The 72,089-nt window shown below is 37.5% G+C and overlaps 4 protein-coding genes across 12 annotated transcripts; 2 read left to right on the top strand and 2 right to left on the bottom strand.

The window, feature by feature from the left end:
- Window positions 1–6,395: 6,395 nt before the first annotated feature.
- Window positions 6,396–13,896, bottom strand: LOC104239601 (uncharacterized). Its single transcript, XM_009794281.2, has 3 exons — window positions 13,586–13,896; window positions 6,751–6,829; window positions 6,396–6,597 (listed from the first exon to the last, which is right to left on the bottom strand). Exons 1-3 carry the CDS (start codon window positions 13,879–13,881, stop codon window positions 6,529–6,531), a joined length of 444 nt encoding a protein of 147 aa, XP_009792583.2. The 5' UTR covers window positions 13,882–13,896; the 3' UTR covers window positions 6,396–6,528.
- Window positions 13,897–32,698: 18,802 nt separating this feature from the next.
- On the top strand, window positions 32,699–35,001 carry LOC104239594 (transcription initiation factor TFIID subunit 8). Its single transcript, XM_009794271.2, has one exon. The coding sequence runs from the start codon at window positions 33,309–33,311 to the stop codon at window positions 34,431–34,433; it is 1,125 nt and encodes a 374-aa protein (XP_009792573.1). The 5' UTR covers window positions 32,699–33,308; the 3' UTR covers window positions 34,434–35,001.
- Window positions 35,002–36,757: 1,756 nt separating this feature from the next.
- Window positions 36,758–41,752, bottom strand: LOC104239589 (membrane magnesium transporter). Its single transcript, XM_009794263.2, has 4 exons — window positions 41,614–41,752; window positions 41,478–41,530; window positions 41,272–41,372; window positions 36,758–37,166 (listed from the first exon to the last, which is right to left on the bottom strand). Exons 1-4 carry the CDS (start codon window positions 41,684–41,686, stop codon window positions 37,076–37,078), a joined length of 318 nt encoding a protein of 105 aa, XP_009792565.1. The 5' UTR covers window positions 41,687–41,752; the 3' UTR covers window positions 36,758–37,075.
- Window positions 41,753–41,809: 57 nt separating this feature from the next.
- On the top strand, window positions 41,810–54,918 carry LOC104239560 (uncharacterized). 9 transcript variants are annotated; one of them, XM_070150531.1, is made up of 16 exons: window positions 41,810–41,863; window positions 44,765–44,968; window positions 45,064–45,116; window positions 46,387–46,654; window positions 46,815–47,158; window positions 47,274–47,559; window positions 48,152–48,219; window positions 48,976–49,224; window positions 49,823–49,898; window positions 51,970–52,046; window positions 52,122–52,171; window positions 52,418–52,502; window positions 52,631–52,729; window positions 53,358–53,687; window positions 54,381–54,508; window positions 54,638–54,918. In XM_070150531.1, the coding sequence occupies exons 2-14, from the start codon at window positions 44,803–44,805 to the stop codon at window positions 53,589–53,591; spliced, it is 2,055 nt and encodes a 684-aa protein (XP_070006632.1). In that variant the 5' UTR covers window positions 41,810–41,863; window positions 44,765–44,802; the 3' UTR covers window positions 53,592–53,687; window positions 54,381–54,508; window positions 54,638–54,918. The 9 variants fall into 9 exon arrangements, with proteins under 9 accessions (XP_070006632.1, XP_009792530.1, XP_009792539.1 ...); XM_009794228.2 differs by lacking the exon at window positions 41,810–41,863 and adding an exon at window positions 43,003–43,107 and having other exon boundaries at window positions 54,390–54,508; XM_009794237.2 differs by lacking the exon at window positions 41,810–41,863 and adding an exon at window positions 43,003–43,107 and having other exon boundaries at window positions 54,659–54,918.
- The last annotated feature ends 17,171 nt before the right edge of the window (window positions 54,919–72,089 follow it).

Genomic DNA, 72,089 nt, shown 5'->3' with positions numbered 1-72,089 from the left:
TAATTGAGTTTGTTGAGTTATATTAGGAGTCTATTATGTTAATTGATTCACTTTCCGTTTAAAAACAGTGTAATCTCATGTTTCACGCCGTGAATACAGTCGAATACAATAATTTGTCCAGCTGTAATCCCATGTTTCACGCCATGAATACAGTCGAATACACTCGAATACAACAACTGATTAGCTGGACTTCCCTGATTCACGCCTATTTGAATACAGTAGCTTAAATACTTCTAATACATCTTATAACAACAGAAAACGTATTTACAATCCGTAATATGCAAATGGTATCTATAGATAGCTAATTACCACTAAAAGATAGTGCTTTATAAAAAATTCTCTTTTTTTATTTGTACTAAATATGAGTCGGGCCGGATAAATTATCTGTTTTTACATTAATTATCCATTTTTTGGCTCATCTATATCCGACCCAACCCACTTGTATGCCACCCCTAGTTTTAGGTATGAAAAATTATTACTCTATATGTTTAAAGAGTTTAAGTTCTATGCGAGTGTAAAAAATAATTAGGTTACGTACTTAGTAATTACAAGTAACTCTCTTAATACATATTAATTTTGTTGTCCTAGTTTATGTAACTCTTTTTTCATTTTAGTCAGTCTAAAAAAGAATGACATATTTTTATATTTAGTAACGAACTTTAAAATGCTCATTTTACTCTTAATGAGATGATCTATAGTCGCACTAATATTTATAGTTTATTTTAGACCTCAGGTTTCAAAATTAAAGTCTTTCTTTATTTCTTAAAATCTGCATCCAATCAAAACACATCGCATAAATTGGAATAGAGGGAGTAATTAACAATCGAATAAAAGTAATAACTATCCTATTATCACGAGTTAAAATTATTTAATTGTGTAAAAATCTTTATATCTTAAATCCCCCTTTAAAGGCCCCGAAAAAGGGATGTAAATTTTTATTATTAGTATAAGGTTTTAATCACATAGTTTTGATTTTGGAGTTATCTTTTGCAGCTGACGAAAAGTTTACGTATATTTATTTTTTTTACTAAATTGATAGAAAATGTACATTTTTATTTACGCAGTACTTAATTATATCATGTGTATTTTATGTTTGTTTTTTTGCTATACAAAGGCAGGAAAATCACCATTAAATTATCTAAGCACTTGGATAAACATGCTTTGTGTTTTCTTCAAATGATATTTTATAAGTTAATTGTAACCTGTTGTATTCTCTAACTAGTAAATTTACCGCGCTTTGCGCGATCATAAAAAATATTTATCAACTTTACGTAATAATTTAAAATATATAAAAATAATAACAATTAGGATCTTGTAATATTCTCAATATTAAAAAATAGCGGAAACATCAATATAATGCGAGATAACTGGGATATAATTAGAAAAAATTTAATATGACAAATATCTCAAACTTTTATTTCACCACAAACATCTCAGATTCACATAACGTAGATAGAGCTTTCAATTAGTAGTTAGTTACATTTTTGTAATTTTTAATTTTTCTTATTAGTATGAACCTTTATTATTGACACGAAATTCAAAATAATATGCTAGAGGGAGAATTTATCAGATACATATACTGTCATCTTAACTAAAACTCACAATTAGCCTCTCCTCAAAGAGGTAACATCTGTAATGAAGTTCAAGTATCAATCTTTCTCACTGCAAATGCTTAGCTTACGTTGCATGCTTACTCTTACGGATCATATTGGCTAGGTTGTTTATATCGAAGAATCTAGTGTGTATCTTAATCTTAATCGGTGAATTTTTTTAACATTTATATGAACGAAAAATCAAATTAAAGTCAAAAATATTAAAGGAATAACATAATTAGTGAATATAATCCCAAACAGATAAGTAAAGACAATACCCCAACCAAGTCCGAAAAACTGAAACATACCTTATTATAAAAAGAACTTTCACGTACAAATATGTTGTTCATCTCCGATTGCATCAGACCTCCTGTTTGTATAATATGTATATCCAAGGCCTCAATAGATTTGTAACCCTTTTTTCAATTATAAAATGTGAATGTTTAGCATTCAACTTTTTTTCACTATAAAAGGGTAGTATAGTAACGGCAATTCTTGAAACTGATACCGTGCATTAAATGGTTGTATTTTAATAGCCATTTGTCATAACTGTAGGTAAATATAATTAAATTATGGTGTAAATGCATGAATATGCTGATTTTTCAGCCAGAAAAAATGAGTTAAGATGGCAAAAATTTGAGAAAAAAGATAAATACCCTTCCTAGCATATGAGAGGTGCCAAGTCAACATTTTTTATCCCACTTTTATATAGATATATAGATTTGTCGTGTCGCTAGTCCTTATTCTGCTGAATAAGGTACCATTACAGATGTCCTTTTTTCTTAAATACTCATAGATACCTCAATCATACTATTTATACCACGTTTTCATTAGAAAACAAAAATGCAAACATACTAAAGGAGAATTTTAATAAAACTAGTCTTAGTGTACGCGCGATGCGTGTGATCCTATCTTAATGAGTATAAATTTATTTAAAAAATAGTTTTGAGTTTATAAAATAAAAGTGTAATTTCCTAAAGATGATCATGAATATTGGTTGTGTATAACTAACTCAATAATTAAAAAATTATCTCAGAAGTCCTCAATCATCAATAATCAACTTAAGACTTGTTTCAAGTTTGTAATTTTGTAATTTCAATTTCACAGGCAAGAACCTTGGAAATGTAAATAATCTTGAAAGATACAACTTATAACATATAAGCAGATAACTACTAATCTAAGATCTTTAAATAACGGTAAATCAAAGTGCAATAATAAATAAAAAAAAAAAGACATTAGAAAAAGAAAGCTAGTAAGAAAATCTACAATTGAAAGCTAGCTGATAAACCCACTCATATTTAGCTAAATATATCATGAATTAATAATCAAGGAATCTCATAAATTATCTTGTTAATTTGTGCATTTAAAACTTTTAAAAGTTAAAAGTATAATATTGAATAAGATTATTGGTGCAGTAGTATTGTATATTTTTATAAAGAGAAACTATCTACGTTATCTCCAAGAAGACAAGAACCTATACCTCTTCTTTCTTAAATTTTTTTATTCCTCTTTTATCTATTTTTTAATTATTTATATATAATTTAAATGCAAGACCTATATGAAGTGATATTTTAATAATCTCTGAATATTGTAACTTTCTACATGGTTCAAATAAGAAAATAAATTAATAAGCAAAATTTTAATTAATTTTAAGCTCTTAAATATTCAAATAATAATTAAATAACTATTAAATCAAAAAAAATAAGTTGTAGAAAATTTTCAACAAACGTAACTCCATGAGCACGTTTCCCTATTTAATTGACATGTTATGGTGAAGGCTAAAAATTAGGACTTTCTTACTTAGTCCAATAAGGAAATATTTTAATGCCCAAAATTTTAGGTGATTTAAATGCCCTAAATATTAGAGAAAGTAACTTAAATTACAATTGTATTCAATGTGAAATTTATTTTTAGAGGGTAAAAAAGATGAACAACATCTCGCTAAGGGCCTTCGTGCTTTTAATATAGTATAGATATAGATATAGATAATGAAAAAGAGGGAAAATCAACTAAAAGTGAATATAGAAAAGATCGATCATATAAAGAGGGCAGCCTGATGCATAAGATATCACGCGTTCATGCAGGGTGCGAGGAAGGACGCGTCATCTAACCCTACTAACATTAGTGTTGCTTCCACAATCTGAATTTGTGGCCTATAAATCATACGGAGACTAAGCCTGTATTGTGGTCCGATTCGGGCCTAAATGGGCTAAACGGGCCGGTCCAAACGGGCCCGGACTCTGACGGGCCGGGCCCAAGCGGTCCCGGAATTAACGGTCCTGGAGGGTGGGACCGGCCCATTGTGGGCCTAAGCCCACATGGCCCCGGGCTAAGTGGGCCGGGTCCACGAGCCTAAGTGTTGCGAGCTATTTTTTTTTGAAATTTTTTTATCCAAGGCAATTTCTTGTAAATTATATTATATAATTGTGACTTAAATCTTCTAATTCAAATTTAAACACAAAAAAATTGTAAAGAAATATTCAAGGGAATGCCTTATAACTTTTATTATTACGACATTAACAAAAAATGGCAATATCTTTCTTAGTCTTCCTCCCCCCAATGGAATGAGCACAACAAGGTGCTAATACCACCATTAAAAGGAAAAAAAAATAATGAAGATATGCCAAAATACAAGTTACATATTAGTCTACGTATTATCTCTAGCAAATTTCATAAATCCTTCAAGGTTCGGAGAAATTTCCGTTGGTGGTGGCGGAAAAGAAGCTTGTTCATCACCGCTTCCGGGCGAAGCAGCATCCTCCGCAAGTTCCGCTAGTATTTCTTCATAAGCTTCGTCTATCTCCGGTTGTGATTCAACAAGTCCAAAATTTCTTCTTTCCAAACGGATCCAATCTCTGAAGAGTACTGATTTTTCCAAGATCTCCCTCATAGACGCTCTATGATCACCGATTTGAAGTCTCGCTTGACTGAAAGCGCTCTCCGATGCCACTGTTGAAGCTTGAATACTTAAATATCTTGAGTCATCGTTGAAAGAACCGAATAGTGTTTTTCTTTGTCCTTCCACCATTCCAAAACATCAAAGGAGTCGTCGGGATTCTCTAATTCAAGTCCTTGCGACAAATAAACTAGAAGCTCATTTAGTTGTGAACTATCAACAATATTATCACCTTGAGAATCCCTGAACTCCGTCCAAGAACTAAGTGCTTTTAGGCTCACAGTTCTTTTAGATGATTGCGAACTAGACGAAGTAGGAGTTGGAACATTTGGTCTAGCATAATCTAAGGCAAGTTGATAAGCATTATAAATTGTTTGAGCATTTATTTTAATTGAGGCTTTTGCATCTGCTAGTGTAGCAAATTCCTCATCTGAAAGTGATAAAGCCTTATAAATATTTGTATACCAAAAGTGAGGACCTCCTAACCAACTTCACAATTTTTCACAAATTGCAATAATAAAGTAAGCAATTATAGAAGAAAATTAGAGAGAGATTGATGATTTTGTAAGTAAAAATGAAAGAATGAGGAGGTATTTATAGTTGAGAATAGGGAAAAAGTGTAATTATAAAAAGTTTGGGGTTAAAACAAAGTTTGGGGGGCAAATGATTATTTTTTAAAAAGCCAAACGGCTAAATTGGCAGGCCAACGGCTAGTTTTTAAACTTCCAACCGTTGGCCAATTTTAAAAAAAAAAATAAAAAATAGTCGTTGGGCCCGTTGGGCCCGCCAGCTAGTCCCGGGCTAAATGGTCCGAGGCTCGCGGTCTCTACATGCAGGACCGGCCCACAGTGGCCTCCTAGGACCGCTTGGGACCGGACCATACGGGCCAGCCCGTTTAGCCCAAAGCCCATGTGGGCTCGCGGTTCCGGAATAGGCCCGGACCACAATACAGTTTTAACAGAGATAACTTTACCGTTGCTCCAAGGCTCCCTTCAAAAGGATCGATTGTATGTTGCAATAAATGAGTCAAAAGTAGGAGGCACTAGCAATGGACCCAATCCTAAGCATCTTAGAAATTTCATTTAACCTCCATTAATTGTCCTTCACCATCTGTTATATATAAATCAACTTCAGAAATTCTATAGGTATCCACATTGCCCCTAAAAAAAAAAAAAAAATCCAACTTGCGCCACTTCCATGTTTTTCAGAATTTCATCAACTTCAGGCTCAAGTGCATGTTTATCCATCTTCATTTCAAATAAAAACGAACATCTACGTCCAAGAATACAGGGAGGACTACACTCTGTAGGTGGGCATCACAGCTCGGCTCTATAGCCGAGCACCACCATTTATCATGTCATAATGAAATTTCAATTCATTTTTTAAGGTGATCCATTTATCACTCTATGACCACTTTACATGCTTGAAGCGATGTCCAATTTTTGGCAATTTTTCCGTAGTTTTTGATTTATCTAAGGTGAAGCACTAATCCTACTTTTGTACTCAACAATGTTATGTAATTCCTAGGGTCTGTTTGGATATTTTAGTACTCCATGTGTTAGCAAGTAACCGATTTTCCAGGTTACTAATCCCACCTTTTATGGATAATTACCTGTAATTATAGTATTAAATTTTTTTTACACGGGTCATATAAAAGATAAACTAATATTATGAAGCACAAGCAATGCAATCAGCTGCAACCCACCAGTACAATAGAGCAACTACTTCATTCTCCACTCACTTCTGTTTCTGCACATCGCATGTGGTGACTCTATAAGAAAATAATCTGAATTCTATGACATGGATCGTCCGACCTGCTTTTGTCATCTCAAGTTCAAATAGAAGACCAAGCACTTCCATTAACTACAGAAAACTAAGGGAAGCAGCCATGCAGCAACATGGCAATATCACCAAACGGTACGAGGTTTAGAAAAATGTTTGAATTCATAGTATCAACAGAAATTTCAAGCTACAATAGTTTTCCTGTCTAGAGATTTCGGAAAAAAAAAAAGCACCAGCATGCTGATACATTGGAGAAACCTATGGAAAGTAAACAGGCCAATTGAAGTAGTACGAGTCTCGTGCATCTTTATCCATGTACTGGTTCCACTGCAATTAATGAAAACTCAAATGAGAGAAAGAAACGAGTAATTCCGTCCTAGTAATAAACTAAAAACATTGAAACAATCTTTTTTTTTATACAACTCTATAGTGTATAAGGGAGAACATCATTACATAAGAAACTTAAGAAGCATCGAGTACCTTAAATTCGTAATCCTTATTTTTCTTTAGAGCTTTCTTCCAGTGATGTTGCTCAAAGAGCATGGCTTTGTCATGCCAGCTGCACATAACAACACATTCAAAAGCTCAGACACACAGCAAAAAGGAAATTTTTAGAAATCTCTGTCATGCAGTAGTATGGGTGTCGTTGAGCCACTACTTGACAATATCGGTGGCCAACATGGCAAAATGTAATCACCTACTGGGGCACAGATTTAGCCATAGTGGAGAGCACCTAGGTCAAACTAAAGTTTCTAAGCTATACTGGCATCCACAACTCAGAAGAATAGCTCTAATGAGATCAAGAAGGATAAGTGAGCCCCCATCACAAATTATGAACGTTATACAAGCACCATCATGCGGGAAGCTCCAAACGTTGTTGTTTAAGAGAAATGATCAAGCGGCAGTTAAAAACATAGGGATTATGCTTTAGCCTTTATGCTTAATCAATTATTCACTCTTACCTTTTATTAGATCTCGAGAGTTGAAGACTTTACAACTGTTAGTGTAAAGTGATAAACAGATGAGCTAAGGAGGAGAACAATGACCCAAGAACTTTCTTGAAAAATGAACTTGGGAAATAGAAGGGAGCCACATATTACCCTTACTACACCTTCACTCAGTCTCCCTGAGAACCACCCTCTTTGCACCCCCTTTTGCGAAAAATATAGACGTCTGCCATCTTTATTTCTCCTTCCGTAATACTAAGCAATACATGAAAGATCAAACAGCTAATCTTCAAGAAGCTGATTAACAAAAGCACTCTACTGTTCTCATGTATGGTTTTGGTCTAGTGAATATGAAATGGTTCTAAAGAGATACATTTCATGCTCTAATACGGCCGTCCTGAACATAGCAGTACTCGAGAAATTTTCCAGGTCTTACAGCTCTCACTAGACCAAGTTTGCGGGAGAGTGATTTTCCTTTCTTTAGAAGTGGTGCAAAACTCTATGACCACTTTTCATGTTTGAAGCAACTGCAAAATTTCCTGCATTTTTCATAGTTTTGCTTTATCTAAGGTGAAGCTCCAATCCTTCTTTTGTACTCAGCAATGTTATGCTTTGTTCTTAATGAAAAACAGAAGGAAAACAAACATTGAGAAGGATTAGGACTTCAACTTAGCATTAATGAGCTGCTCCTTTGTCGTTCAAATGCAAAGGAATGTCACTTAGCTGGAAGAGGTGGAAAGTTATGGAGAACGACACCCAAAAGAAAGAGATGTGTTAACATAATTTAATAAGAAAAAAGATAAGAAAACATTTAGAGAGACGACCTGCTAGAATAAACCAAGAAAGCGTATGACAAGGTCCCTAGGGAGGTGCTCTGGAGATATCTTGAGGCAAAGGGCGTGCCGGTAGCCTACATAAGAGCGATCAAGGACATGTATGATGGAGCTAAGACTAAGGTTAGGGCTGTAGGAGGCGACTCGGAGCATTTCCCGGTTGTTATGGGATTACACCAAGGCTCTGGGCTTAGCCCATTCTTATTTGCCTTGGTGATGGATGCACTGACACACAACATTCACGGGGATGTGTCATGGTGTATGTTATTTGTTGATGACATAGTTCTAATTGATGAGACGAGGGTCGGTGTTAACAAGAGGTTAGAGGTTTGGAGACAGACCCTCGAGTCTAAGAGTTTCAAATTGAGCAGGTCTAAGACAGAGTACCTGGAGTGCAAGTTTAGCGCTGAGTCGAGGGAAGTAGGCAGGGACGCGAGACTTGGATCACAGGTCATCCCAAGAGAGATAGCTTCAAGTACCTTGGGTCGGTGATTCAGGGGGGCGGAAAGATCGACGAGCACGTCACTTACCGTATAGGGGCGGGCTGGATGAAATGGAGGCTTGCATCTGGAGTCTTGTGTGACAAGAAAGTGCCACCGATACTCAAAGGTAAGTTTTATAGAGCTGTGGTTAGACCGGTCATGTTGTATGAGGCAGAGTATTGGCCGGTTAAGAACCTCCATATCCAGAGGATGAAGGTAGCAGAGATGAGGATGCTGAGGTGGATGTGCGGGCACACTAGGATAGACAAGATTAGGAATGAAGATATTCGGAAGAAGGTGGGCGTAGCCCCTGTGGATGACAAGATGCGGGAAGCGAGACTTAGATGGTTCGGGCACGTGCAGAGGAGAAGCCTTGATGCTCCGATGAGGAGGTATGAGCGGTTGGCAGTGGTGGGTACGAGAAGAGGTAGAGGGCGGCCTAAGAAGTATTGGGAAGAGGTGATCAGGTAGGACATGGTACGACTGCAGATTTCCGAGGACATGGCATTTCATAGGAAGGTCTGGAGGTCAAGCATTAGGGTTGTAGGTTAGGGGGTAGTAGAGCTTTCCTTACTTCATACCCGAGGTGAGGCAGGGTTGGATTAGGGTTGATCTTAGATGGCTTGCAGTTTATGTTGAGTCCACACTATCCTTGTTGTTTATCTTAGCCCCGGGCCTTAGATACTGGTTACTGTTATTGCATGTCATTTATCTTTTGGTTGTTATGCTTATGTTACTATTACGGTTTCTACTAGAATTACTAATGAATTGTATTTTCTTGTTTTTTATTTCCGTCTTTCTGAGCCGAGGGTCTATCGGAAACAGCCTCTCTGCCCTATGAGGTAGGGGTAAGGTCTGCGTACACATTACCTTCCCCAGACCCCACTTTGTGGGATTTTACTGGGTAATTGTTGTTGTTGTTCTTGTCAAAAATATAAGATAGCAAACACAAAAGATGTAGTCCATGCACATATGATCGGAAGAATGGAACAATAGAGCTGATTGTAATTATGTGATTGTTGTAATGTAAATTAGTTATCTGCTTAGTTGGTTTTATGCCCTAGCTAGAGGGATTAGGAAGTCGTATCCCACAATTCAACAGTTTGATAATCGATGGGATTAGGAACTACTGTAAAAGGCCCACAATCACGTTCATTCTCAACTTTCTACTTCTCTCTCTACCTTATCCTTTATAAGCCGATTTCACTATTTTTCTTATAACCGAGAAATCCCGTGAGGACCAGTAGCGCAAGGTCCGAAACTCGATGGATAGTGGGCCCGCTCCTCTACCTTTTTCCACTTAAATACCGGGCTTTTGTCTACGGCTGGATTCAAACCCGTGACGTGCACCGAAACCACACATCATGAACTACACTCTTACCACAAGATAGAAGCCCAGTAGGCACAAACAAAAATATTTCACTATTTGCGATGCCATCCAGGAAAACTCACAAGAAATCATTCACAAATTAGTGATCTCCCACCTCTTTACCAAGCTTTCTTTTGCCTTGTGTAATCCGTTGAGAGCAGGAAAACCAAGAAGTAGATTTACGATAATATTCTCCATGTGATAACAAACAGAAAGGTGAAACCAAAAGGGGGAAAACAGAGACAGAAAATTATTCCTCCATCCCTTTAGTGTAGTATTCTCCAAGTTCAAACTTCTTCTTCTTTGAGGAGGCATTACTGTGTGCATTACACCTTCCTTTGACTGTTTCCACAAATTACCCCAGGTTACACTAATTCTTAGTATACCCACTAAAAAGGTGTAGAAACCTAAATAAACAACCTATATTAACAGATATTTCCATTTTGGAATATCTTAAACGGAAACGCAGACAATGTTATGGACTTCTCAACATGGACGGAACAAGGGTCAGATGGAGCGCATAAAACAACCGTTAATAAACCCCTTGATCAAGAATAGATTTGCTCATATCTATTTTGCTATAAAGACTGCCTCAATATCTTTTACTGAAACCTTCAAAGAGAAACCCGTAAGGTAAAGTCAACCCCTTTATTTATCATAAGGATATCAGTAACACCTTTGAAGGTTAATTACCTATCTATCCAAAAAAAATAATGAGCTTACAAGGTGAAAAAAGACCTCGCTTGTAGTTTTTACGACACCAAAGGGACATCCACTATACTTCAATTGTTACATCATAAGTTGATACATCACTCAACCATCAACCATCAACCATGCCTGATCCTAAATAAGTTGCATTCCGCTATATGAAAGCAAATTAGAAGTCTAAAGACTAGAGGTTCTCTAGATAAACTCCTTATCCTTAGACAGACACAATTTCCTAACCAAATAATAAAGATTAGGGACAACACCAAATCTGATGCAAGTCTAACAACACTTCAAAAGGCCAAGAAATGTATGTAAGTGTAACAACATCTAAACCTTTATTAACAACTAGTTGGCATCACCTGTATAGATTCAGGGGTGGATTCACATAGAGTTCGATGGGTGCTCGAGCAACCATTGCCTTTGACTTGGGATGAAAGACACTTCTTATCAGACTCTTTTTTTCTTATCTTTATCACTCTTCTAACCCAACCCCCTTCCCTAAAACACAACATTCTTTTGCCTTTTCTTTTTTCTTTATTTTCTTTTCTTTTTTTCTTCTTTTCTTTTGCCCTTTCTTTTTTCTTTATTTTCTTTTCTTTTCTTATCAGACTCTTTTTTTCTTATCTTTATCACTCTTCTTACCCAACCCCCTTCCCTAAAACACAACATTCTTTTGCCCTTTCTTTTTCTTTATTTTCTTTTCTTTTTTGTTTTACTTTCTCTTCCCTTTTACTTTTTTTCCCACCCGACCCATCTTCGCCAATACATCTTCTTGCAGTGAAGCACTGTAACCTTAAAATCCTAGGTCCATTGTAGTATAGATCATTTGCTTCTACTGCACTCTGTTTTTAGTTGCATGTGCTTTGATTTTGGAGTGACTGGAAGTCTATTCAGATAGCTTCCCTTCATATGTGTCTCAATTAGTCCCTTCACTGCTTATCTATAGACCAGCGAATTTGCAGATTTTTGCACGATCTTACAGAAGCATCTTATACGACCTCTCTCATACATCCTCTATATACGCTGCATGTAGTCTTCTACCCTTTGTTAGATATAAGCATTTCTTTGTTTATCCAATCTTAAGTGGGCGCACATCCATCTTAATTCTTTTTTGATAAGGTAAGATACATCCATCATAACATTTAAATCTCTATAATTTTCAGCTTATGGATATGCTGGACTTTTAGGAATGGCCTCCATCGTGGACAAGATACGGGAAGCGAGGCTTAGATGATTCGGGCATGTGAAGAGAAGAAGTACAAATGCCCCACTGAGAAGGTGCGAGGAGTTGGCAATGATAGGTCTAAAGAGAGGCAGAAGTAGACCGGGAATAATTGGTGAGACGTGATCACACAAAAAATAGCACATCTTCAGCTCTCCTAAAACATGACCCTATATAGGAGAACATGAGGTCGAGGATTAGGGGAGAAGGTTGGTAGTCGAGCAATTAGAAAAGTAGAAGGTTAGTTAGTAGCATGGTTCTAGTACATGCACTCCTATATACAATTTTTTCTTACAACCGTTATATGAAACTTTTCTTGCACTTTGTTACATAAAGCTCCCTTAGCCCTCCTCCTATTTTAATTATACAAGTAATATTTTTATCTATCAAGTCATTCTCTTGAAAGACCACCTACATAAGAAATAGTTTGCATTTAGACAGCATAGCCCCATCTAATTTTACTTCACCTGCCTTCTTCTTATAGGTACATACTTCTACTTATCCTAAATCATTTCTCTCTAGAGAGTTTCTCCATATTTTCAATTATTTTTTGATTTTCTTATTTGTTTCAGCAATTAACACAACATCATCTGCAAATACTACTCGAGACCTCATCTTGAATACTACTGGTTAGCTCATCAATAACTAGGTAACGGGATATGGGATAATGCGAATCCTGGTAACCCATGGTTGTGGAAACTCCTCTTACTCTCCTTTACTATCTCAAACTTGTGACTGCTCTTTCAACATAACTTCTATAATATCAACATATTTTCATACAAAATTATTTCTTCCCAACCACTTATCAATTGACTTTTATTGGCGTTGTATCATGTGTTTTCTATAAGCCAATGAATAGCCTATGCAAATACTTCTTCTTTTTCTATGAATTTCATCAACTTTCTTAACCAAAATAGTGTCGGTTACATATCTAAATGTATAAATTCAAATTAGTTATCAATTACCCTTACAATGTCCTTATGTCTATGCTTCATCACTCTTTCCCAAAGTCTCATCATATAAACTATAAAATTTAATACCATCATAGTTAGCACAAATTTGAGTATCTCCTTTGTTCTCTCTCCCTCACACACACACATATATATAGAAAATCACCTGGGGTCCTGGACAACAGGTCTAGCCTTCATATTTTTCATTGCATCTCTGCAAACCTAATTTTACAAGTGAAGCAAAGGTTTTGTGACGTTAGTCTCATTATTTGCATCGAGCAATTGATCCAAATACCATTTGCATCTCTATTAGACTGTATTATCTCTTCTCAAAACTTGTTGGGGATCATTTCCTAATACGCTTAACTTGGTTCAAATCTTAACCCTCTTTTCGCCGTCCCGCTAACTCACACGTCTTTCTAACTTTTATCCCTTTCCTGTTTCCTAACTTTTACTACAAGTCATCTAATGCTTTTACATAGGACTTTGCTAATCCCCTAAACTTCCCACTTATCACTCTTACAACCACAAGTTGATGCTACTCCTAAAATATTGTAATCAGACTATATACAGCAACAACAACAACCCAGTAAAATCCCACAAAGTGGGGTCTGGGGAGGTCAGTGTGTACGCAGACCTTACCCCTACCCGATAGGGCGGATAGGCTGTTTCCGACAGACCCTGGCTTGTAAGCAGACTATATAGAACAAGAAATTAGCAGCATAAACATTAACACTTTATCAAATTAACAACAAATATGAAAGAAAAAAAAAAGAGACAGTTGGGGCAATTCAAAGTGAGTACTTGTATTGATTGGAGAGAGTCCACATGTAGGGATTGATAAAAGTTAGGGCGGAGAAAGCAGCGGACCCTATCCATATGTTCACGAACCGTTCCGGGTCGGCGTGTGGCACTCCCGGGTCGCCCCGGTACGCGTTCCCAAAGTACTTCTCCATTTCTTCTTCTTCTGCTTCTCGAGCGTTCAGAGTTTTCTTTGGCTTATCCCGATATCTATCTGGTGTTCTAACGGAACAAATTATATATGTGTTCTTTTGCAATTGTGGTATTGATAACTTTTGGAGTTCTACGCTTTCCCCCATTGAACTTCTCAGACTTTACAAAAACATCATAGTGGAAAAAATATTTACACAAATAAATCATTTACATAAGGTAATCATAAGTAAAATATTTGTTTCAATACGGGTACCATTGATGCTTGCATCAGGGATAGGCTGCATACATCATGCCCTTTCCTTTTAGAGTGCGGCCTTTTCTTGCACCATGGGTAAACGCGGGATGCGTGCCCCCTTAATCATAAGTAAAATATTTATAATAATATTAATTTGTAATCAATTAATTAAAAAATATAACTAATGTATTGTTATATATTTACTTATATTGACAGTGACTATAACGTTTCCTTCAACAATACTTCTAAGAAAAAATATAAGTTATATGAATTGTAAAATCAATATAATTTAACTTATATTAATAAAGATCTTACTTGAATGTAATATATTTTTATAGGGTCGTATCATTGTATGCTTGAGTTATAAGGAAACATAAAATCAAGTCGGGCTAATGAGGTATGGTCATGGGACCAGAGCGTGTGATTAACAACCTTAATGGCTTATGGAGTTATAGAGTAGTGAAAGATCGTTATGGTAAACTCCCAAATTTTTTAAAAAAATAACTACGTTAATAAGTTAATCATAATTTAATACAATCAGTAGCATAGCATCTCCTTTTTTCTTTTCCTCTCCCTTCTCGAGTCCGAAACCTAAATAATGATTTGGGACTCAAAATACCTTTATACAGTTAAAAAAGTTACTTTTCTAACTAAAACGCAGTATTATATTACGTTTTAGTTTAACAAAAATTTAGTCGTTAAAGGAAAATGTAGTATAATACTGTGTTTTAGTAAAGTGCAGTATTATACTGCATTTTTCTATTAAATTATAAAGTCTCCTTCTTCCCCACGACCGCCAGAAGGTTTCATTAGAAAAAAAAAAAAAAAAACCTTTCCAGCGGTCCCCCCCCCCCTCCTCAATTTAAAAAAAATCAATTAGGCCCCACCCGTCACACAAAAAGTGAAGAGTGTAGGTCCCGCATACAACCCAAGCCTTCGATTGTTGCGGTATCCTTGTTTAGGGCTCAAAATTTCAAATTTCCGACATTTCTAAAAACATAAATCGAGGTATTCGGATTTAGTCTATGTCTAAACTCGTATAACCATGCATATTTGTTTTCTTGAATGTGTTTCCACGTTGATTTGTGTTTTGTTTGCGATTAAATTTGTATGTTATTTTTATCCAGATTAAATTATTAGTATTTAAAAAAATAGTTAAAAGTTGAGAAATAATTTTTTTTTGTTAATAAAAATGTCCATAAATTTCTTTTACTGTTTTATATGTAATTTCGTGAATGTTATGTTCATATGTTTGTTGTTTTTATTTAGTTATATTACTTATTTGCTTAAAGAATGGTGGCCTTTTAGAGTAGTAAAATATAGAGCCTTGTAGGGTAGTAAAATATAGAGCCTTTTAGCGTAGTAAAATATAGAGTCTTTTAGCGTAGAGTCTCTATAGTTTAAGTATCTACTAACTACAAACTCTATCCAAAATTACACTTTACAAAAATTAATTATTTAATTTATAAAACAAACACACAGAACTAACAAATTAATATATGTTGTCAAATTAAATATCGAGCATGGAACTCATAGATATATACCCTGTCCAATTAAAAATTAATTAACTAACAAAATTTTAAAAATATTGAAATTGACACACATAAGAATTCAGGATAGCTTGGTGCTGCTGGGTCTCAAATATCGAGCCTGGAACCCATAGATATTTACTCTGTCCAATTAAATACTTAAATATTTAATTTATAAAACTAACAAAATTTTAAAAATATTAAAATTGACACACATAAGAATTCAGGATAGCTTGGTGCTACTGGGCCTCAAATATCGAGCCTGAAACTCATAGATATATATTGTATCTAGTTAAATAATTAATTATTAATTATTATAACACAAACAAAATTGTAAAAATATTGAAATTGACACAAATAAGAATTCATGATAGCTTGGTGCTACTGGGCCTCAAATATCGAGCATGTAACCCATAGATATATAATGTGTCCAGTTAAATAAATATTAATTATTATAACACAAACAAATTTGTAAAAATATTGAAATTGACATACATAAGAATTCAGGATAGTTTGGTGCTACTAGGCCTAAAATATCGAGTTTGGAACCCATAGATATATACTGTGTCCAGTTAAATAATTATTATAACACTAACAAAATTGTAAAAATATTAAAACTGACACACATAAGAATTCATGATAGCTTGGTGTTACTGAGCCTCAAATGTCGAGCCTGGAACCCATAGATATTTACTCTGTCCAATTAAATAATTAAATATTAATTATTACAACACAAACACACAATTAATATTGTTTAATTTACAGTAGACGACATGGACGTGCCGCATGTGCATCCTGGATCAGCCTCGGATCAGATATTAGTGTTATAGGGCGACCATAGGTCCGCCTACGTATGGGAGGGACAGCTAGTGGATCAGAGTCTCCGCGCCAGGAGACCGAACGACTTGTGGGATTTTTTGAGGGAGAGAGTTTTTCATCTTCGCGTAGTCCATCGCCTGCGTGATACGGGCTTCTATAGGATTTTTGAGATGGGGTGCCCCCCAGCTCGATTAGTCTCTGATCATGGCGTTGATAGAGCGGTGGCGACCGGAGACGTACACTTTTCACCTGCCCATTGGCAAGGCCACCATCACGCTTCAAGATGTTCAGGTTTTACATGGGCTGCGTGTTGATGGACTGGTTGTTGCACTGCCTCAGTATATGAGATCTATGACGCGTGCCCAGTATTCGGACTTGCTGCAGCAGTTTACTGGTTTCAGGCCACAGGGTGAGGCTGCAGCTAGAGGGGGCAGTCGCATTTTTGTGACAGCTATCAGACAACATTTAGAGGTATTGCACCCCGACATCACCGCCGAGACAGGTGATCTCCATATTCACCGGTACACGAGGTTGGCGCTGCTCCTTCTTTTTGGGGGTGCCTTGTTCCCGAACACTTTGGGAAAACTAGTGAGTATGTGATTTCTACATCATCTTCAGCAGCCAGATTAGTTACCCAAGTACAATTGGGGTGTTGTTGTTCTCGCTTACCTGTACATGAGTATGTGTCGGGCTATCATGGGCACCCAGAGCGACATATGTGATTTTCTACCGCTTCTACAGGTGACAACATATTCGAATACTCTGTTCATTACTTCCAATTCTATATAGTCAAAATGACTCTTAAATTTTACGTCAACCTTGTATGTTAGGTTTGGGCCTGGGAGCGGTTCCTGCCGTTGCAGCAACCTCTACCACTATTACCTCCATATGTAGCACCTCCATTTCTCCATCTAGCTAGGAGGTGGGTTCTCCGATGTGGGAACTACCGAGGCATTGATGCTCATCATAATCTCCCCCTTGTTAGGGATGTGTTGGATATGCTGGAGGCCGCACAGATAAATATGTACCTAAACTTACTTGTCATAAATTCACTTGTGTTGCGCATACTCACTTTTATGTTATTATTTGATAGTTCATCTGGACGCCATAAAGCGACGAGTTGATAGCTGGCCTGCCCGATTATTGCTCGGTCGACCGACAGCTTTGGAGCACTTCCGTCCCACTGATGTGACTCGATGTTGTGGAGCATCATGCTACAGAGCAGGTACTTCGCCAGTTTGACCGTCCGCAGACTATACCGAGGGAGCCTGCATAGGTGGCTACACATTATCAACGGGATGATCGTTCAAGGGTGGACGACGTAATTGTAGCATGGCTAGAGGTGCAGGTTCATGTTTGGGAGCAGCGAGAGGACCTGATTCCGTCACCACCTTCACTGATCCATGCGGCTACTATTGAGATGTATACATCATGGTACCACCGTTACACCCGACTGATGATCATGAAGCTGGCGGTCGGTTCAGACCATATGTCGAGAGGCACGAGGCACTGGTGTAAACACGTGATTTTTGCCCTATGAAAGAATTACTCCCAAAAAAATCAAAATAAAATAATTTTCCTTTGTGTGCAATTTTTGTTATTTTTGTGGTATTTTTGTATAATTATTTGTATTTTTACGAGTGCATGTTTATTTGTTTTAATTAATAAAAATATAAAATATATCACATTTTCATTTAGTATTTAATTAAGTTCGTTTTACAAAAAAATGAAAGTCACAAAAATAGGAATATTTTGCATTGTTAGCATTTAATATCAAATTATGCAATTTTGTTTTAATTGGTGTTTAATTGTGTATGATAATTTTTGTTAGGAGTTTAATTAGTATTTTTGGAGTTAATTTAGTTTGTAGCTCAATTAGAATTTTAGTTTTATCAAAGATAAAAAAAAATAAAAAAATAAAAAAAAAGAAAAAAGAGGGCTTCAAAACGTTAATATTTGAATTGAGTCTAATATAGCTATTTTGACTATTTTACCTTATTTCGTCGCAAAAGAAAAATTACAAAAAAATATATATATAAATTTTAGCTTATGTATTTCTCATAAACTTGAAAAAAATACAAAAATAGTACCTTATTTTTGTACTTGGAAAATTTTTAAAATTATAAAAAAATATAGTTTTATTAATGTTTTGTAGTCATTTTTAAACTTAAAAAAAAATATAAAAATAGTACTTTATGTTTTTATCATTGTATAATTTCGAAAATTACAAAAAAAAAGTTATTAACGTTTTGTAACTATTTTAATCTTGAAAAATACAAAAAAAAATAGTTCTTTATATTTTATCTTTATATAAAAATGAAAATGACAAAAATAGTTTTATTTATGCTTTGTAGCTATTTTAATCTTGAAAAATACAAAAAAAAGGGAGAAATAGTTTTGTTTTAAATAGTCTTATTTGGTAGTATTTTGCTTACATAGGACTAAATGAATAACATCGTATTTTTATTCTCGGGTCCGTGCAAAGAATAATATTTGGGTTTAAACTATCCATTTTTAGGCCTAATTTTTGGACCTGACCCATAATAATCCGAACCCCACCGCGCATGGGGGACACATGTCTTGGACCCCTACACACGTAGGGTCCATGTCCTTTGATACACGGACAAAGCATGGCATGGGGGAGGGGATTGAAAATTGAAAAAGGCTGAAAATTGTTTAAAGGAGAAAGGGGGACAACACGTGAAGGGGATTGAAATTTTAAAAGCAAAAAGATTTTGAAAAGGGGGGGGGGGAGCACGTGAAAAGGGAGAACAAAATAAAACTGAAGAGGGGACTGTTCACCCTTCTTCTTGATTTTTTTGAAAAAAACTGAAGAAAACGGAAAAGAAAAATGTTGGCCATTGCTTCTTCTTCTTTCACGTCCAAACGATACCAGTTTTCCGTCGCGTCGACCACCCCGTCGAGCAGCAGTTGTTGCAGCTGCTTCACGCCATAACCATCGTCTTCCTCACTAGCTGAACCCGCAAACGACCCCCACGCCTCAGCTGCTATCAAGTAGCAGCTGCTACTACTCCTCGCCACCAAACCCCACTGTCCCGTCGTCCAACTGCTGTTCACCACCAAAACCCCAGCTGCTCCTCACGTCAACCATGGCAGCAGCGAGTCCAGCTGCTACCGCTGCTACTCCTCACGACACCCTCGCCCCCCATGCTAATCCGCCACAGTCCAAATGTCCAGCTTCTGCTTCGTCCTTTTTCAACGTCCACAAAACAGCCCATTCGACCTCCAATAGTTCAACTCCGAGTTCGACTTGGGTTCGTTCAAGTTTTAGATTTTTCTTTCAAGATTATTTAGTTCCTTTGATTTATTTTCCGTTAGGGTTTTTGGTTTTAAGTGTTGTTCGTAATCTTATTTTGTTCGTTCTATTTTTTCGGATTATTGAATCTTTGCTTAAAGTGTTTATTTTTGTAAATCTTGTCTTGTTCGTTAGTTCTCCTTCTTCTTCAAGACCTTTTATTTGGTCAAGGTTTTTCTTCTGTTTGTTTGAGTGTGCGTTATAAGCTACCTTCGATTTGAACAACTTCGTCGAATAGTTAGTTTATGACTGCTTTGTTTGGACGAATACAACATGAATCACTTCTTAGGTCTGTTTTGATGCTTGAATCTTTTATGTGAATTTGACTTAAGGATTGGTTGTAGTTGTGTAGTGATTTGATGTAGTTGTAAATCAGAGGGGTTTAAATACAGCTTGCTAAGAGTGAGGGCAAGGCAATAATAATAGGGGATTTTTAGGGGTATTTTTGGGTGTTTAAAAGATTTAAAATGTTTAGTGTTAGTAGTCTGTCAGTTGAATATTCAGTGTATAATTAAATTAATGAATTATTTAATGAAAAGGGAATTAGTAGTGCAGAATACACCCTGTCTGGTATCTTTAAGGGTGAGAAATCAGAAAGTAAGCATGGGATTAATGATAAAAGTGTATAGATGCACATGGGAGGGAATATACAGGCTGAAAGTGAAAAACTTTGAATAAGTAATGTTTAGTTCTAGCCTATAAATAGGAGGAGTTGATATAGAAAAGGGGACTGAAAATTGAGGGAAGAAAAATTTTCAGAACTTCAAAGTGAGAAATAGGCTAATTTTTTCAGAATTAAAAGTCAGTCTTTGAGAGCTAAAAATTGAAAGTGAGGTCCTTTTCTTTACTACTGAAATCAGAACTTTGTTACTGCTTTCTGTGGATTGCGTTTAGTGCTACTGAATTTTCAGTCAGGCTTTCCGGGGTTTTTCAGTTTGGTTCTGACCATTGTTACACTGGTTATTGCTGGGTTTTGTTGCTGTTATTTGTTGTGAGATTCTGTTGATGTGCTACTGCTGTACATTGTTGCTCCTGACCTCTTTTCTCTATTTGTAATTCGAATTCCAGGTACACATTCGAATCTTGTAGTGATAGAGCTTTGAAGTTGAAATGCAGCAATAAAATCCAACCGCTTCAATAAAGTAGATAGTAGACAATCTGGTCTATTCAGTTGTTTTCTTTGTGAATTGTTTTAATTTTTTTTTTTGTATAATTGGACTGAAAAGAGAAAGAGTCGTATAAATGGTCATGCGCTGATATAGCATGAACCTTTCAATTTTGTCAGATTAATGGGGTAAATCATGATAAGTAGCATATCTCTAGTTAGTTGTTTGTTTCCATGCATATATTCAAGTAGTCCATAAATGAGATAAGAGTACTTAGTCAAAACCCGATTAGTTTTTCGTTTAGATGGTCAAAACTAATTTCCATTAGTCCTCTTAAGTGATTATACTCTCATCAGTATTGGCATTAATTCATATTACAAATAATCTCACATAGATAGATTGTGGACTTGATAAAAATGAAAATGTAAGGTGTTTGGGTAGTGTCAACATTATAGCTCCAATAATAATTGTCACACCTCCTTTTTTCGCACCCGGGAGGGTGCAAGGGAGTTTTTCCAATTAAAGGACAATCGAAACGGGATTGGTTTATTTATTTCAGAGTCGCCACTTGGAAGATTTAGGGTGTCCCAAGTCACCAATTTTAATCCCGAATCGAGGAAAAGAATGACTCCATATTACAGTCTGCGTACCAGAAATCCGGATAAGGAATTCTGTTAACCCGGGAGAAGGTGTTAGGCATTCCCGAGTTTCGTGGTTCTAGCACGGTCGCTCAACTGTTATATTCGGCTTGATTATCTGATTTTATACAAATATGAACTTATGTGCAAATTTTAACTTTTTACCGCTTTCATAATTATTATTATTAAGAATGTGAACATCGCTTAAAACATGTCTTTGGACTGCGTCACATGAAATGCACCCACCATCCGGAACATATTTTATTTGACGTTTTGGGATTTGGATTTGGGTCGCATGAAATTCACACCCGAGTTTAAGAAGGTAAGGTTTATTAAGGCGCGTCCTAAAGAGACTATCGTGTTATTATTTTGGGGAGGCCGTGAAATTCGCTAAATGGCCTTCCTGAATTCTAAGTAATTTTTTTTAAAACAAGTATTTACTGAGGGCCCCGCAATTTGTATTTTTATTCGGCGAGGCTCATCTCATTCTTATTTTTTTAAAAGGATATCCTATAACGACTATATTTTCTTGTCGCATTTGTTCTACCAATTGAAAGTAAAATGATCTTACTCAATTATATGCTTGCAGGTTGTTTATAATGGAATTCCGAAAGCCTTTGCAGAACAAGAAAACATGTCCACGCCCGTGGGCAGCTCATTGGACCTCATGGGCCCAAACCCAGCTTATGTAGGATTCGCCAGGCCTGGGCCACCAATTTTTCTGGTGAAGGCCTGCTTGGCCCGTTTCGACTTGGGCTCGGCCTTCGTGAGGTTGAGGCCGGAAGCTTGTGTTTTGGTTCTACAGGGGTGGTTTATCAGTTATAACAGGGCAGTTTATCAAAAGGGAATGAAATTAGCTTAACAATGGATAGCTTTATATGTGACAGGAACTTAATGGCATGCTGAACAAAATTGGCTAAAGTCTAATATGTACCCTACTATACCGTGAATCCTTTTATCTACCAACCTATATACACAATCTGAAATCAAACTACCATACATTAACATTCACTAAGCATGAGGGTTGCCTCCAGTATCCAAGCAAAAACGTAAACTATTATACATTGGTATTTAATATAACAGGCTATGTATAAAATAACATCTTCAACTCTTCTCTTTTGTATTCATGATCGACTTTCAAATTACATTGGTAGTGTATTAGTCGTGTACCTGGTAAGGAAAGCAAAGGAAGAAGGAGAGTAGTCAGCTGAGTAGTATGCAACAAACAACAACAACAACAGACAAACAACAACAACACATCAGCAATGCAGTAATAGTCCACAGGCAAACAGCAGCAGTTTCCACCACAAGGAAAACCCAATAGTTGGTCAAGCACCAAACAAACAAATCCCAGAAACAGAGTAGAAAACAACAGCGGGAAGCCCAGAATATTGAATGTAACAACACCAACAGTTTAACAATCACACACAGTTCGGCAAATAACCAACAGCAATTGGCCAAGACAGCTTGGCCAGCTTAAATTCTTATGCTGTTTTCAGACAGTCTTTGTTACAATGTTCTGAGATTTCTTTTTGTTTCTTTCTTTCAGTTTTTTAAGAAAACCTTCTCTCCAGGCTCCAAAATTCTCCATTTTTCTAACGGAAGGCCTGCCTTTTTATAGCCTACCCTCAGCACTTTACAGTCTGCTGGACAACTCAGAATTCCCCCCTCCCTGCTGTTTTTCCACTCAGCTATTTTAAATAACCAGACCTCCCATGAGATCCCTGAAAGCCCCTCTCTATTTTGTTGTTAAAATGTCCTAATCTCTTATTTATTTAGCCAAAGCATGGGCAGCAGGAATATAATCTGACAGCACATGCTGTCCAATTATTTTAATTCCTTAACAACTGACCATACACATGCTGCCCACAATCTAAACCAAGAGAACATGTTATCCATTTAAAAACCACAGCCTGAACTGCAACTATAACACACCTTCAAATGTTTTTTGATTCAATTTGAACAAATCTCAGGCAACACACTCAGTTCCTAATTGAATTCAACAAAATCTTAGCAGACAAACCAATGACAAAGATCAGATTATCGCCATTCCAAACTGAACTAATTGATGACGTATATCGACTCGACTATACTAATAGTAATACATAATAATCAGTCGTTCATATAAACAATACGTACAGGGTCCTGAATGGCTTCAGACAACTTTTGTTCAATTACTAGGAACCTATATGAATTAACTATTGGACGACTAATCTAATTGACGAGCATGTATATCACCAGATGTATTCACATACACAGAAGAACAAACGACCAAGTAAAAGGTCTTTGACAAAGATGGAAGGAATTAAGAAAAATACCAGAAAATACCAAACAAACACAACAGAAACATGTTAATAAACTTAATCAGCACGCAAATGAAACATAAAAAGAAAAGAAAAACTTACTGAAAACTTTTAAGAAAAGTCGACCCAAGTCCGAATCAGATTTGGCCTTTTGAAGCCGAACAGACTTTAATCGGGGTGTTCTCAACCGAGAACACCCTGATTGAAGTCTATTAGACCCCAAACCCTCTATGAAACAAGTCAGATTCCCCAGGTTCTGGTGTTCTAGGGTTTGGATCTTCAGATTTGAGATTCTAGGAGTTGTGGGTAGATTCGGACCAAACCAAGCTTGGTTTGGTCACGAGGGAGGTCAGGGGAGTGTCTGGTACGAATATGGTGAGGTTTGGTGTAGGTCAGAGTTCGACTCGAATCTTCAAATGAAGATTCGAGAAACTAGGGACTGATTCGAAGCACAAGGATAGCAGATCCATGTTCAGGGCAGTGAGGTGGTCCTAGGGTGTTAAGGAGGTGGTCACCGACGTTCATGTCGCCGGCTTTTAGGGTGAGAGTGCATGGGGCGGCTAGGGTTTGGAACGGAAAGGGGTTGTGTTTGGGACGATGGTGTACAATGGGGAAGGTGGGGTGTGGTTTGGGGGCGTGGGGTGTGATGGAGAGTTTATATATGTATTGAGGGTTTAGATCCTGGCCGTTGGATCAAGTGAGATCTATGACCAGGATCTATTCACTTAGGCAAGACGGTGTCGTTTGGGTGTGATGGTGGGTGAGACCGGGTAAGGGGCATGGACCGGGTCATGTTAACGGGTTTAGAGGAGGGCCTAGATCCGTTGGATCAATGGGGTTGGACGGCTTAGATCATCTTGCTTGAAACGGCGTCGTTTGGGTAAATGAGCAGTCTGATCAATACCGTCCGTTTGAATCAGATCAACGGTTCCAACAGGGATACTGATACGACGTCATTTGGGGTCCGTGCTTGAGCAGGCCTGGCTTGGACTGGGTCTTGCATTGGCTTTGGGCCTCATTTGGGGCCCAATCCGATTTCTTCACTTCTTTTTTCTTTTTCTTTTTTTTTCTAATTTTAAAATACAACTAAATTAAAATGAATTTTAAACACCCATTAATCAACACCTAAACAATTATCACACACATATTAAATTTTTTTTTTTTAAAAAAAATGGTTAAATCACAGCCTAGAACAAAAGCTGCATATTTTTGTGAATTTTCTTTTAAAGACCGAATTACGGCCCGATTACACACGGCATACTTAATTTGTATTTTTGTTTGATAAGATTCAATGAAAAAAAAATGGATAGAAACACAAAGGACTACCAACACATGTCACGGAAAATCGAAAAATTGTACATCGAGGTCATTTGTCACTATTTTGTTTTCTTTTGGAGTGATTGTCCGTGAAGCAAAAATCACGTGCTTACAATAATAATAAAGTAAATAAATAAATAAATAAATAAAGGTCGTAGTCGATAATTTTATGTATTAATAATTAAGTATACTTACACTAATGTAGAGTAGTTTCAATAAGCATTTAGTATAGTTAAATTGCGAATCCATTAGTGTTGATGAATTAGTCTATAACTTTGATCATTTAGTTAACCTCACCACAGTTAAAAATGGCTAATTATAGTAACGTTAGTCAATCTTGTATGTTTTTTTTATATACATAATTCCATTTTTAGTAACATTAGCTTATGGAATAAGGCGCGAAACAATTTTCCATTTTTACAAGTTCAAGTATAATTTTCGTTAACATCTGTTGTAATCTATTAATTAAATAAGTTACGGTTTTTTTTAGTATGTAATTAACCAGGATTTTTCTTTATTTATAGATAAATAAAAATAGAAATGTAGTTACTTTCCTTCCTTTTAAAAAATAAATAAATAAATAAATGAGACGAGCTTCGTCAAATAAAAAACAAAAAATAATAATAATAATAAATAAAAATTGCAGGACCCTCAGTAAAGGTTTAAGAATTTTTTAGAAGTCGGGAAGGGCCGTTTAACGAATTTTACGACCCTCCCAAAAGATAATAACGCGCTAGAATCTTTAGGCGTGACTTTAGTAAATTACATTCCTAAATATGGGTGGGCATTTTATGCGGCCCAAATCCAAATCCTAAGACGTTGAATAAAGTGTGCCTAAGATTGCGGGTTCATTTGATGCGGCGCAATCCGAAAACATACTTTAAACGGCGTTCACTCTCTCGAATAAATATGTATATGTAAAAGCAATAAAAAGTAGAATCAGCACATAGGTTATTCATGTAAAAATCAGATAATAGTTAAATGCAATAGTTGAGCGACCGTGCTAGAATCACAGAACTCGGGAATGCCTAACACCTTCTCCCGGGTTAACAGAATTTATTATCCGGATTTCTGGTTCGCAGACTATTAAACAGAGTCATTCTTTTCCTCGATTCGGGATTAAATTGGTGACTTGGGACACCCTAAATCTCCCAAGTGGCGACTCTGAAATAAATAAACAAATCCCGTTTTGATTGTCCTTTAATTGGAAAAACTCCTTGTACCCTCGGGGGGCGGAAAAAGGAGGTGTGACAACTGGTATGTTTTTGTTGGAACCCATACTTATAACTGTGATATAGCGTTATGTAATTAATATTTTAAATGTTGTGCAGGTTATTGGTCATCATATGGTCTACCGGTTAGGACAGGAAATGCATCAGCATGTCAACAATCTGCAGTCGCTGAGTATGGTTTGCGGGTGGTAGAGCTGGCTCTCCGGACAGTGCAGCGAGCCAGAGAGGACGAGAGGTTAGATCACGCAGTTGAGTATGTGGTGCCAGAGCAGCACCATCGGGGTAGGCCTGTCCCACAAGGCAGGGGTCGGGTACGAGCCAGGGCTGCCCCACAAGGCAGGGCTGTCCCACGAGGTAGGGCCGCCCCACGAGGTCGTGGGGGACGGCGGGGAGGTGGTCCCCAACAAGGGGGCGTTGAGGCACTTGTTAAGGCACCTGATGAGCATCTTGGAGATGATCAGTCGGGTTATTTCCCTCAGCTAGACGAGCTTTCCAGCAGTATGTCGTCGTATAGCCTTCAGCTGGATCTGCCAGCATCGTAGGTCACCCCGTCATATTCATTGTTGATCATGGGTACATTCGACGGAGATGTAGAGCAGTTCTTTTCAGGCCCATCTACCGCAGCTGAGGATCAGCCGACCCGAGACGTGGATGGCGGGCGCAAGTTGAGTTTTGGTTCATCTCTGACGGTTGATGCGAATCTATCACAAGCGCATGTATGTTTGTATTACTGTTAAATTTTAATTTGTTTTCTTTTTCTTAATGATTTGACATAAATTAATTTTTAATTTTCTTATTAAGGCTTCGTCCCGGCCCATCACAGAGCCCACTGTATACGATGATGAGGACACCACGAATGCTTATACTTAGGAGCCCGACGAGACCATGGTGAGAAAATGTTTTAGACTTAACACGTACATTACTAATATACATTTTCATATGCTAAGCTTAGTAATTGTTTTGTAGGTTGCTGACGGACCGACGATCCCTTCTACCGATCCTGCCAGCTGTACTGGCGATCATGCTATTGCGCATCCTCATATAAAGAGGCGACTTGATGAGGATGATCCTGATAGTGTACCCGGGCGACAAGGGATGCGCCTCAGGCCAATAGTTGCACTGAAGCACACAGGCTGTGGGACTCATTGATTTCTTTTTGTTTGTATTTTGTGTACACTACATTATGTAAGTAATGGCAAGAATTGTATTTTAACAAAAAATTTATTTTAACACATTTTGAACAATAATTTTATTTTAACAGTACAACACAAACACAAACATAGCAAACCTATCATAATATAAATTCAGTACAACTAATGAAAACACATGACAAAGGAAACATAAAGATATACTACTACGCTCAATACGTACATGTCATTGTTTAGTCACGACCGCCTAGTATTCTTTTTCCAACCACTTGAGTTGGTCTTCAAGCTTTTTTCTTCTTCTTCCACTTCCTTGAGTTTCGCCTTCAACTCCGCAACTTCTTGTTTAGATTGTCGCTCTCTTTTTCACTGCTTCAAACACAAACTATGAAGAGAATACAACTTGTCTTTGTAGTATTCCTGCTCATAGGGTTCATCAATCCATACCTCAAAATTGCAAACAGGTTCGTCGGGTTGCGGCGTCCAGCTTCTTCCCAACAATCGTGAATCGTGCATCTTTTGATGCACTCGCACCTTGAGACATAAAGGGTTTGTTGAGACATTTGTTAAAGCGTAAAGAGAAACCTTAATTTTATGGAAATATTTGCTATTGGTTATTGTTAAGAGCAGAAAATAACTAGAATGCGCCCATTATTTATAGGCAAGATTTCACACAAAATGTAGTATTATACCGCGCTATACATATTAAATTTTTCTGAAATGAAACAGATTTTGCGCAGTCGGTTCTGCTTTTTTCAGACCGACAAGGCAACACGCAAAACGTAGTATTGTACCGCGCTATACATATTAAATTTTTCTGAGACGAAACAACTTTTGCGCGGTCGGTTCAGCTTTTTTCAGACCAACAAGACAACACACAAAACGTAGTATTATACCGCGCTATAAATATTAAATTTTTCTGAAACAAAATAGCTTTTGCACAGTCGGTTCAGCTTTTTCCAGACCAACAAGACAACACGCAAAACATAGTATTGTACCGCGCTATACATATTAGATTTTTTTGAGACAAAACAGCTTTTGCGCAGTCGGTTCAGCTTTTTCTAAACCGACAAGACAACACGCAAAATGTAGTATTGTACTGTGCTATACATATTAAATTTTTCTGAGACGAAATAGTTTTTGCACAGTTGGTTCAGCTTTTTCAGATCGACAAGACAACACACAAAACGTAGTATTATACCGCACTATACGTATTAAATTTTTCCTATTGGTTATTATCCGTTATTTTCTTGTACGTTGCTTTAGTTTTTTTCTTCGAATTTTTAAGACAACGGCCATTTTAAGAAGCAAATTTTCAAGAAGGATAATAAAAGATGTCTTGATTTTATAGGGTTTTTTTAAGATTGGTCTTCTTTACTAACACCAATAAGTTGAATGTTTGAACTACCATATCATCATCCCAATTCAAAAGGTCATGTTAAAAAATAAGATGTAACAAGATTGTGGAACATAATTTTATTTGATAGATATTGCAACATACATAAGTACAGACACTTATTACAAAAAACAATACGAAAACAAAAACTAGGTGTATCCTTAATAGTTGGGTACATTCAACGAACTTGCACCAAGAGCTGAATTACCACCGCCACCCACACTAACTGAAGGACATTTATGATGGTCGTGTCCTGTTTGCGAGCATATGCCATATTTACGCACATAAACGGTGTCACCAACATCATGGTTCCGTATACGCGTTCTCTTTTACACTTGCAGCTTGCTCAAATAGTCCTTGTTACACACCATTTTAAAAGGTTCCCGTGACCAATAATGCTCAGCACCCAATGGCTGCAACTGCTCACTATATGTGTCTATATATGCAGCAACATTGTATTGCCTATCAATATAGTTGGTTGCCCCTAAACCAACTTGTTGAAAACACTTCAAGGCATGTGCGTACGACATGTAGTATATGGTCCATTTCCCACATGAACACAACCTGCTAGCTTCATTCACCGTCTGTATATTATTCCCCCGGTGTCGGCGGATAGCGGTGCTAACTTCAAAAACACCCCGATCATGATCGTACTGTAAAAATGAATGCCAATGTGCTTGCCTCCTGTACTTCTCAAATCTTCTCATCGGTATTAGCATAAATTGAACACCCTTGTCCATCAATACCGATGCAGCTCTACGCCTTTCAACAAACCTCTCCGCAATCTGTTTGAATGTCATCCGGACCATGGCAGTAATATGCAATCCGCATGCAGACTTCAACAAGCCATTGGATGACTCCGACACATTTGTAGTCAGGGCTCTCTATCGTCTGCCACCATCAACATGAAATGTCCACATGTGAAGCTCATATCCCATCAGCCAAGTATAGGCTCGTGGATCTAACTGCCGGATCGCTTTTATGCGCCTCGTGAATTTGCACTGTTGGTGCTCAATTGCAACCATCCATATTAAATCATGCAAGGCATTGTCGTGATATTTCTTATAGAAATTGGCCTTCAGGTGCCTCACACAGTAACAGTGGTATGCATAGGGTTCCTGTCATTCAGGCAAATGCCGTACAGAACTTAAAATACCACCATGTCGATCCGATATTAGACAAATACCTGAACGCTGTTTGACAACGTGTTGCTTCAAGTGGTTCAAAAAAAACGTCCACGTCTCTTCGCTTTCGTTGACACAAATGGCAAAAGCTAGTGGAAATATTTGTCCGTTGACATCTACTACAATTGCAATCAAAAGCTTAATATCATACTTTCTATAGACATGAGTACCGTCTATGAAAATTACAGGACGCCAATGCACAAAACCATCAATTGCTGGTTTAAATGGCCAGAACACATAGTTGAAAATATATTTGGGTTTGTCCGGACTCCGCTCACGCCTCCATTCAATAACAATCCCGGGGTTAAAGTGTTGCAGTGCGTCTATGTACCTGGGCAGAGCTGAAAATAACTTATCCCAGTCACCATAAATAATTTTAAAGGCACATTTGCGCCCCAGATATGCCTTTCTTTTGGTTATAGTACACCCATACTCCTGGTGGACGGCTGTAATACACTCTTTAATCTTGAACCTAATGGACACTTCCAAGTATGGAATCAAGACAAGAGAAATCAAGTCTACATCCAGGTTGAAGTGATTCTCATTGAATGTGTCCATCTCACATATGTGGGTGTTAATATATTTACCCACTTTCCACAACCCTAATTTCTTCTTGCTGGCACGCAACATCTAGTGACAACCCATAAAGTCTCTACGACATACAACCTTGTATACCTCCGTAGTTGACTCCCTTACTGTCATCTCACGATTTCATAGCCCTGATTATGCGAGCTTTATCGGGGAAATACATGCCCTTTGTCAGCACCGCTAGTCTAGACTCATCCCACATTGCTGACCGAAATTCGTCAGCATCCCTTATAAGGGCATCCACGTCCGACATACTTGGAAAATTATCAAGGTAGGGAATATTCCGCTCATGAAATGGAACGTGGGACTCGTACACTCTTGGTCTAACGGGAGGTGAAAGAGTATGCTCCCTCGTCAGCTCAGGTTCGACATTCACTTCCTCCTTATCATCACCCTCATCAAGGAAGGGTGTGTTATCTCCAGACTCATCGGCATTGTTGTCATAATAACTATCATCTTCCTGACTCTGCTCATCTACCAAATCACGAGTCAATACGTCGTTTAGGGCAACTGTGTGAGGTCAGGAACATCAAGTTGCTCATTTTCACTGCACAAGAAGAACAAAATGATAAGCTACTCAACTAGATAAATACTTTACATATAGCCATATCACTTTACTTACAAGTCGTACTGTGTTGACATTTCATGATTGATATTTTCTTATTGATGATGACTCCCGGATGGACCATCGTGGTCCAACACACCAGAACTACGCATGTTCCAACTAGGAGCGGGGTCATAACTTGTAAAATTCATATCCGGACGGTACCCCATATGAAAAATATGAGTGTTAATACAAATCCAATTCAAACATAAAATAAACATCGCTAAAGCGTATAAAAATTGAAGTTTACCAGTCGTCATGTGGATTATATAAAGTCAAAAAATTATTTTCTCGCTGCTCATTCGCCGGTGGTGACAAGTTTAAATCAAGGCAAGCTCTTTCATCAGGAATCTGTCCGGCAAAAACTGCTCTAGAATAACCACTCGATGAATGGGGGTTATCCCTACTATGCACACCCTCATTATTGGGAACGTCTTCAACCTTGACGTACATTTCCAATAATTTTATTACAATAAATTCCCTGTTCATCCGGAATCCGCAAAAAATCTCTAAAAGTTTCATCATCTTCGATGTTAAACTCAGAATAATAAGCAAACCCCTATGGAGTCACAAAATATGGAAATCTACCGGTTACTTTAAGGTTCACCGAACGTTTCCTCACCTCATTTTTTTACATAACAACGATACCGATTTATCGTACTCCATTGTAAACGACAATTTAACATGACACTGTGGAGGTGAACTATACCTCACAGAGTTATTCTCCATTATAACCTCACTCCCCCAATATAATAAAACCCTTATTTTTGGCTCTTCAGACATTATTAAAAAATGCTTAATAACAAGAAGAGAAGTATGAACAAAAGTTTGAAGGAAAGTTTTGAATGGATTTTCATAAAATCCTAACGCCTTTAAATAAGGCAAGCCCTAGTTTGGGATGCAAAATTTTTTCATATAAAACGCAGTATAATACCACGCTTTATGTACTTGAATTATTGTTATGTCAGTTATCCGTAGAACACTTATTGGTGGGCCCAAAAATGAAGTAAAACGTAGTATTATAATACTGCGTTTTAGTAAAACGTAGTATTATACAACGTTTTACACAAAAAAAAGAATTATTTATGTCAGTTATCCGCAGAACATTTGGTGGGCTAAAAAATGATGTAAAATACAGTATAATACTATGTTTTGCATAAAAAAATGAATTATTAAGTAAAACGTAGTATTATACTGCGTTTTACGTTAACGGCTAAAATTCCGTTAACATAAAGCGCAGTATAATACTGTGTTTTAGGTACAAATGTACCTTTTTTTTATAACTGTAGAAACGTAATTAGAGTGCAAAACTTGCCATTTTGGTTCCAGACTCCTCCCTTTCCCCCTCCGTGTAATAAAACTATTTAAAAAAAGAAATTATAGTTTAAGCCTTAGTTGTGGGTTTTGACTTTTGAGGACTTCTTTTCACAATCATACAGGGCTCAATTGTGACTTCCCCAAACTACATGGACTGATATGCTATTATTAAAATGTAATTTTTTCTATAAAAAGGTCCCGCTCCTCTACTCCACCCTCCACTTTCTCGATCCAAAACTTCATTTTTGTGTAACGTTAGGGTTTATCAGATTTCTCCATTAAACCCTTCTCAAGTTCAATTACTTTCTAAATCAGCTGTAAGTATTCACTTCATACATTCCCTGTACATGTCTACTTGTACATTGGGCATTTGGGGTTGTACTTTTACTCGTTTAATGCTGCCCAATACCTAGGGTTTTATTAATTACCAAGTGTGGTACATGAATCGTTGAGCTCTATATTGTTTTTTCTTTTTTTGAAGAATTCACTGATTCTTTGTTCTGGAGTTCTCATTAACATCATAAATTTGTGATTTTAATTTTTTGGGAAAGCCAGTAGTTTAATAATTCATGTGTACTTGTACTTTGGGCAATTGGGGTTGTTCTTTTGCTCCTTAATGCAGCCTAATACCTAGGGTTTTATGTTGCAACGTCGGGTGTGGAGATCTTGAACTGCATATTGAGTTTCTTGAGAATTCAGATTCTTTGGTTCAGCGTGCACTTTTGAGTTGTCGGATTGTTATAACATTGCCAAGTTGTGAACCTTTTCTGTTGAATACACGAGTTTTAGCTGAGTGGTGAGGTTTTTGAGTAAAAGAAACCCTAAATGATTCAAGAATTTGAATATGACCGATGGAGGTAATGCGGAGGGTAAAAGGGAGAAAGAGAGTAATGTGGATAATACCGGGGAAGAAAGAGCTGGTTTCGACGATTTTGGGCGAGCAATATCGAGGATTGCTGTGGCTCAAATATGTGAAAGCATTGGGTTTGAGAGCTTCAATGAATCTGCCCTCGAATCGCTTGCAGACGTTGCAATTAAGTATATAATTGACCTAGGCAAGACTGCTAGTAGTGGTGCTAATTTAGCTGGGAGAACACAATGCAACGTGTTTGATGTAATTCAAGGATTAGAGGATATGTGTGCCTCCACTGGTTTTCTGGGCGCATCAGAGGGGAACCATTGTGGGTTAAATTCTGGTATTGTTAGGGAGATGGTTGAGTATGTGGAATCTGCTGAAGAGGTTCCCTTTTCTCAACCTCTTCCACATTTTCCGGTGGTAAAGAATCAGAGGATGATACCCAGTTTTTCACAAATTGGTGAAACACCGGCATTTAAGCACGTACCGCCGTGGTTGCCTGCATTTCCTGATCCCCATACTTATATACGAACCCCTACGTGGAATGAGAGGGCATCAGATCCTCGAGCTGATAAAATTGAATTAGCAAGGCAGCGAAGGAAGGCGGAAATATCTTTGTTAAATTTACAACAGCGATTGGTGTGCAATGGTTCAGCAGTAGCATCAACTTCTAAGCCGCCGGATGATGTTGATATTGCATCAAGTGTTAGTAAAAGCGAAAATCCATTTCTTGCAAAACCTTTTCAACCTGGTGAGAAAGATGTGGACATAGTTTCTCTTCCAGCTAAACTTTCCAGTGGGGTAGACGATAAAAATCACACTTCTTTACTGGAGACGTTCTCTCCTGCAATTGAGGCAATGAAGGATGGGCTTTCTGAAACAGTAGATGGTGCGGATAAAAATCTTCCGGACAAGAGGCCTGCTGTCTGTTTAGATTTTAGAACTGGAAAGAAAGTCTTAGGTGATTCGTTGGATCTGAGGCTTTTGAAAAAGGGTTCTGAGAGAAAAGCTTCCTTTTTCAGGCGAGATGAAGAAAGAGATGATAAGAAGAGGAGAGCCGAGTTAATACTGAGGCAATCTAGGGAAAATCAGCAGGAGTTAACCCAGTTGTAAATTAGTTCATGGATTGGTTAGCTTGATGGGGTACTTCCGTTCCCTGTTCGAAACAGCAGCAAGTGATTAGGTTTAGGTAAAAGTCAGCCATACTGTAATTCTTCTGCGAATGTCACAGAGTCTATGTGGATGTTGAGATGTAGTGTAGAGCATTTTTTCGAGGTTAGTCATTGTTCGTTCTCCAATGAATTTTTCTCAGTGAGAATCTTTTACTTTTGCAAATGAAGTTTCTCCTTCTATTTACTCCACCCACCCACTCCCCCTCCCTCTATAAAAATGAAAGAAAAACACAAACACACATGTACACTCACTCACGCACAAACAGAGAAAAGGAATAAGCAAATGAAAAGGAGGGAATAGAGTAGGAACACAAGATTTTTATGAACGGTGGTGTTGATCTTTGTATCTATTTGCTTTTGATGGCTGTGAAATTTTCATTATTCAGATTTTCATGCAGAAGTTTGAATTTGGGATTGATGGATGAAGCGTGAAAGTTGATGAGAAAATTATGTGTTGTTGTTTTGTTCTCTTAATTAGGAAAATGACTGAACTGGTCCCTTTTACAGTCTTTTTCTTCATTTCATACAGATTGGTTTTTATTATTGCAAGGCTGGTAACTCAGGGACTAATCGTAGACTCGAGCTATATTCCAGTGTCTTGCCTTGCCCTGTCTATAGCGTAAATAGTAAGCTACCCACAAAGCGAAGTTTTAACTATTATATCTGTCTCATCTAATAAACAAGTACCAAGCTATAATTCAAGTACTTGCAATACCCTGCCTGCAATATTGCTTGTACCACAGTCCACAACCAAGGAGCCAAATTTGAAAAGGTTTGATGATTTGATTGTTTAAAAAGAGATGGGAAGTTTTGTGATTCTGTTACATTGATTAAAATTCCCAAATTAAAGTATAGTGATCTATGAGGGAAATTACTTTGTTAGGTCGTCAAGGAAAGGTGGTACTGTAGTTTGTTGAATTCTATGAAAAGTATGTTCTTACATGTGTTTTCCCACTGCCAATTAGTATCATTTAGTTAGTACTTGTGAGAGAGAACATACTTGTGGTTGTTCTGAAAGATCTTGTCTAATCATCCATCGATTTCTTGCTGATTTTAGTCCAGACCAACAGTTTTTGATATTCTCTTAAAACCTTGTGGAGTTGTAACTTTTGTTGCAGTCATACGTATGCTGAGGGCAGTTTTTCTTTATAGTTTCAGAAGACAAACAGCTAAACAGTAATTGTTCCAAGTAAGAGAGGGATAACCTTTTTTACTTATTTACTGTTCCAATTAAGCATTTCTCTTTTTTGTATAGTTTGGTGGTTACATTCACTAGATTTCTAGATCTCCCGCTGCTTTCTCTTATTTCTGCTGTTTTAGAAGTTCAAGCCGTGAGATAACACATCATAGCTCAGCTGTGCAAGTTTTGCAAATGGAGCTAAGTTTAGATGGGTTTTGTGTATTATTCCCTTTCTTTATTGGATTTTGTGTTGGATTATACCATCATGCTAGAAGATTTTAGGAAAGGGATTTTTCTTATAACTATATACTCCTGTAAATTGCATTTGCGGTCTACCTGCATAATCTTGCATCATTATCCAGCTATTGTTATAGACTTTTGAGTGGATGTTCTCAGTTATATATGAAACCCAAGGCAATTAGTGTCGTTTATTTTATGCATGTGATCGGGGCATGCAAGTTTGTTGGACTGGCCTAACTAAGCTGTATGATAAGAGCAAGAAGGGTCAATGTTATCACCAATGAAATCAAATTTGGTATAAAGCCAATGGATGGGAACTGAATGGATTTCTTTTAACTGTGGCCCCTCTATCCCTTGCTGAATTTATTGTGATTTTACCTGGCAAAAGTTACTAAAATAGAGGGTGATATTTCATTCCAACAGCTAGGATGGTTGAGGGAGGATGGTGCAACTTGTGATTTATAGGCATAGTTGAGTTATTTCGCGTTACAAGAGTCACATTATGATTTTGATGCAATAAACTGAAAGGCGGATAATAAGAAATATAATCCAAAGCCCCCAAGACCATCTTTGCTCCCCATTTTCACTCGGAGTGAGTTTTGAAAACAGAAAAGTACCTTTCTAGTTTTGCTCTTTGGTCTTCAACTTAGAAGTATGATTGATCTTTGTTTAAGCACTTAAAAATTTTGCAAAAAATATGCACCATCTGATCGTAGTTGCGCAATTACATATATTAGCTTGACAAGAATCTAGACATCTTGGGACCTATGACGTTTTAGAAAATGAGAGCTAGCACAGAATAAGGAGATATAGATCATTTTCTTCGTTCAACAAAAATAATGTCCTTAAAGAGGGTAAAGAACATAACTCCTGAAATTATGAAAAACGGGGTAATTATACAGTTCCAGTGCTGAACTATTCTGAAAACTGAGTAACATACAAATAAAATCTAAGCAAGCAAAAACGGAAATATGTAACTGAGAAAAATGTCTCTCCCGCCTGCCCTCTAACAAGTACATTCAACTAGTGCTGCTCAAGTAATCGAATGCAGTTCAATATCAAAACTATCTAAAACAATCCTCTCTAAGCATAATAACGAAAGATGGGCTGGTTTGGAGGGTGACAATTTGTTGACTTCATGAATGCCGAATCTGTCCATCCCATCACTTCAATTTCAAGTCAGCTTCCAGAGGAAATATCTTTCCGCGGTGATTAAAGATCATGAAATCCAGATTGGCAGGCAAAGCGACCACCCTGCAAAATAGAGATATATGAGATATCTAATAATATAGACATATCTCGAACACCGTAAGTGCGAATGAATTGACTTCTGGTACCAATTCTCACTTGGCTATACGTGAACTTAACACACCAGAAGGATAAATGAATTGTTAAAAAGGGCAGTCTGGTGCACAAAGCATCCCGCGTTCCCACAAGATCCAAGGGGTATAATGCAGACAGCCTAATGCAAACATTAGTGGAAGGATAAATGAACTGTTGACCCCCCCCCCCCCCAAACCCCAAAAAAAAAATAGCAGTAGTTCTTGTTAGTCAGGGACCTACCAACTAACTTTAGCGTTTCTACTTCATTAAATGTCCTGAAAAGATACCCCAAAAACGTACTATTTCATGGAATTTAAAGGCGGGTCATGTAATTCAAATCTGGAGAAACCTGGAAAAGTACATAAATTTTTCACTGACTTCTTATTCAGCCCTTCAGTAATTAACTTTATAGATGCCATACAACCACAATGACATGGAACAAATGGTAACTATCACCTAGAGAGTTGAGAATCGGTCTTTTCTTAGATCAGCCTTGCCTTTGCTTTTCTTCACCTTGTCACTTGTCATCAAGCCTCCTACCCCGGATTTTTCAGTCAATTTGGAATAGACTCATCTCTAAGCTTCGATCTTCGTGAGAAAGACTCATGCCTCCGCTTATGGCTTCCATCCCACTCATATGTGCTCTCCTTTCTCTCGCCCTCCCTGACATTGCTTTTGCATCGCAAAGAGGAAGAAGGGTCTATGAAGAAAGATAATAGGGTGCTATATGTGTAAGTCTAAAAGAGCCCTCACAAATTCCAGTACCCAAATTTTCTAACAAGTCAATATCCAACTATATTTTCTAAATATCAAATATGCTTCCCATGATCTCTCTCTGCGTCATATTTTCTTTACATTGCTTACCCAAAACCACTGAAAATAAACCTATGCAAATTGGATTTGACTTTAAGAAAAACAACCATCTGCCACCCAGGACTTCGGTCTAGTGGTAAGAGTGCATCATATGCACATCATGGGTTTGAGCCTGGTATTTAGGTGGAGGGTAGAGGGGCAGGCCCATTACCCATCGAGTTTCAATCTTGCGCCACCCTTGGGATTTCTCAATTACCAAAAAAAAAACACACGAGAAAGACAACAATCTGATCATCTGTACTTGGGTGGTTAGGGAGTATAAGCAAGGGTTTATACGCCATGCATGGGTGTGGATAAAGAAGTTAGTCCTACCACATCAACATAGTAGTGATAGAAAGGATTCTGGGAATTTTTTGAAAATGAGGATAAAAAAGCTAGACCAAGAGAGAGACATCTTAGACTTGTTCACTGGAAAGACCTAGAACTAGTGAATACCTTTAAAGAGAGGGAAGGTTAATATTGCATGGCTGTATCCACAAGAGACTAAATGAATATGAAAAAAGGTCAAGGGATCGACAACACAACTCATAATTTGAGGTATCCTGCGGTAGATATAAGTAGGAAAGAGTCACCACAAAATTATGACCTTATGGATAAAGTTACAGATATAGAGAGAATTAATGATATTGTCTTATTAAAACCAGTGCGGCAAAAGAATACAATCAACCTCATTAGTGTCTATATTCATCAAGTATGATTAAATGAGAAAACTGAAAGCAAATTGTCTACACTCTATACTCAACAAACTGCATTATAAGGAAACCGATACTAAATTTCGGAAAAATATAGGTGTGTCCAAGTATCAAAATTGACCAAAACCTACTTTAAAGAGGGAATCACACTCGATAACATTTAAAAGTAAGTATCACAGTCAATTAGACTTCATCCTTGCCAAAAAAGTTGTCCGGACCAGGAGTAACTTTAAACGCCCAAAATAGACGGGTGGCTCTAGACGTGAAGCGAAAGTGTGAGGCAAAACAGAAGGACTGCTGCAAGCACCGAGGATTCTATGGGGGATACTAAATGGTACACACCAAATTGCATTTAAGGACAAGTTATTGAAGGAGGCGGCATTGGAGTTAGAAGCTAACACAGTTATCCAGTGGAAGAAAATGAATAGTTGCATTAAAATGTAGCAAGTGTATAGCTATATCTAAAAGTATAAGACCTCGACCACAGTAATGGTGACACCGGAATGATAAGATGCAAGGCCAATAAAGAAAAAAAAGAGTGGTATAGGAGTTTTTTTTTTTGAGAAGGAGCGGTATAGGAAGTTATCAACAGCAGTAGATGGAAAACCCTTTGAAGAACATAAGTTAGTGAAGAGAGAAGACAAGAAGGCGACTGACAAAGCACATGATAAATCCTTAGACGATACTAAAAGCTAGATACAAAGAAATGTATAAGCTAGCATGGTTGAGAGGGATGAGGGGTAAATATTTGGACAAAGTTGTATTAAAGACGATTCTCAACAAGTTATAATAGGAGGTAGTGAAATCAAAGAAAGATGGAGATAGTAATCTGATCACTTGTTCAACAGAAATCACAGGGATAGCTTTAAAGATTTATACGTCCATAACAAAAAAAGGTTAGCTCACTTGAAGCATTGTCTCCCCTAAAGTAAAGGATGCCATGAAATATGAGAGTCAGACAAGCATATGGTTCAAATGGTATCCTTGTGGAGGTTCTGAAGTGCCTTAAAGAAGTTGTAGTATGATTCACCAAGCTACGAATTTGTTTTAAGGAGTGAAACAACAACGAACATACCAAACGAATAGCGAAAGAGTGTACCTTGTGATAAATAAAAACGAAAGATATATTTAAAGCTGTTCAAACTTCGAGAAAAGAATGATAAAGCAAACATTTAGGGATATTACAAGAGTGACAGAGAACGAGTTTGGATTTATGCATGTTAGATTACAACAAGCGCTACATGCAAAAAAAAATTATGGAAATTTATAGAGAGCCTATATTTTTGCTATGAAAATTTATAGGAAAAAGGAGGATTTCCGCATGATATTCATTGGCCTAGAACTACCTCCAAACTAGCCTAGGAGCACTTCATGCACGAGGTAAGCCCTCGTCATTCATTGACAGAAAGAAAATGATATAGTTCCACTAGAAGTCTTGTGACCAGAGACAGATCCACGATTTTACTTCTATGGGTTCATGACTCATGACTAGGGTTCCAATAACTGAACCCATCACCTTGTTTAAGTTATAGGTTCATAGTTCAATATTTTCAACAATCCCAGTGGATTTTACATAGATAAATCGAGGTCTAGTGTAAAAGTTATGAGTTCAAACGAACCCACATCTATAAGGCTGGATGCGCCCCTGCTTGTGAGTGCTTGAGAAAAATGCAATTTATCTCAAAAGATAAATGCATAGAGGATATGTACAAGTGAGCATTCACAACTGTGAGACAGTAAGAATAGAGAGGCTATATTTTTGCTAAGAAATTGATGAAGTTTTATTAGGAGAGGAAGGAGGATTTCTACATGATACTCATTGATGGCCGAGGAGCACTTCATGAATGATGTAAAGTCCTGGTTATTCATCGACTTAGAGAAAGAAAAAAGATATAGTGCTAGTGAGTGCTTGAGAATAACAGAATTTAGTACGGTGCGGCCTAGTGGTCAATGAAGTGGGAAGAGAAACATGAGGTCTCATGTTCAAATCCCTGCAAATGCAAAATACACTAGGTGATTTTCCTATCTGTCTAACTCTTGGTGCACAGAGTTACTCGGCACCTGTTGCACGCAAGTTGGCCCGCCCACTACGTCATAAAAAACAAGAACAGAATTTTATATCAAAATATAAATGCATAGAGGATATGTACAAAAGTGAGCATTCACATCTGTGAGATAGCGGCAATAGATATTTCCATAACTGTGGTTTCAGTGTTTACACCAATGATCTATACCCCCTCAGGTCTGAACTCCAAAAAATTTCATTATGACAAAACAATGAAAAATGATAAAAATACACAAGCCCCAACCCCCCCCCCCCCAAACAACCACTGTGCTTCAGTCCAAACAAGTTGGGCTCAGCTATAAGAATTCTGATTGACCATGTTACTCTATTTAAACTACTTTCAGGATACAAATAAAAAATACAGAAAAATAAACAAGCCCCAATTTAAAAGAATGAGTTGAAGTACCTGTTTTCCTCAGATTGAGGATGGATTGACTTGAATTTTCCAGGAGCAGCAAGAGCAGCCCACAAGCATAATACTAAACTAACTATCAATTCCATCACAACCTGCAAATCATTATCAAAAACATAGTAGATCAATCTAAAGATTCAATTTTAATCAACAGTGGCAATTCTGTAAATTCAATAAAAGACTAATAAATGAAAATTTACGTTGATAGGGGGACCAGAAAACTCTTCCTCGGTAATCTTGAGCAAAGCTCTATCTGAAATTCAATAAAAAAATTGAATCTCTAAATAAATAAATAAAAAGAGGAGAAGAAAAGTTAAAGCAAAGGGGGGTTATTACATTGGACAGTGGAATAAGCAGCGTGAGATAGAATTAGAACGCCGATGACGCCAACGAGGAAACCGGCACCCATCTTGGTCGGGGAATAGATCGGCGGCCGGCGAGGGAGAAATTTGGACGGCGTAGATCGAGAGTGAGCTTGATTGTGGTGTTTGTTTGGCTTAGCTGGTTGTACTTTGAAGATTTAGCAGCTAGCGTGGATCCGATACTTACACAGTTACACCCGACGTAATTATTAGTCAGATAAAAGGTACAGTACTAAGTTTATTGCAGCACTAGTCCCTGTATTTTCACTATTTATTACCAACCGAATAAATCTATAAATTAAAAAGAATCTACAGATATATAATATATGAATAATTCATGTATTATACAAGTCTAACTGTACATAATCAACATATAATCTATACACACCGACTAGATTAAGTAAATAAATTCGGCCAAGTAAAAATCTTTTTTCCTCTTTTTTTTTAATTTTTTATTTTTCAATGACTCAACATTCAAGTCATGTTCTTTTTTTCTTCTTCATTCAAGTCATGTTGAATTTATGATTTAGAAGTAAGAAAAAAGAAACTATCCCTCAGCACACGTCTTAGGGGATTTTTTTTCACTTTAAGTACCATACAATAGTTATAATTCTTCGATATCAACTTAAATGGGTAAGCATCAAATTTTAAGTGAGTATTAGTGACATTATAACATGGCCGAATATAAATTTTGATACTAAATTTCACTTTTGGAATTCAAGCTTTTCGACAATGTTTGCTATTTTGGTGCTCATATAATCTAAAGCTAAATTAGTTCAACCTTACTTACTAACTTTAATTCACTAAAGTTACGAAGTATACTTGTTTGATCAGTTTAATTTAATTTTTAAGAAGAAAAAGAATGAGGGCGCATATCTTACACATCTTCACTCTAATTAGGCTTAGAGAAAAATGATTAATGTTTATTAGTTTGAACATAAAAAAATAACAACAATATACACATGCATTTACTTGTTTATTGTCCTTCTTAGTCACCCCATTATTTTTTCGTCACTATACACTTATTTGCAGAGTATAAGTCTCATTTTTGGAATTAAAATTGGATAAAATCATAGTAAATTTTAAACAAATAATTAGATCAATGCAATTTGAATTAAATTAGGGGTAACAAAATATCTTTAAATTTAAAATTAACAGAAGAATAACATTAAATCGTCTCATAAAGAAATAAAATCTTAGAAGAAAAAAAGAGTGTGAATGAAACGTTATATATTAAAGCTTATATTGAGGGAGGCGAGTGTAGTTCATAATTCTAGAAGGATGTATATGTATTATCCTAGAATAGAGAGGGACGTTATTGCAATTGGCTTTTTCTTATTTTTGGGTTTCTTTTCTTCTTCTTTTAATTCCTCCAACATATTATCTTCCTTCCTTCCCTCCCTCTCAAACAAACAAAAGACAAGCAGAAGTTAAAGGAACAGGCCACTGTTTATTTCAACCATTTCAGGTAATCCGAGAAACTTCGTAAAGTTTAACGCATTTTGCGTCACTGTTTAGTTTTGTTGGTACAATTAATATTCTGTCCGTTGTTTGTCACTGAAGTCTTTTTAATTTGTGTAGACAAATTGTCTCGATAGAGAAACTATCGAGTATTGGCATTAGGCATGTCCAAATAAAGATAATGTATACATAGGATTTTATAGACAAGTCGTTTGAGATTGTTCAGCTACCTTGTGATGCACAAAAAAATGGTAGCAGCGGCGGAGCTAGGATTTAAGTCAAAATATAAAGAAGTAAATACACTAAGAAGTCAAGGAATCCAGCATATAGTATATATACTACATAAAAAGAATTTACTTATCTACGCAATGTAATTTTCCAGCAATAAGGGTGGCTTCTCCACTGTCAGAAGTTTGAGCAAGTATATTGATGCACAAATTTGGCTTGCAGTTTAGTTAGTTTATTTTAATTAAGAGGAAGTTATTTATGCATTTGGGTAGTTTAAGTAGATGCAGTTAGTTAATTAGTTAGCTTGCTTAGACAGAAGCAGAGCCAGGATTTAAAGTTTTTGGGTTCTGGATTCTAGTTCATTTAAGTTATTGGGTTCTAAATTAATAATTTGTACATATTCGATAGATGATTTAAGACAAATACAGGATCTGGACGAAATCTAATGGGTTCGGCCGACCCCATAGGTAAAGAACTAGCTCCGCCCTGTGCTTAGATAGAGCAGTTGGATTTCTCATAGCTACTGATCTTTTAGTATAAGTACATGTACTTGTAGAAGGAATAATGAATACAATTCTTTGATTCTTCACTTGGATGATGGTATTGTGATGAATTTCTGCTTCAAAGCTTCTTCTCCAGGCCAAAAGTTACCAAAATGTGCTCAAAGATTGTATTTATACGTTTTGGCACGGTCCACATGAAATTTCCAGATTGCATTTTGCAGATTAACTTTACCGGAGGTTGTGCAGTTGCACAGCATCTTTAATGAATAACCTCTGCAGTTTTCTTCTGTTGAGCGTGCAGTTGACAACCATGCCACTGAACTGCATACGCATTATAATTGAGAACACCAACTTTCTGCCGGAACTTGTTATTTGGGAAGTGCTTGGTGGCCTTCCAAGTTGTCAACTGCATGACTTGTGGAATCATTGCAATCTTCATTCCATTTTTCTTCTGTCTTGCCGACACACTCCAAGTCGTGCGGCCATATGAAATGCTATATTTCATGCCTTGCTTACTTTTTAGCGTTTCTTCCCCTCATTGGCTAAATCCTTCTGGGACTGCAAAAAAATGATATTTTTCATCAGATAATATTTAAATTGCTTGCTAACAAACATGCAATACATTTAAAAAATAAGCATTTGTAACTTGATGTAAAATCAACTTATCAACAATTAGATTTTAGCAAAAACTCTTCTACCCCCTGCTCCCTCTCATCTTCTCTTTTGCAATTCTTGTTCAAGTCTCTCGGAAGTTTCCTTCAGCTGACTTGAGTAGAATAACCAGTTCTCGAACTGTCACTAGTTCTTGAATTAGGTGTAACACATTCTATGCAGTTCAGTCTGAAGCAGTGTTGAACCGTGTAACAAAATATCTGTAACATAACGCTGTGTTATTTATTTGTTTATTAATTATTTATTTCATATTTTTTGCAGCCTGTAGTTCCAAATTGATCGACAGTAAACAAGAAAGTATGAGTCGGGTTCTGAATTTCTTCTTAGGATACTCTTTACCAAGAATATCGGATTTCCACAATGGTTGTACAAAGTTTCAAGATTCGCCACAAATTAGATCACGTTTGTCTTATGGGAAGCCTTCTGCAGTCCAAAATTGTAAAAGGGTTCAATTTTCACCACAAGGTTATTACTAAAATTGCTGTTCCAAGTGATAGAACAAAAAGTCCAAAATCTTGTTATCCTTTTATAAGTGGTGTTCTCGATTTGTATGTTTTCAGCTTTAAATCTGGAGCTAGCTGCTTATGCTGATTTGCATTCACTTCCAGACGAGGTAATTTCAATAATTTTATTCTCCTTACATTTTAAGAAAATATTCGACAGTTGTTTGTCTATCTAAGTTATAGATACATGACCCAACTAGTGCATTACCGAGAAAATGATGTTTTATGCTAACATGGACTGTTGATAACTGTTGTTTCCTAATCCCCGATGTTAAAGACTTCTCCTTATCCAATGAACATACATATGATCCACATATTTTCTTGCTAACCACAAATCTGAATTAGCCTCATCTTTTTCCCTCTCCCCAATTTAATGTTTTGGCTTTGGTTATTCTATTGTATCTGTACTTCTATGCATTATATTCAATTGAATGAGATGACATTTCTCCTCTTCATATAAACTAATTAAAGTATTTGACTTCATGAATGAAGTATAGGCATATCGCGATATATACTGATGCAATGCGCATTTGCTATGTTAAATGATCTGAGATTAGAAGCAAGCCTATTGGAAATTGTGAACTTGCATATTAATAATTAATAAGTGCCTTAGTATCCCCTAACTAATCATTGTGGGCAATGTATATAACAAATGTTGTTAGCTGAGTTATTACTCGGATCCTCATTTCAAAATCTTGCATTTCGTCTAGGAGAAATTGTCGGTAAGTGAATATGTGCTCTGACCTTGGGTTGCATTTTAGATGCTTAAATCGATTTTGTTACATATGTTTAAAAGAGTTTAAGTCTCTGGATAATTTGGCTTTACTTTAAGTACAGGGATTGTTGTGGTTGTTTATCCGGTAGTATTATTAACTCACTTCTATTCAGTAGCCGCAAGTTTTGGTTCAACACTAAGGTCACGTCACGAGTTTGAGACCTACCTGTTGAACTAAGACAGGTATTTAAGTGGAGAAGGGCAGAGAGGTGGGCCTAGTATGCACTGAGTTTTGTAGCTAAACTACAATGAATTCCTCAGTCATAAAAAAGTCTTTTTCTACTGTATATGCTGTCATTTTCTGCAACCATTAAAACTTGACCTCCTAGTTTGAGTAGTGTTAGTTCAGCAATAAATTAGCAAAGTATTGATATATCAAAGTGCTCCTTTACTTTACCTGATACACTTAAGTAGTTAGTTTGTCATGCATATTGTTTTAGTTCATGTCCAAAAGAATGAAAGAGACACTGAGAAGCCATAATTGATTGAGAATGTAAAAAATATAAGAAACACGTAAAATATAACGTGACTATATTTATTGTTTTTTTCGTGTGCCATTCAGTCTGCTGTCTGTTCTTCTTACCCAGACAAGAATCCACTTTTAGGCTGAAGCTCGTGACGGAAGAGATTCAGATATCTTACCTCATGTTCAAACCCTTAGAAATTTTCCAGAGGAGGAACTAATGGGCAAAGTTGTCATGGTCAGATTGGATTTGACCATTCTGCTAAGGGAGCAGAAGAAAAAGCAGTCGCCAGCAGGTCGTGTAATTTCAACCATCAAGTATCTACACAAAGCCGGGGCAAAATTAATTTTAATAAGTAGCTGGAGTGCGAGAGCTGATTCACAGCTTCTGAAATTGGAACGTGTTGCAGGTTTACAAATTTCTTACTTTTCACTTATTGTTCATGCTGCTTCTCCCCATTCTAGGCAATGATGAAGGGACCTGCACTGACACGATAACTGTGTTTGTTTGATGTTAGCTAAAGATGTTTTCAATGGAGTTCAATTGATCCAAATATTGTGTTTCTTCAGAATTTCTATCGTCAGAACTTGAAATGGAAGTCATACCAGTGGAGCTTGGTTCTGGATTTGAGCAGTCTCAGATGGAAGATGGACATAATTCTGACATCCTTCTACTTGAGAACCTTTCTCAGTTTAAGCAGGAGCAAGCCAATTGTTCAGAGTTTGCACGATGCCTATCATCTGGGGTAGATATCTTTGTTAATGATGCATTTTCCCAATCACATAAGATTCTTGCATCAAATGTTGGTATTACCAGCTTCTGCTATGCCTCCATTGCCGGATTTCACTTTGATGAGGGAATGTCTCAACTGAAGAAAATAATCAAGATGAACAAAAGACCCTATTATGCAATAGTATGCATCTGAGAATCTTTTGCTTCAACATTGAGTAATTTTCAGGCTCTTGCTTCAAACGAAAAAGGAATTTTTTGTTCACAAATTGCACGTGATAATGTGAGATGCAATGCAGATTGGTGGAGCTAATCTCGCTGGGAAAGCAGCAGCCTTGCAATTTTTGGCATCTAGATGTGACGGTTTAGTCTTTGTTGGAGATGCTGCATTTCAAATCATGCATGCTTTTGGATTAGCTGTGCCTATGGAATTGGTGGAAAAAGAATCACTAGAAGCAGCCCATATGCTAATTGAGGCTTCAAAGGCAAGAGGAGTACAAATTGTATTACCAAAAGACTTTTGGTGCCTCAATGATCATTATCCACTACAGATGAAGATTTGTACTGCTAATCATATCATGGATGGTAAAGTTATCTCTTAATCTTCAACCTAGCCCCTAGGTCTGCACTGTTTTATGTGCCAGATTAAGGATCAAATGGATAAGAGAACTGAACAACTTTTAAAAAGTTAAACGAACTTCATTTAGTGGCTATTTTGACCATCTAAATTCTATTTGCTCCATCATAATGCCAGGATTAGCCACTAAATGTGAAGGTCACTGCTATTATCACTGATTTTGATCTCGCAACTGAAAATTTTGAAGCAATTTTAACCTTGCCATTTATCTTGCTCTCTTTTTGTCGTCTTCTTGGAAATGAGACTAATAATCACCTGATAATAAGCTTACAGGAAAAAGGGACTTCTCAGTTCTGTTGGGTGATGGGTTATTTCCAACATGCAATCAAACATCATTGCAATTGAAATTCCATATTGTTGTCCTTTGGTGAATGATAAATTTTGATCCCTCTCCGGCAGTTTTGGTCCTTATTTTGGAAATTCCATTTGCTTGAGTTTAAGCTAATTTCGTTTCTGAAAGTTTGAGAATATGTCTCTCTAGTATTTACCATTGGGACGATAGTTTTTGAGATATTTATGGCTTTCAAATGTGTTCCTTAGGATGGAAACCTGTTGATGTTGGACCCAACACGTTGGAGGAAATGATCTCCATGCTTTCAAGATGCAAGGTAATCCCTGAAGTTCCTTCTGCGCTAAAGGCCTAAAAGTAAAGGTTCTTGCTCAATTTTAGGTCACAATTTGGTGTTCTTGACTAGATCCATGAGAGTTCATAGGATATCTCTTGTGCATGATCGCAATTGTAGGTTTGACCTTTGATTTGCATCTACAAAAACAGTGTCAAAACTAATTAAACTAATCGTTTCCGCAGTAGTACTTTTGCGCCGCAAGTAACATGCTAGATTTTTCCTATTCTTTAGGGCTTATTTATTGCGCATAGTCTTACCCTTTTTTGCCTTGTCAAGCCTTCTTTCCCTACCATTATCATTGTTGGTGGTGCTGTTATTACAATGCTGACACAACAGTGTAGATGTCCTACTGTTGATCTAGATTTTACCTTTACCCATCTTTTCCTTTCATATTCTTGCTCTAGAAGCTGAAGTTAAAAGATAACTAGTAGCTTAGACTTCAGTAGCGGGTATTAAATTTTCTTGTCCCACAAATACTTGTGCCTATAATATAGGATGAATTAAATCCAAATATTTGAAATTTACCTGTTCAGTTCGTTTGTACAGGCTATGAGAATTTCTGTGATCTTATGTATTGAAATAGCTGTCACAGGGAACTTCTATGATCTTGTGATGATATAACTTGGAGCATTTGTTGTACGGTTTCTCTTGCTCAATATGATGATAATTTTGTTTTTGTACGATCTATTTTTTGGAAACAATAGATGCTCAGAGAAACATGCTTTCATTGTTTTTCAGAAAATTTTGTGGATTGGAGCTATAAAGTTCGCCGCATCAAATCAAGAATCTGCTGGAACGTCCAAATTGGCTGCAATGCTTTATAATCTTAGTCAAAAGAACTGTGATCTTATTGTGGTTGGCAAACAGGCATGTGAGACATTTGTTGGGAAATCAAGTTATGTAACGGTCGATTTGATTGAAAACGCTTCCATTGTCTGGGAGTTTCTGAAAGGGAGAAAGCTTCACGGCCTCTTGGCACTAGATAGAGTATGCTTTTTTCCAACTCAACATGCTGTGTTACACAAATTTTAAAAAGCTGAATCCAGCTTCCTCAAATTTTACGTAGATAGAAAAAGGAAATTGTGTTAATAGAGAAAAGGAGGTAGACACATGGATAAGGACAAAGATTTGACTCGATATGAAATGAAACAAGAATAAACAAGCTCATCAAAAGCCCCTTCCGTTCACATCTTGACCAATGTTTGCAATATTGGCTACATGTTATGTGCTGTCAAAATTATGACTATTCTTCTGCAAAGTGGAGCATACTAAGGGGAGCCGCAGAACCATATATCTCGGAAATATTTACTTAGAACAGTAATGCAAGGTGTCAGAGCCTTAATTCTCATGAAGGAACTATAGACCTACTTGCCACCAACCCCGACTCCTTTCCTGTATAACTGCTTACCATACGGCACACGTTTTTTTTGTCTTTCCTGCGTTCTAAATACTTTACCACTGAATTAAATTACTGTTAATAGTCCTCTTCGAACTTGACTTTGAACATGCCCACTAGTATATGAAGTATGCTTACCAATAGATGTGTATTAGCTTCAGAACTAATGAATGTTTGGCGTTTATGCAGGCATACCCATTTGAGTTGAACTGGGATGCTATATATACCAATACGACCCTACCTCTTGTTGTTGATGTAGGAAGTGGTAAATCTCTCTTTCCCCTGATTCCATCTTTCTCTACTTCTATCATATTATTTGGGTTTGAATATGTGCAATCATTTGATTACACCAGTAATCAATGGAGTAACAGCTCCATATTTACAATGAAACATAAAAAATTTACTGCCGGAGTGTCTGGAGGGACTCTAATTTAGTCATAATCTTATAGCCTCGTATATGTGAGCAATGAATCCATGGGTTTCCCCGTACATTGGTTATATCCCTGGAATAATACTGTTAAAGAGTTCTTACCCTTGAAGGAAGTTTAGAGCCCCTTGTTTCTCTGTTATATATATATATATATATATATATATATATATATATATCTTCAAATCAGCTTTATACTTCATTACACACCAGCAATGCTTTTGCTACACTTTCAACAACAAGAACAACTACACTTCAATCTCAAGCTAGTTGGTGTTGGCTATGTGAATCCTCAATGGTCATTTCACTCCGTTTGGAACTGTTTCATTCTACTTCTGATTAATTTGGGTTTCTCTCGCACTAGAAGTTTAACATTTTCTACTGACGCTCTAAAAAGATTAACAAATATTGCACTCAATGTAAGCGTACTTATATGACAAAGCCTTAATCATAACTAGTTGACTTAATCATAACTAGGGGTGGCAAAATGGTTAAAAGAAAACAGTTAACCACCCATATTATCCACTAAAAAATGGGTTGGATAATGAACTTTTTAAAAACGAGTCAAATATGGATAAGAACCATATTATCCATTTAGAAAATGGATAACCAATGGGTCTAACTTTTACATTTGTAAAGCCTCAAATTGGGGGTTCCTCAAGTTAGGGAGACTAAGAATTCTCCCAAAAGTGATCATATGCAAGAAGTCATAGATAATATGGTTAACCATATTATCCGCCGGTTAACCCGTTTTTTATCCGTATTAAATATAGGTTGGGTCGGCTAATTGATCCGTTTTTCATTACCCGTTTGACCCGAACCATATCCGACCCGACCCGTCCGTTTGCCGCTCCTAATCACAACTAGTTGATATCGCTCATATGGATCTTTTACTTACGTTGTCTTATTTTTCGCAATCTCCTTATTTCGAGAAATTGTAGGTCTTTGAGACAACTTTTTTCCTTATGATTTTAGGTCTAATTCGTTTCTTTTTAACACCTTCAATCATCATGGTTTCACAACTACGGGTTGGTGAATTTGGAGGTTGATAGGATATGGACATTGGGCCTAACTCAACCCCAAAAGCTAGCTCATGAGGTGAGAATTGTCCAAGCCATATAAGGAGACCAAGTCCCCCATCCCTTAGCCGACGTGGGAGACTCAACACTCCTGGCACGTCCAGGCCTACCAACTGGAGCGTGGACAATATAATATGGGGGCCCAACATCGGTGAAACAAAGAATTGGGATGAGTCCGGCTCTGATACCATGATAAGATATGGACATTGGGCCTAACTCAACCCCAAAAGCTAGCTCATGAAGTGAGAATTGTCCAAGCCATATAAGGAGACCAAGTCCCCCAGGAGACTCAACAGAGGTCTACGTAGGACATGACTGAACTATCAAATGACCTTATCTCATGTTATCCTCTATGCTTGCTACTTGCGCTTTACGTCGGATGTGTATTAATTATGATCTTGTATGACCGCGGCTCATCTTAAATCTGCATTTCTACAGCACCAGTCTTGCAGTGTGTCCCGATACAAGAGATTTGAGAAATGAGAGAGTATATGTTGAAACTTGTTATAGACATATAGTCCTTATAAAGATATAGTCCGTTCTTGGTTGATTGAGTTTTATATGGTAAAAAGATCCAACTTATAGTAAGAGGGAGACAGCCACCTGCGTTACTAAGATAAACTTTTTTTTTATATTTCCATTTCCTTAGCTTTAGCTACAATAAGCCCTTGTGGTTCGGCCCTTCCCCGGACCCCGTGCATAGCGGAAGCTTAGTGCACCGGGCTGCCCTTTTTTCCTTAGCTTTAGCCTGCATATCAAAATTACCCATGTTGTGCAGCACCAAATGACGTTATTAGTTGTTAGTTCTCACAGTTGAAACCAAATTACAGGCAACGGCTTATTTCCGTTCAGAATGGCAAAGATGAGGAAGGATTGGAACTTTCTTGGCATGGAGATGAATGAAAAGGTTGAGTCTTTTGCAGAATGTATATTCTGCTGCTTTCTGTCTAAGCTTAATAATTTGACTTTCCCCTGTTTCCAGTTGGTGAGCCGTTGTATTGATCATGTTTCTCAATCTGGCATGACTAATGGGTATGTATTTTTCTCCCTATTTAATTGCTTTATAAGATATGCACACGAATAAAGTGTTGTGTTTAATATCGGAGTTAGCAACCAATATACCTTATTTCTTTTAAATCCTAATTGCTGTTGAAAAATGTCAAAGTATCTGCCTCAAAAGCGCGTGCTCTAACCATTGCACTTGTATTTTAGCAGCAGATAGTCTTCTATTTTACGTGTTCTAATTTTTTTGTTTTCTTCTTTCATCTTTGTTTTTAGATACTTCATAGCAACAAATGCCACATCGACATTCCGGTCCATTGTTTCCAGTTACCCTGGTGATCTGGTTCTTGTGTCAATACAGGTAGGTGGCATTTTGTTGTTTCTTTTGAATAGAATCTAAGATACATATCAAAATGCCATGGTCAAGGCTGGCCATGTAATCGCTTGTATGTTAATAACAAGGAACAACAAATTTCCTCACAACTGCAGTGTCCAAATCCAGATTTCAATAAACCAGAATACCGATGGAGGATGGTGCAAAGATCATTAGTTGAAGCAATAGCAGACTTACTGGCTTCAGATGGAAAGGTAAAACTGCATCTCTGTGGTGCTGTGTCTCTGATATGCAATTGAGTCTCTAATTGAATTGTGATCAACTATGTGATTGAAAAAGCAACAAATTTTGACATGATTCAAGTAGTAACATAAATGATAGATATTGTTTAGAAGATGGAGCATGGTTTTACTCAACTCCAAAAGTTAGCTCATTAGGTGAAGATTGCTCAAGATTATATAAGAGACTTCTGGTTAAGCGTGGAGTGATCTCATCCACTCCACCACATTCGCCGGTGGTGATTACCTACCATATTATACATAGTCTAAGACTCCCATATAACAATCTCCGGTTATGCATTTTTTTTTTTTTTGGCAATTGGTTATGCATTGTTAAAAAGGAATAAGTCAACGAGAAGTTCTTACATTTCTTAACAAATATTAACTTGAAGGGTGGTGCAATCGATCAATAATGACTCCCTGAATTCACCTTTTTTGCCTCCCTTTTTTGTCCTTCAATGGTTTGATCTATAGGTTCAAATATTCATATTCATCATTAGATACACAAAGTGTGGCTTGGATAGCTAATATGTTTTGAGTGAGACAGGCACAAATTATATCATGAGCGAAGGATGCTAATCCAGATCTGTTCTCTTAAACACAGGTATTTCTCCAATCTGATGTAAAAGAAGTTGTAGTGAGAATGAAAGAAGAATTTATGAAATATGGTAAGGGCAAGCTCGCAGTGGTGCATGATTTGGATGATAGCACCAGTCATCAAGATGGGTGGTTGAAGGAAAATCCCTTTGGCATTCGATCGGATTGGGAGCAACATGTTATAGACCGTGGATCTCCTATGTACCGATTACTGCTATTGAAATCTTTGAGTTCTGGTTGAGATAGATGCAACAGGGTGGATTCACGAACAAAATCATTCTTAAAAGGACGTCTACAGGCCAAACTGTGGATGAGTGGCTATTCTTATCTCTCCGAGGTAAATTTCATGCTAACATTTCCATATCCTGGTTAAGTCATGAGATATAATGTTGCATGAAAACTATTCTTTAAACTCCAAATTGTAGCTATCTAATTATTTTCCTCGTTGCCTTAAATGCTATCTCGAGCAAAGAAGTGTTATCTCTGAATTCTATCTTTGATTTTCTCATATTCCGTCTTGCAGAGTTGCAGTTTATCGATGACAATAATATTTTCTTAATTTACATCTTTTCTGTCATGCAATTTAAGCTACAATTGTTGAAAACACATTTTGTTTTTCAGAAATTCTAGTTTTCCTTGTGCTTTTGGTTGTCATGTTATATTATCTATTTCTTTTCTGGGTACAAAATGATTACTAGAATCATTATTCTTTCCTGTGTGCTATGCAATTCAATTTGTCTAAATAGTGTACCCTCTAGTATTTACAAATACAGAAATATACAACTGCCTGGTAAAAATAACCTCGGAAGTCAAGATAAGGTACTTAAATTGGGACAGAAAGATCATATCTACAGACCACTTAATTTTCAATGAATATCCTGATGGAAGATGTGTGCTTTTGTGTGAATGTGATACTCAAGCAAGATAAAAATAACATCTGAAGTAAAGATAAGGTACTAAAATTAGGATTGAAAGATAATCTTATGCTCTTAATTTTCATTGAATATCTTGATGAAGATGCCTATCTCAGTGTTTGTAGAAAAATACTGTCCGGACCTCCTTAGATAGTCTCGTAGTTTGAACAGTGGGCACGCTGAAAAGAACGGGAGCTGCAATATGATACCAAAACTATCCACTGGCACCAAAGAGAGTATTCAGGTAGGGAAATGGAGCAGTAGGAGATTCGTTTCACCATCTTCTTCTGTTAACATGATTGCCTTTATACTTGATTCTTTCTACTCAAACTAAGTCTAAGAAAAGTTGCCCTAAACTTATTTATAATGGCAGGCTTTCCTTGGTATATTGTAGTGACCTGTTTGTAGCAGAAGATGACAGTACGATGGATGCCGATTGAGGCTGCTCAATTGTACCTGCAATGTAGTTAAGGCAGAGAAAGAAGCTGGGATTTCCATAGGAACAGAAAGAAAAAGATGCAGACACCAGAAGTTTCTTCCTTTTACTGAAGCAAATCATTCCAAGGCTTGTCATTCTAGTTTGTGTCACCTCACATGTTCCTTATCTCCTCATCTATGTATCTATGGCTATGGAAACATTAATCTTTAGTGTTATGTTATAGTGTGTAGCATGAAACTTAAGGTTGCTGGACTAACTAGCCCGAAGATACTCACATGGTGTAATATTGTTCGTTTTGGGCCAAGCTCACACGGTTTTTCCGAAAAGACCTCACACCATTAAGATACCAATGTAGAACTTGATGGGAATAAACCTCCTACAGTAAATAATATTCACGGTAATAAAAGCGAAATAATAACGTAGCACCGAGATACGGTAATCAAACAAGAATAAAAGAGGGACAACGACACCTATATTTTTACGTGGAAAATCCTTATGAATGAGGGAAAAAATACGACCCCGAGAGGAGCAACTGATATCACTATAGCAAAGAATTTTATACTTTGTCCAAAGATTACTACAACAATCAAAAGAAATAACCCTCTTTTGATATTCCCACGTTACTATAATATCGTTCACACTCTATATTTTCTTTACAGGTTATTTTCTTATATCTTATTTGTGATGCCTCACTCTTTCTTTCTCTCTTTGTTGGTACGTTTAACAAATGACTCAGGAGCTCTCTATTTATAGAGATTTAATACTCCTACAAACGTCATCAATGACGCCAAATGAAATATAAAAACTTCAAACTCTTCAATGTGAACAAATCAAAATGTCAGCTGTCAAATCTATAAAAGTTGTAGACACTAGAAGTCTTTATCAAAGGAAAAAAACATCTTTCTTAAATCATGGACCATGGGATGCACCTATCAAATTTCTCCCTCCAATCCCATGTACCTGAAGGAGATATCTCCAGTTTTACATATAGAGCTCAAGCCGACAAGTTCTTAGCATAGCTCGAACTTGTCTCTTGGAATCACTTTACTCAGCATATCCGCGGGATTTTCATTCGTGTGAATCTTTTTTACCTGCAAAAATTCGTTCTCCCCTTGTTCCGAATCCAATGATATCTCACATCGATATGCTTCGTTCTTGCATGGTACATGGAGTTCTTGCTCAAGTCTATTGCACTTTGGATGTCACAATAAACAACATTCTCCTTCTGATGCAAGTTAAGCTCTTGAAGGAATCGTTTAAGCCACATCATCTCCTTGCCAGCTTCAGTAGCGACAATGTACTCCTCTTTAGTTGTAGAGTGTGAGACACACTTCTGCAACTTCGATTGCCATGATATAGTTCCTTTTGAAAATGTAAACAAATATCCAGTAATGAATTTTCTATTATCAATGTCACATGCCATATCAACGTCTGTATGGCCCTTCAAGATTGGATCAAATTCTCAAAAACACAAACAGTCTCCTACGGTACTTTTAGGTACCTGAGTATCCACTAGACTGCTTCCTAGTGTTCTTTTCCAGGATTTTCAAAAAACCTGCTGACAACACCGACTACATGAGCAATATCAGATCTGGTGCATATCATTGTATACATCAAGCTTCCGATTGCTGATGAATAAGAAACTCTGGTCATGCTCTATTTTTCCTCATTTATTGTAGGACACATTTTTTTGCTAAACTTCATATGACTAGCAAGAGGCACACTAACTGGCTTAGCACTCTTCATGTTGAGATATCCATAAATTAGCAAGCGTTCCAGTACACGTTCAATGTACTTCTCTTGAGACAACCACAACTTTTTGCTTGTTCGCTCTCGAACTATTTTCATCCCTAAAATTTGTTGTGTTGGGCCCAAGTCTTTCATATCAAATGACTTGGAGAAATCTCCCTTCAACTTTTCAATCAGCTCATTGTCTTTTCCTATAACTAAGATGTCATCCATATAAAATAATAAAATAATAAAGTCGTTGTCAGAAAATCTTTTGAAGTATACACATGTATTTAAATAGGTCTTCGTGTAAGTTTGACTTTTCATGAATAAGTTAAATGTTTTGTACCACTGCCTTGGTGCATGCTTCAACCTATAAAGACTATTATTCAATTTGCATACCATGTGTTTCTTTCTAGCTATTTCAAATCCTTCTGGCTTCTTCATATAAATCTCCTCTTCCAAATCTCCATGAAGAAATGCAGTTTCCACGTCCAACTGTTCCACTTCAAGATTTAGTTTAGGTGTTAAGCTCAAAATTGTTCGAATAAAAGTTATTTTGACAAACTGGTGAGAAAATTTTGTCAAAATCAATACCTTTCTTCTGTTCGAATCCTTTTACTACAAATCGAGCTTTATATCTTACCAACTTGCCATTTCCATCTTTCTTGAGTTTAATGACCCGTTTTTATTTGAGTGGCCTTTTACCCTTTGGAAGTTTAACCAGCTTGTACGGGCCATTATTTTGTAGAGATTCCAGCTCTTCTTGCATGGATTTCATCCACTAATTCTTTTCTGGATGGGACAACACCCCCTTAAGACTTTCTGGCTCCCCTTCATTACTGACTCTACTACCCTTGGCCTTTCTGATCTCCTTAGAGCCCGAAGTTGTTTTTCTCCCTGAGTGGGGTAACTTACTTGCTCGACATCATCATCAAGTTGCTCCCCCTGCTTAATAACCTCATCAGGTTGCTCCCCCTGCTTGGCAACCTCATCGGTTCTGCTTTCTGCACTTGTGGGATTGTTAGAAGTAGAAGAAATGGTAACAAGGTTAGAGATTATACTATTTTTGGCCTTCTCTGATTGATCATCTGTAGTTCCAACTTCACTTTCTCAGAAGATTACATCTCTACTTATGATGACCTTCTTCTTCATAGGATCTCATAATCTGTATCTGAACTATTCATCTCCATATCCGATGAATATGCAGGGAACATATTTATCATCCAGCTTTGTTCTCTGCTCATTTGGTACATGTGCAAAAGCTCTACAACCAAACACCTTCATATGTGAGTAGAACACCTCCTTGTTGGTCCAAACTCTCTCTGGGATGTCAAACTCCAATGGAACTGATGGAATCCTATTGATCATGTAATAAGCTGTCTAAATTGCTTCACCCGAGAATAGCTTAGGCAGTTTAACCATTCTGAGCATGCTTCTTACATTCTCAACAATGGTGCAATTCATTCTCTCAGCTACACTATTGTATTGTGGGGTTTCAGGAACTGTCTTTTGATATTTGATCCCATAGCTCGAACAATACTCTTCAAATTCTCTTAAAGTGTACTCACCTCCATTGTCAGTTCAGAGATGCTTTAGCTTCTGACTCGTCTTCCTTTCTACTAGATCATGAAATTTCTAGAAAACTTGAAACACCTAATCTTTAATTTTCAAGATATAAACTCACAATTTTGTTAAGCATCATCAATAAAAGTAACAAAATATTTGTTACCGCCCATCGATTTTATCTCCATTAGACCACAACCACCAGAATGTACCAAATCAAGTATATTCAATTTTCTTTCAGACGATGTCTGAAATGAGATTCTATGTTGTTTACCAAATAAACAGTAATCACAAGGTTTTACCATTGTACCTTTGGTGAGTGATTTCCTGGCAAGAATCTCCATTCCCTTCTTGCTCTTATGACCCGTTATTTTGTGCCACAAATATACAAAAATCTCACATTGCGCCACGTTCAATTCACCTCGGCATATCTCTATATTTTTCCTGTACAATGTGCCACGAGCAACTTCCTTTGCAATCACCAACGAATCCTTGGTGAGTCTCCACTTCTGATTTGTAAAATAGATCTCGTATCCATCTCGGTCCAAAGCTATTCTCGAGATTAAGTTCATCCGCAAATCAAATACATGTCGCACGTCCTTTAGAACCAATGTGCATCCGATATTTGTCTTGATACAAATGTCACTGATCCCCGAAATCATTGAGTAACTTGTGTTACCCATTCTCACAATGCTAGAATTACTTGCTACATATCTGCAAAAAAGATCTCTTACCAGTGTGGCATGGTGAGATGTTGTTGTATCAACCACCCATTCCGATTCTAGACCTGCCAAGTGCATGCATTCATCTTCCTCATTTATGAAGAGAACAACATTATCATTGTTTTGTACCATGGTGGTTGTGTTGTCGTTATTCTTCTTGTCACTGCTTTCACCTTTGTCATTCCTTAGATTTGGGCAATCTCTTTTGAAGTGACCCGATTGAACACAATTGTAATAATTTCTGACTTTTGATTTGGATCGGTTCTTGAACTTTTCACGACCTCCGGATCTACCATAGTTGCTCAAACTCCTTTGGTATCTCCTACCTCTACCTTTTGTGATGAGAGCATGCCTTTGATTTTCAAGCTTCTTTCTCATCTTTTCATTGAGTAGAAGAGCCGATATGATATCCTTCAACTCAATAATAATTTTACCGTGCAGGATGGTTGTTACCAAATTATCATACGAAGATGGAAATGAGTTCAGGAGCAAGATGGATTTATCCTTTTCCTCAATTTTTACTTCGAGGTTGACAAGCTGCATGATTAGTCCATTTAGCACATTTAAATATGAAAAACAAATTTGTACCTTCACCTATATGTAGGGTGTATAATTGCTTATTCAAATACAATTTATTTGTCAGTGTTTTGGACATGTATAGGCTTTTCAATCGTATCCAAATGCCACATGCCACATGCAATGTCTTCATCAATGATGTTATTTACCACACTATCTAATAAGTGCAACCTGATTACACTAGCAACCTTTTCATCCAAGTCAGCCCAATCCTCAGCTTTCATAGTATCAAGCTTCTTAGCATCACTATCTAATACCTTGTATAATCCTTGTTGGATGAGCATATCCCTCATCCTTCTTTGCCATGTTGAGAAACTGCTATCTCCGTTGAATTTTACTACTTCATATTTTACTCCAGATATTTTATTTTTTTATCGAGTATAGTACTACTGTCAGTGAAGAGTATTTATGTTAACGAGAAAAACCTGTGCTCTGATACAAGTTATTGAGAATAAACCTCTTATAGTAAATAATATTTATGGTAATAAAAGTAAAATAATAATGTAGCACCGAGATACGGTAATCAAACAAGAATAAAAGAGTGGCAACGACGCCAAGATTTTTACGTGAGAAATTCTTCTGAATAGAGAAAAAATCACGACCCCGATAGGAGCAATTGATGTCATTATAGCAAGAAATTTCACACTTTGTAGGCCCGATTATAATACTCCAAATACACTACAGCAATAAAAAGAAATAACCCTCTTTTGATATTTTCACCTCACTACAATATTGTTCACTTACTATTTTATTCACAGACTATTTTCTTATACCCTATCTATGATGCCTCACTCTTTCTTTCTCTCTTTGTTGGTGTGTTTAACAAATGACTTAGAAGCTCTTTATTTATAGAGATTCAATATTCATGCCATATGAAAGATAGAAACTTCAAACTCTTCAATGTGAACAAATTAAAACGTCTACTACCAAATCTATAAAAAGGTGTAGACATTAGAAGTCTTTGTCAAAAGAAGAAAACATCTTCCTTAAATCATGGACCATGGGATGGACCTATCACTATTTGGTCGTTTTCTTTCTAAAATCATGGACCATGGGATGAACCCGTTAGGAATTGGTTCGTACACCCAACAGTTGTTTTATGCTGTAATTTTTTTTGGCTTTATAAATTTTAGGAATCATCTTTATTAGGTATATTTTTTTATGAGGGCTGACTTTGAAAATGTAGTTGAAGAGAAATATTTTTCCTTGCTTATTATTAATTATCTCAAGGTTGATGTAAGAGGGGGATTAAAGAAAGCCGAATTTAGTCTTACTAAATGGAGAATCATAAATTTAGAGAAGAACGGATTCAGATGTGTTGTTCTTTATTAAAAAAATATAAAAGGAACGTACATGGAATGAAGGTGTGATATGAAAAGTATAGGAAATCAAATTTAATATGAGCTTGTTTGGTCTTAACGGATTTAAATAGTTACTCATTAAAGGCCCAAGTTTCTAGCTCATTCCTTAAGCTCAATATTCAATACCCACTAAGCTAATCCTAGGGACCCTTTTAGACTCTTCTTTAGAACAAAAAATAAATAAAAAATATCCTAAGGACCTAAGAGAAATAAGCTGAAAATACACAAATAAAAAAAAAAGACGCCTGAAAAAAAATAAAAAGAAAGAGGCATCTGAAAAAAGCTGAGCGCCGATAACACCAAGGACGACCCCCCTTCTGAACGGATCTTCTTCACCACACCCCTAAAATCAATACAACACACAGAACACACAGAAGCGAGCGGCGAGCTCGTTGATAAACACACACACAGTCGCCGCTGGACAGAGAACCCGCGAACACCATAGCCATTGCTGCTTCTGCTTCTTCCCATTAACAACAACCCAGCCCCCGAAATACACATCTGCCTTTTTCTTAGATTCCGATCTTCGGTCTCAAATATGGAGTACGGTTAGGTCGAGTTGAGTTTGATGTTTCCGGCGTTGTTCGAGTGTTGTTGTTGTTTGGCATTTTATTTTTGTGGAACAAGTTCCTGTTGTTCATTCAATTGTATTTCAGAGCTTAAATCCTTGTAATAGTTGGGAGTACTCATCAGTTGAAAGACTATTTCAGTCGAATTTTGGAATCGGAACTGCTGTACCTTTTAATTTTTTCTTCATTATTAAATATTTTGGGCTACCAGTGTTGTCGATTAGAGGTTTTGTTCGATCTTGTTGCTTAGGAGTTTCAAAGCAGTCCAAGCATACAAGTTTCAAATTCAATATTAAGCTCAGTTGAAGGTAGTTTGTTCCGAATTTGACGAGGTTTCCGGTTCGAGGTTTCGATTTTGCCTGCGATTCTTGCTCGACATTGCTGCTGTTCTTTCCCTCAAATTTGGAAGTTAATATCTGAATCAGTCGACCCATTTTCTAATTTCAGGTTCATTTCTTCTCAATTTATCGATGGCTTGTGATTTTGTGTTTTGTGTTTGATGAATATAGAGATATTAGCCTACTGTTTCTAGTATGTCTTGGTTTAAATTTTACTGGAATTGCCAGAGCAAATATTGTTGGTTCATCTAAACTCCTCTCTTTTATCTGTTTAATCTTTGTGTTCGCATATGGTATTAATGTACGTATTGGTTCATTTCTTAGTGAAGCTTCTTGTTATGAGTTGCTTTTATTGAATACTCTGTTCATGCATGGTTTTAAAGCCTACGAATGGTCTATTCAATAAATGATACTACATTCTCTGATTCTCCTTCGTCTAAGTTAAGGATTCATGTTTATGTTTGCCATTTTTGGTTTGCTCGATTAAGGTCAATTAGCTGCCATGAACAGTGAGCTTTGATTCATGAATTGTCCAAAAATAAAGCTTCACGTTAAAGCAAAGCTTACCTTAGCTTGTGAATTACTGGAAATGACTACTTTTACTCTTTAAGGGAATTTTGGTATATGTAATGTGATTTCATCATTTCGAACTCCTAACAATGGTCATTACAGATCCCGGATAAATATGAGAAAGATTTTAAACTTAAGAAAGTCTCTCTTGTTCCTGTTCTATTTTTGTTAATTGTTCAGATCGATAGGAGCATGTTTTAGGCGCGATTAATAAATAAACTATCGTGACCATGGGTACGGTTTCCGTGACATAGTTACGATGTCTAATTCTCAATTCGGGTGTAAATTTTATGTGACCCGGTTCTAATTTCCAACAAGGTTAAATAGAATGTGTCGTGACTCACGGGTGAATTTCATGTAGCGTGGCTTGCGATGTGTTTTACATAACCTTGAATTTTCCTTATTTAAATAAAAGCGGTTTAAAAGTTAAAATTGAACCATACGCTAAAACATGTATTAAAATCAGATAATAGGCCAGTTATAACAGTTGAGAGACCGTGCTAGAACCACGGAACACGGGAATGCCTAACACCTTCTACCGGGTTAACAGAATTCCTTACCCAGATTTTTGGTTCGCGGACTGTAAAACAGAGTCAATTTTTTCCTCGATTCGGGACTTGAACCGGTGACTTGGGACACCCTAAATTATCCCAAGTAGCGACTCTGAATTTCTATAAATAAATAATCCCGTTTCGGTTGTCACTTTAGTTTGGAAAAAACTCCCTTATATACCCTTCCGGAGGTGTAGGTAAAAAGGAGGTGTGATAGCTCTGGCGACTCTGCTGGGGGTCGAACCCAGAATCTCTGGTTCAGGGTTCAGAATTCGAGCTTAGATAATTGTCGTATTTGGCTTTATCTGTTATCTGATTACATCCTTGGGCCTAATATGTTAAATGATGCTTTTACCGCTTTGATATTATCTGAATTATATATAAACTGCTACGAAACCCTTCTCTTCTCATCTTCGGGGATGTGCTCGCTGTTCGAGACTCCTTATTCTGTTAGTGTCATACCTTGAAATAAGAAAGAGGCTCAAACAAGTTACTAAGCCAGATGGCCTTTTGGTTCCCGGTACGTAGCCCCCTCCTCGGCTCGGGTTGTCCGCTCGGGTACACAATCTAGAACACATACCAAGGTTTTAAACCTAGAATAACTTAGCCTCATGCCGGATCCTTAGTAGGAACGCTTGTTTGCATCACGTGCATCTGACTTTGGGGACTCAACACATGGGTTGGGTCCGTCTAGGACAGGTGTACCCAAAATAACAGACCATCTTGATGCATCCTATGTGCTACATGTTGCATTTCTTCAAGAGTAAAAAGTTCATTTGGCGGACCAATGATAGTTGAGGGCAAATGAAAAAGAAAAAGAGGTTGAAGAGTGAAGATAAAGTGAGTGGGGCCCAATTATGTTTTCTGTCACATTCTTGTTAAGAAAAAAAAAGAGCTTGAAAATTCAAAAAAAGAAGAAGAGATTTTGCACTTTTTCATCATTTTCCGTAAATCAGAAAATCAAAAAGAAAATCCAAAAAAAGTTACATATCTCATCATTTTTTTTTAAAAAGAGACAATATGTTTTCTCTAAATTAGTTGTTTTTTTAATTCTTGCCCGTATCCAATCTGCCCGAATACGCATACCTGATTCTCGTCTTTCGGGGCGTGATACGTAGGCAAACCACATAGGGTCCGGTCTTCCTAGTAAATCTTAGGTTCTTGGCTTTGCAGGGTCTTAGCCAAATTTTGCACTTCTAGCCATCTTTTGGCCAAACAAGTCATTTTGCAAAAATAGCCTAAATCATGTCTTGCATGTTTCCAACAGGAAGGGTTATTGTCTCACATAGCGCTCTAGGTTTTTAACCTATTTGGTTTTAATTTTCTCATACAGGTGTGGATTTACTTATCGGAGTTTGAGCATGACAGAGCCCCAGGACGTCTAGTCAGCATCGCTCATTCAGAAGTGGATTAAAAGAAGATTTTCTTTTCTTTTTATGTTTTGAGTCTGTTTTTTTTATTTTTATTTTTATTTTATGTCGCATTTTACCTTTTAGTTTTCTATAGTAATGTCGAGTTTTATTATTATATTGTACTTTCTATTTTGCATTTGAAAGGGTGTGTAATGAATCAAAAATCCAAAAAACAATTGCGTTTTATATTTCCGTTAGGAATTTTCTTTAGAATACTAATTGTAGGAATGAAAAACAAAAGTATTTTTGAGGTGGTTTTTCCTTTAGGCAATTAATATCTAGGACTTAAATACAAATTATTTTTATATTTCCTTTACTATATTAGGACCAAAATTCAAAAAAAAAATCCTTTTAGTATCTTTTTAAAAGTTTTCTTTAAGGCATTAATCTCAAAAATCCAAAAAGATTTTCTTTTGAAGTTCTTCTTTGGGAAATTAATGAAAAATAAAAAAAATATTCTTTTATTTTCCCAAGAACTTTAGGATATTGTACATAGAAGAAAAAAGAACATACTTTATCTTTTGTTTAAAGTTTCTTCCTTTAGGCAATCAAATTGAAATCCAAAAACATGTTATTTTATCTTTTTCATTGCTTGTTTCAAAATCCTGCATCAGGATATCAAATGAAAACAAGCAAGGAATGAGAGACCAGGGTAGCATGACTTACAAAGAACTGTCTGTGTCCCCTGACGTTTGCCTTTCCGCGGGATTTAAAGTGCCAAACTTTAACTTGTATGATGGGCGTGAGGATCTGGTAGCCCATTTGAGGGTCTTTTGTAGTAAAATGAGAAGTGTTGGCGAGAAAGATGATTTGTTGATGATGTATTTTGGTGAGAGCTTGACTGGGGCAGGTTTGGAATGGCATAATCGTCAAGATAAGTGGCCTACATTGGGTGACATGGATCAAGATTTTGTTCGATACTTTCAATACAAATCAGGCATTACCCCAGACCACTCTTCCCTATCTAGAATGGAAAAGAAGTCGGAGGAAAGCTTTAGGGAGTTTGGGCTCAGATGGAGGGAGCAAGCTGCTCAAGTCAGTACCCCGATTGGTGAAAAAGAAATGGTTGAGCTTTTCCTACAAGCCCAGGGCCCCACCTACTTTAGTCATTTGATCCCAGCCTTGGGTAAGCCTTTCAATGATGTGTTAAAAATGGGGTGTAGTAAAAGGAGGTGTGACAACTCTGGCGACTCTGCTGGGGACCGAACCCAGAATCTCTTGTTCAAGGTTCAGAATTCGAGATTTGATGAATTGTTATATTTGATTTTATCTGTCATCTGATTTTATTGTATGTTTGGGACTAATGTGCTAAATGTTGCTTTTACCGCTTTGATATATCTGAACTGCATATAAACTGCTACAAAACCCTTCTCTTCTCATCTTCGGGGATGTGCTCGCTGGTCGAGACTCCCTATTCTGTTAGTGACATACCTTGAAATAAGAAAGAGGCTCGGATAAGTTACTAAGCCGGATGACCTTTTGGTTCCCAGTACGTAGCCCCCTCCTCAGCTCGAGTCGTCCGCTCGGGTACACAAGTCTAGAACAAATACCCAGGTTTTGAACCTAGAATAACTCAGCCTCATACCGGATCCCGAGTAGGAACTTTTGTTTGCATCATGTGCATTTGACTTTGGAGACTCAACACAGAGGTTGGGTCTGTCTAGGACAGGTGTACCCAAAATGAAAAGGCCATCCTGATGCATCTTACTTGCTACTTGTGCATTCATTTGCTTTGGATTTGCGTGTTGACCGGCTTGTAAGGGAAAAACTTAGGGGAAGTCAATGAGAAAGTTGAGAGAGATAATTTCCTGTTTTGAAAAACCGATGTCCCAAAATATACTGAAACTGTGCCGGAATTTTGAAAAAAAAAAGAATTTTTTTTGTTTTGTTTTAAGAAAAAAAAGAGTTAGTTTTTGTTTTGTCAAAATTGTTCGAACTACGCCAGTTTGATTCTCACTGGATGTGGGATACGTAGGCAAACCCCCATCGGGTTCAACTTTCCTTTCGCAAAAATAGCCCAAAAGAACAAAAAATTTCTTTTATTTTTAAGCAGGGTGATGCCATTTTTGTCTAAAATAGCCGAATGTCCTCAAAAGGATGTCGTAAGGCTGTTTTAGCAAGATCAACCACCTTTGGTCTCTTTTTTGAATTTTGGCCGGTTAACAAGCACAACTTTAAAATCTTCTCCCCGGAAGTGCTGAAAGGTCGTATTTGCAAAGCTGGGTTTTATTTTTGAAACGACAATTTGAAAAAAAATTAACTTTTCTTGAGTCAAATGAGTCATGATAATGCTTAATCACCTTAATAAATGTGCATAATGAGCACGAATCAAAATTTGCCAATAACAGTCGTGAAGAAAATCCCTTTGGAGCTACATATGTGGTGGGATGATCTGGGTAAATCAGGGCAAGATATTGTCAATCAATATTTGGGAGGTCTCACTGGGTTGTTGAATATTAGGCCTAGAGGAGACATCATAAAGGCGTTGGTTACATTCTGGGACCCGGCCCACAACGTGTTTCATTTCTCAAATTTTGAACTCACCCCAACTTTGGAAGAAATAGTTGGATAAATTGGGAGCGTCGAGGTTCCTCTAAGACACAAGTATCTGGTTGCTCCAGGAGTCGTCGCTGTACATAGATTCCCAGATTCCTTAAAGATAAGTAGGGGGTCCATAACCCAGATTTGGCCGCAGGATTTTCCACTCCACAGTTTATATACCAGAGATACGGTCATATAGAAGGGTTTAACAATCCAGAAAACAAAATTTGTAGCAAAGGGAATTGCCTCAAATGGGAAGAACACAGGTGCTTTGCTTTTATGGTGGTATTCTTGGGTCTTCTGGTGTTTCCTAGGAAAGATGGAAATATCGATATACAGATAGCTGGGGTCGTCAACACTTTGCTTACTCAGGCCAAAAGCACCCTCGCACCCATGAGAGTAGCTGAAATCTTTGGCGCTCTCACAGCCTGCAAAGCCGGAGGAGACTTTTTTGAGAGGTGCAATTGTTGCTGCAGATGTGGATGATTGAACACCTATGCCATCGTCCTCAATTCATGAGTTATGGGTCAACAGAGAAAACATGCATAGAGGAATTCTATACAAGGGTTGATGGGATCAGCTTGCCATAAGGGGTCACAAAATGGATATCACATCTCTGTTCCATCACTGTAGACCAAATAGAATGGACGTTCGGGTGGCTTCCTATAGATGAAATCGTATACATGCCAGCTACCGGACCTCACTTCCTCTTGATGGGTCTCAGAAGTATCCAGCCTTATGCCCCATACCGGGTTTTGAGACAGTTGGGGAGATGTCAAATAGTTCCAAAGCTCAAGCAGTCGAGATTGGTCCTGATGGTCAATTCCATAAAGCAGCAGTCCGCCAGATTTGGAGCGAGTGTCAATACTTGATGGCAAATACCTGTGTATGTGATCGATCTAAAGGTGAAGTTTCAATAGGGTACCTTGCTTGGTATAAAAAGGAAATTGAGTTTGGGAGGGCGGCCAAAAGACCCCATCTTCAGGAATTTGTCGAGGCGTCACAAGAACAGTGGGCTTGGTTGGCCAAAGAGAATGAGTACAGGGCTACCATAAGCAAGCTAGAGAAGCAAGTCAAGGATCTTCAGTTCGAGAATGGTTTGCAAGCTGCGGCGGATGAGGGTGAAAAGAAAAAGCTAGCCAAAGAAAATGAGGCCCTTCGAGCCCAGATTCAGAAACTGAAAATAGCAGCAGAAAATCCCGCCAGAAGTGCAAAAGATGAAAAACTTATAAAAACCTTAGGCAGAAGGTGAGTGAGTATGGCTTCGATTTGAACAAGGCAGAGGGAGAATTAGTAAGGGCTCGAACAAAATTGGCTAAAAATACGGAGGAACGAGCACGCTTGGTTAAGCAATTAAAAGAGAAATATGACAATGAGGTTGTGGGGTTGAAGAAAAGGGTCACCATCTTTGAGAACAAAATGATCAGGCAAGCAAAAGACTTTAAGGCAGAAAGCGAACACTATTACGCAGCGATGACACAGTTATAAAGAGATTTGCAACAACTTTAAGAACAGAATCATGTAGCCGAACAAACTTTGGAGGCCAGGGTCCAACAGATTGGGCGTTTGTTGCAAGAAAAAGGTGTCATAAGGGAGAGAGTCAGAAGGATCGCCGACTACATCGCGATGAAGTGTAGTAGTTATGAGGATATGACTAGATCTATGTTATTTGCCACCGTGATGACCTTTGTCCGCTAGATAATGGAAGATCTCTACCACCTCCAAGGGGATTTAGTGCGTAGGCCCGTGGTGAGACCGAATGATGTCCCGCGGGCCCCAGGAGCAGTTGAGGCATTGATGTACTCGTGATTTTCGGTGGAGTCTGTTAGTCTGTTTGCGAGTTTGTTTTTTCTTGGAGTTTGTTAGTTGGTTTTCGAGTCTGTTGTTTTCACTTTCTATCAGAGTTTTCCCTTTTCGAGTCTGTTAGTTTTATAATTTGGTAGAATGAGTGGTTGTAATCAAAACTGTTTTATTTTTATGGAAAAATTTGAAATCCCAAATATGTTTTGTTATTTATTTTCTACACTAATCCCCCAGAACTACGCTTGGTCTAATTCATGCGGGGTCATGATACGTAGGCAATCTCCATAGGATTCGACCATAACCAAAAGAAAAGAAGAAAAAGAGAGAGAGGAAAAATAAGAGAGAAAAGAAAAGGAAAAGAGAGAGAAAATAAGAAACAGTGAGAAGGAAACAATGGCAAAGCAAGAAAGAGGCATGAGAGAATAAAAACAAAGAGAGATCAAACAAGGAAAGGCAAGAATGAAAAAGAGAAAAAAAGAGAAAAGAGAAGTTGCAAATGGAAATAAGGAAAAGCCGAGATGACGCAAGCAACCGATCATATGCATAATTGAAACGGTTAACTGCTTAGGTGCATTCACTCCTCAAATGTGCGGTTGCCTATCTGTTAAAGCCCTAATCGCTAACAAGTTTGTTATTGATGAAATCCCAGTTCAGGCAGGTGGTTAGTTTGATTGGCATTCTAGCAACTCACTCCTACAACACCCGGTCCAAAAATAAGCTGAACATGGCCCACCAGGAACTTGAGGCAAGTATTTTCGATCCGTAAAAAGAGGTGGAAGAATCGGAGGTTAATCTGAAAGATAAGTTGTATAAGCTGAAGCAACAGATGGTTGAAATGTACCAAGCATGGGCAAAAGGGCACCCACCGCCAGTTTACCCCGCCAACCTTGCTTTTATTCCGCCATTGGCTCAGCCCCAGGAACCTCCCACTGTGAACTCATCTTCGGCCTTTCCCCTCTACCAACAATGCCACGGCACCACTTCCCATACATCACAAGCTCCACCACCCAAACAAATCTCGTACCATCCTCCACTAGTCACTCATGTTTTTGTGGCACCCCTACCTGCTGCATTACACCGATCCTCTAGTGAGCCTCTGTTCCAGACTCATGACAACCAGTATTACCCCCCGGAGCCCACTTTCAAGGTTCCACAACCCTATTCCTACACTCATCATTTTGACCTCCCTGCGGAAATCAAAAAACCATCTAAAAATCCCGAACAGGAGGAGATGTTTAGGAAAGTTAAAAGCCTGGAACAGTCATTCAGAGACATGCGGGGTTGGGAGGTCAAGTAAGTGTGGCTTACAAAGATCTATGTTTATTTCCAGATGTGCAATTGTCGGTAGGGTTTAAGATGCACAAATTTGATTTGTATGATGTGAATAGTGATCCAGTAGCTCATTTGAGAGGTTTCTGTAGCAAAATGGGGGGAGATGCCGGGAAAGACGAGTTGCTAATGGCATATTTCAGTCAAAGTCTGAGTGATTCGGCGCTGGAATGGTATACTCGGCAGGATCACGGAAGATGGTACACATGGGATGATTTAGCCCAGGCATTTGCTTGTCACTTCTAGTACAATATCGAGATTAATCCGGGTCGTCTGTCTTTGACGAAACTTGAGAAAAAGCACAATGAAAGTTTCAGAGAGTATGGTTTTCGTTGGAGAGAGTAAGCAGTAAGGGTTGACCCTTCAATGAAAGAAAGTGAAATGGTGGATTATTTTCTGTAGGCCTTAGAGCCTACTTATTACGGACATCTGGTTTCGACTATACGCAAGTCCTTCAATGAAGTGGTAAAAATGGGCGGTATGGTAGAGGAAGGGCTCAAGAAAAACAAAATCATGAGCTATTTGGCAATCAAGGCAACTACCCAGGCCATTCAAAGCGGAACTGGGGGAGTAATTGGAAAGAAGAAGAAAGAGGATGTAGCAGCGATTGATTCAGGAGCTTGGTTTAGACCCAGGGGTTCACCTCACCACTATCATCAGCCTTGTCCTCACTACCAAACCTATCCCCATACCTTGTATAATCCACCCCAACATTACTATCCACCACCAGAACCCTATTTTTCTGTCCACCATGCCCAAACATATAGCCAACTTCCGGCCCACGCACAATGGCATGCGCCAGTCCCACAAAATACATACCCAGCTCCACAAAATGCCTATCCATCCCCAAGAGCCTACCGAAACCCTCCTGGATCAGGTTTCCAGCCCAACCAAGTATTTAAGAACGAGAGGTTGCAGAAGAAGAAAATCTTCACTCCATTGGGAGAATCCTATACCAGTTTGTTCGACAGGTTGCGACAATTAGGTATGCTGAGTCCGATCGAGCCAAAACTGCCAAATCGTCCCCCGAGGAATATTGATCACTCTGTGAGTTGCGAATATTGTTCTAGTGCTCCGGGGCATGACACAGAGAAATGTTGGCAATTGAAAACAACTATTCAAGAGCTTATTGATACTAATCAGATTGAGGTCCAAGCTCCGGAGGCACCCAATATCAACTAGAATCTGTTGCCGGCCCATCATGAGACAAATATGATCAAGATAGTGCATAGGGGAGGGGAGCCTAAGAAGCCTTCACAGACCGTCATGATGATTTAGTCCAGTAAAGTCAGGCCGGTTGAAAAGCCAACAAGTGAGAAATCAGTAATCAGGTTGAGCGGGGCAAACAGTGAACCATCTGCAGTAGTCAAGAAGGGGGCCCCAAGTGATGTGGCAGTAAAACAAGAAAGAGCAAAAGTGTTTGTGCCAGGAGTGGCGAACAAGCCTGTTGTAATTGTGGAGGGTGCCCGCACAGATCCTGTCATTATCAAGCTGGTAACCCAATTATCGATAATCAACAGCAAGGCGGTCCCATGGAATTATGAACGAATGATAGTGACTTACAAGGGGAAAGAGGTTAAAGAAGAAGTTTGTGAGACCCATGGTTTGACTCGATCGAGGAGATGCTTTGCCCCCGAAGAGTTGAGAAAATCTAAGATCTCCAAAGATAACCCAGTGTTGGTGAAGAAAGCTATGACCGAGGAAGAAGCAGAGGAATTCGTGAGAAAAATGAAAGTGCAGGACTATTCTATTGTGGAGCAGTTGAGGAAGACACCGGCTCAGATTTCACTATTGTCATTATTGATCCATTCAGACGAGCACCGTCGGGCTTTGATGAAGATCCTGAATGAGGCCCACGTTCCTGACAAAATCTCAGTAAACCACTTGGAAAAGATAGCTAACAAGATATTTGAGGTAAACAGAGTCACTTTTTTTGATGATGAGTTTCCCGTGGAGGGTACTGAGCACAATAGATCCCTCTATCTTATAGTGAAATACGAAGATTCCGTGGTTACTCGGGTACTGGTTGACAATGGTTCTAGTGCGAATATTTGCCCTCTCTCCACTCTGAACAAGTTAAAGGTGGATAATGAAAGAATTCACAAGAACAGTATCTGCATTCGGGGATTCGACGGTGGAGGGAAATATTCAGTCAGGGACATAGTACTTGAGCTTACAATAGGGCCAGTTGAATTTACCATGGAGTTCCAGGTGTTTGATGTAGCTGTTTCTTACAATCTGCTGTTAGGTTAACCCTGGATTCATGCTGCCAAAGCGGTCCCATCTACTCTGCATCAAATGGTCAAGTTTGAATGGGATT

The sequence above is a fragment of the Nicotiana sylvestris genome, chromosome 7, assembly GCF_000393655.2.
Source record: "Nicotiana sylvestris chromosome 7, ASM39365v2, whole genome shotgun sequence".
In the NCBI taxonomy this organism is placed as follows: Eukaryota; Viridiplantae; Streptophyta; class Magnoliopsida; order Solanales; family Solanaceae; genus Nicotiana; species Nicotiana sylvestris.
Note: the sequence above shows the minus strand (reverse complement) of the source record. Positions and strands in the feature narration are given on the sequence as shown.

Excerpts from the sequence above, each read along its gene's own strand:
- LOC104239601 (XM_009794281.2), bottom strand. The coding sequence starts at position 13,881 with ATGGGGGAAAGCGTAGAACTCCAAAAGTTATCAATACCACAATTGCAA. Across the intron at positions 6,830-13,585 it reads ACTCTCTCCAATCAATACAA|CTGGCATGACAAAGCCATGC; the intron begins GTACTCACTTTG and ends TGTTATGTGCAG. Across the intron at positions 6,598-6,750 it reads ATAAGGATTACGAATTTAAG|TGGAACCAGTACATGGATAA; the intron begins GTACTCGATGCT and ends CATTAATTGCAG.
- LOC104239594 (XM_009794271.2), top strand. The coding sequence starts at position 33,309 with ATGACCGATGGAGGTAATGCGGAGGGTAAAAGGGAGAAAGAGAGTAAT.
- LOC104239589 (XM_009794263.2), bottom strand. The coding sequence starts at position 41,686 with ATGGGTGCCGGTTTCCTCGTTGGCGTCATCGGCGTTCTAATTCTATCT. Across the intron at positions 41,531-41,613 it reads TGCTTATTCCACTGTCCAAT|ATAGAGCTTTGCTCAAGATT; the intron begins GTAATAACCCCC and ends ATTGAATTTCAG. Across the intron at positions 37,167-41,271 it reads CCTCAATCTGAGGAAAACAG|GGTGGTCGCTTTGCCTGCCA; the intron begins GTACTTCAACTC and ends TCTATTTTGCAG.
- LOC104239560 (XM_070150531.1), top strand. The coding sequence starts at position 44,803 with ATGAGTCGGGTTCTGAATTTCTTCTTAGGATACTCTTTACCAAGAATA. Across the intron at positions 46,655-46,814 it reads GAAATTGGAACGTGTTGCAG|AATTTCTATCGTCAGAACTT; the intron begins GTTTACAAATTT and ends GTGTTTCTTCAG. Across the intron at positions 47,560-48,151 it reads TGCTAATCATATCATGGATG|GATGGAAACCTGTTGATGTT; the intron begins GTAAAGTTATCT and ends TGTGTTCCTTAG.